We start from the raw sequence: 72,089 nt of genomic DNA, 5'->3' as shown, positions 1-72,089 counted from the left end.
TGCACTGCCTGTGACAGATCACTGATCTGTCACAGTGATCTGTGATGTGACAGATCAGCGATCTGTCACAGGACAGTGATGTCCCACCTGGGACTATTTAATAAAGTTAAAAAAAAATTAAAAAAAGTGTTAAAATAATTAAAAAAAAATCGCCAAATAAATTAGAAAAAAAAAAAATATTTCCCCAAATAAATCCATTTTTTGGAAATAAAAAAAAAAACAATAAAAGTACACATATTAGGTATCGCCGCGTCCGTAAAGACCCGCCCTATAAAACTGTCTCATTAGTTAACCCCTTTAGCGAACCCCTTAAAAAATAAAAATAAAAAACGAAGCAAAAAATAATGATTTATTATCATACCGCCAAACAAAAAGTGTAATAACGCGCGATCAAAAAGATGCATATAAATATCCATGGTACCGCTGAAAACGTCATCTTGTCCCGCAAAAAACGAGCCGCCACACAGCATCATCAGCGAAAAAATAAAAAAGTTATAGCTCGCAGAATAAATAGTTTTCATTGCATAAAACCGACAAAACATAAAAAAAGACCTAAATGAGGTATCGCTGTACTGACCCGAAGAATAAAACCGCTTTATCAATTTTACCGCATGCGGAACGGTGTAAACGCACCCCCCCAAAAGAAATTCATGAAACGCTGGTTTTTGTTCATTCTGCGTCCCAAATATCGGAATAAAAAGCGATCAAAAAATGTCACATGCCCGAAAATGGTACCAATAAAAACGTCAACTCGTCCCGCAAAAAATAAGACCTCACATGACTCGGTGGGCCAAAATACGGAAAAATTATAGCTCTCAATATGAGGTGATGCAAAAACTATTTTTACAATAAAAAGCGCCTTTTAGCGTGTGACAGCTGCCAAATATAAAAACTGCCATAAATAGTAAATCAAACCCCCCGTTATCACCCTCTTAGTTAGGGAAAAATAATAAAATAAAAAAAAATGTATTTATTTCCATTTTTCCATTAGGGTTAGGGCCAGGGCTAGGGTTAGGGCTAGGGTTAGGGTTAGGGCTGAGATTAGGGTTAGGGGTGTGTTGGGGTTCGGGTTGGAGTTAGAATTGGGGGTTTCCACTGTTTGGGCACATCAGGGGCAACATGGCGTCTGATCTCAATTCCAGCCAATTCTGAGTTGAAAAAGTCAAATGGTGCTCCTTCCCTTCCAAGCTCTGCCATGCGCCCAAACAGTGTTTTACCCCCACATGTAGGGTATCAGCCTACTCAGGACAAATTGCAAAACAATTTTTGGGGTCCAATTTCTCCTGTTACCCTTAGGAAAATAAAAAAATTGGGGGCAAAAATATCATTTTTGTGGAAAAAAATGATTTTTTTATTTTCACGTCTGAGTGTTATAAACTTCTGTGAAGCACTTGGGGGTTCAAAGTGCTCACCACACATCTAGATAAGTTCCATGGGGGGTCTAGTGTCCAAAATGGGGTCACTTGTGGGGAGTTTCAATAGTTTAGGTACATCAGGGGCTCTCCAAACGCACATGACACCCGCAGACCATTCCATCAAAGTCTGCATTCCAAAACGTCACTGCTTCCCTTCCGAGCCCCGACATGTGTCCATACAGTAGTTTTCTCCCACATATGGGGTGTCAGCGTACTCATGACAAATTGGACAACAACTTTTGGGGTCCAATTTCTCCTGCTACCCTTGGGAAAATGAAAAAATTGGGGACTAATTGATCATGTTTGTGGAAAAAATACGATTTTTTTATTTTCATGCCCGGGCATTATAAACTTCTGTGAAGCCCTTGGGGGTTCAAAGTGTTCACCACACATCTAGATAAGTTCCTTAGGGGGTCTCGTTTCCAAAATGGGGTAATTTTTGAGGGGTTTCCACTGTTTAGGTACATTAGGGGCTCTCCAAAGGCAACATGACACCCTCAGAACATTCTCTCAAAGTCTGCATTCCAAAACGTCACTACTTCCCTTCCGAGCCCCGACGTGTGTCCTTACAGTAGTTTTCTCCCACATATGGGGCGTCAGCGTACTCAGGACAAATTGGACAACAACTTTTGGGGTTCAATTTCTCCTGTTACCCTTGGTAAAATAAAAAAATTGGGGACTAATTGATCATGTTTGTGGAAAAAATACAATTTTTTTATTTTCATGCCCGGGCATTATAAACTTCTGTGAAGCCCTTGGGGGTTCAAAGTGCTCACCACACATCTAGATAAGTTCCTTAGGGGGTCTCGTTTCCAAAATGGGGTCATTTGTGGGGGTTTCCACTGTTTAGGTACATTAGGGGCTCTCCAAAGGCAACATGACACCCGCAGACCATTCCATCAAAGTCTGCATTCCAAAACGTCACTACTTCCCTTCCGAGCCCCGACATGTGCCCATACAGTAGTTTTCTCCCACATATTGGGTATCAGCGTACTCAGGACAAATTGGACAACAACTTTTGGGGTCCAATTTCTCCTGGTACCCTTGGAAAAATAAAAAGATGGTGACTAAAATATCATGTTTGTGGAAAAAATACGAATTTTTTATTTTCACGCCCGGGCGTTATAAACTTCTGTGAAGCACTGGGGGGTTCAAAGTGCTCACCACACATCTAGATAAGTTCCTTGGGGGGTCTAGTTTACAAAATGGTGTCATTTGTGGGGGGTTTCCACTGTTTAGGTACATCAGGGGTTTTCCAATCGCGACATGATGTCCGATCTCAATTCCAGCCAAAAACGTCAAATGGCGCTGCTTCCCTTCCGAGCTCTGCCATGCGCCCAAATAGTGGTTTACCCCCACATGTGGGGTATCAGCGTACTCAGGACAAATTGCACAATAACTTTTAGGGTCCTGTTACCCTTGGGAAAATAAAAATTGGGGTGAAAAGATCATTTTTGTGGAAAAAATATGATTTTCTAATTGTCCCGCTGTACGTTATAAACTTCTGTAAAGCCCTTGTGGGTTCAAAGTTCTCACCACATATCTAGATAAGTTCCTTGGGGGGTCTAGTTTCCAAAATGGAGTCACTTGTAGGGGGTTTCCACTGTTTAGGTACATCAGGGACTCTCCAAACATGACATGGCGTCCGATCTGAATTCCAGCCAATTTTGCATTGAAAAAGTCAAACAGCGCTCCTTCCATTCTGAGCTCTGCCATGCGTCGAAACAGTCGTTCCCCCCCACATATCAAGTATCAGCGTACTCAGGACAAATTGCACAATAACTTTTGCAGTCCAATTTCTCCTGTTACCCTTGGTAAAATAAAAAAAATTGAACCTGAAATATTTTTTTTGTGAAAAAAGTTAGATGTTCATTTTTTTAAATATTCAAAAAAATTCCTGTGACGCACCTAAAGGGTTAATAAACTTCTTGAATGTGGTTTTGAGCACCTTAAGGGGTGCAGTTTTTAGAATGGTGTCACTTTTGGGTATTTTCTATCATATAGACCCCTCAAAGTGGCTTCAAATGTGATGTGGTCCTAAAAATAAAATGGTGTTGTAAAAATGAGAAATCGCTGGTCAACTTTTAACCCTTATAACCTCCTAACGAAAAAAAATTTTGGTTCCAAAATTGTGCGGATGTAAAGTAAACATGTGGGAAATGTTAGATATCAAGTTTTTTGTGTGCCGTATCTCTGTGATTTAAGGGCATAAAAATTCAAAGTTGCAAAATTGCAAAATTTTCAAAATTTTCGCCAAATTTCCGTTTTTCTCACAAATAAACGCAAGTTATTTGAATGAAATTTTACCACTAACATGGAGGAATTGGAGTTAATGTTGTTGGAACATAATTATGACATGGTGGGGATATCTGAGACATGGCTGGATGAGAGCCATGACTGGGCTGTTAATTTACAGGGCTATACACTCACTGGCCACTTTATTAGGTACACCATGCTAGTAAGGAGTTGGACCCCCTTTTGCCTTCAGAACTGCCTCAATTCTTCGTGGCAGAGATTCAACAAGGTGCTGGAAGCATTCCTCAGAGATTTTGGACCATATTGACATGATGGCATCACACAGTTGGCGCAGATTTGTCGGCTGCACATCCCTGATGCGAATCTCCCGTTCCACCACATCCCAAAGATGCTCTATTGGATTGAGATCTGGTGACTGAGGAGGCCATTTGAGTACAGTAAACTCATTGTCATGTTCAAGAAACCAATCTGAGATGATTCGAGCTTTATGACATGGCGCATTATCCTGCTGAAAGTAGCCATCAGATGTTGGGTACATTGTGGTCATAAAGGGATGGACATGGTCAGCAACAATACTCAGGTAGGCTGTGGCGTTGCAACGATGCTCAATTGGTACCAAGGGGCCCAAAGAGTGCCCAGAAAAAATTCCCCACACCATGACACCACCACCACCAGCCTGAACCGTTGATACAAGGCAGGATGGATCCATGCTTTCATGTTGTTTACGCCAAATTCTGACCCTACCATCCGAATGTCGCAGCAGAAATTGAGACTCATCAGACCAGGCAACGTTTTTCCAATCTTCTACTGTCCAATTTCGATGAGCTTGTGCAAATTTTAGCCTCAGTTTCCTGTTCTTAGCTGAGAGGAGTGGTACCCAGTGTGGTCTTCTGCTGCTGTAGCCCATCTGCCTCAAAGTTCGACGCACTGTGCGTTCAGAGATGCTCTTCTGCCTACCTTGGTTGTAACGGGTGGCAATTTGAGTCACTGTTGCCTTTCTATCAGCTCGAACCAGTCTGCCCATTCTCCTCTGACCTCAGGCATCAACATGGCATTTCCGGCCACAGAACTGCCGCTCACTGGATTTTTTTTCTTTTTCGGACCATTCTCTGTAAACCCTAGAGATGGTTGTGCGTGAAAATCCCAGTAGATCAGCAGTTTCTGAAATTCTCAGACCAGCCCTTCTGGCACCAACAATCATGCCACGTTCAAAGGCACTCAAATCACCTTTCTTCCCCATACTGATGCTCGGTTTGAACTGCAGGAGATTGTCTTGACCATGTCTACATGCCTAAATGCACTGAGTTGCCGCCATGTGATTGGCTGATTAGAAATTAAGTCTTAACACACAGTTGGACAAGTGTACCTAATAAAGTGGCCAGTGAGTGTAGTCTGTTCAGAAATGACCGTACAAATAAGCGAGGGGGAGGCGTGTGTTTATATGTAAAATCATCCTTAAAACCCATCCTTCGTGATAATATATATGAATCTAATGAAAATGTAGAGTCCCTGTGGGTAGAGATAAGGGGAGGGGGGAAAAATAATAAATTACTGATAGGGGTTTGTTATAAATCTCCAAAAATAATGGAAGCTACAGAGAATATCCTCATAAAGCAAATAGATAAAGCAGCGACTCAAGGAGAAGTCATTATTATGGGGGACTTCAACTACCCTGAAATACATTGGGGAACCGAAACCTGCAGTTCCAGCAAAGGTAATAGGTTTCTGACAACGATGAGAGACAATTACCTTTCACAACTGGTTCAGGACCCAACAAGAGGGGGGGCACTGCTAGACCTAATATTAACCAACAGGCCAGACCGCATATCAAATGTAAGGGTTGAGGGTCAGTTGGGTAATAGTGATCACAAATTAATAAGTTTTCATGTATCCTTTAATAAGATGTGTAGTAGAGGGGTTACAAGGACACTAAACTTCAGGAAGGCAAATTTCCACCGGATGAGAGATGATCTTGGTGCAATTAACTAGGACCATATCCTGAGACATAAAAATACACAAAGAAAATGGGAGACGTTTATTAGCATCCTGAATAGGACCTGTGCACAATATATACCGTATGGGAATAGACATGCGAGAAATAGGAGGAAACCACTATGGCTAAATAGAGCTGTAAGGGGCGCAATAAGAGATAAAAATAAAGCATTTAGAGAATTAAAGCAAGTAGGTAGTGATGAGGCATTAAATAAATACAGAAGATTAAATAAATTCTGTAAAAAGCAAATCAAGACAGCAAAGATTGAGACAGAGAGACTCATTGCCAGAGAAAATAAAAATAATCCCAAAATATTCTTTAACTACATAAATAGTAAGAAGCTAAAAAATGATAGTGTTGGCCCCCTTAAAAATAGCCTGGATGAAATGGTGGATGAGGATGAGGAAAAAGCCAATATGCTAAATGACTTTTTTTCAACAGTATTTACACAAGAAAATCCCATGACGGATAACATGATCAGGGTTAAAAATTCTCCATTAAATGTCACCTGCTTAACCCAGCAGGAAGTACGGTGGCGTCTACAAATCACTAAAATTGACAAATCCCCGGCCCGGATGGGATACACCCCCGAGTACTGCAGGAATTAAGCACAGTCATAGATAGACCACTATTTTTAATCTTTAAAGATTCCATAATAACAGGGTCTGTACTAAAGGACTGGCGTATAGCAAATGTGGTGCCAATATTCAAAAAGGGGACAAAAACTGAACTTGGAAATTATAGGCCAGTAAGTTTAACCTCAACTGTGGGTAAAATCCTGGAGGGTTTTCTAAGAGATACTATACTGGAGTATCTGGAGAAGAATAACCTTATGACCCAATATCAACATGGGTTTACAAGAGACCGTTCCTGTCAGACTAATCTGATAAGCTTTTATGAAGAGGTAAGTTCCGGACTGGACCAAGGGAATGCAGTGGACGTGGTGTACATGGACTTTTCAAAAGCTTTTGATACGGTGCCACACAAAAGGTTGATACATAAAATGAGAACAATGGGGATAGGGGAAAATATGTGTAGGTGGGTTAAGAGCTGGCTCAGGGATAGGAAACAAAGGGTGGTTATTAATGGAGCACACTCGGACTGGGTCACGGTTAGCAGTGGGGTACCATAAGGGTCAGTTTTGGGCCCGCTTCTTTTTAACATATTTATTAATGACCTTGTAGGGGGCATAGAGAGTAGAATTTCAATATTTGCAGATGACACTAAACTCTGCAGGGTAATTAATACAGAGGAGGACAATTTTATATTACAGGAGGATTTATGTAAACTAGAAGCTTGGGCTGATAAATGGCAAATGAGCTTTAATTGGGAAAAATGTAAGGTCATGCACTTGGGTAGAATGAACAAGTTGTATAATTATGTGCTTAATTGTAAAACACTGGGCAAAACAGTCACTGAAAAAGACCTGGGTGTATGGGTGGACGACAAACTCACATTTAGTGGCCAGAGTCAAGCAGCTGCTGCAAAGGCAAATAAAATAATGGGATGCATTAAAAGAGGCATAGATGCTCATGAGGAGAACATAATTTTACCTCTATATAAGTCACTAGTGCGACCACACTTAGAATACTGTGTACAGTTCTGGTCTCCGGTGTATAAGAAAGACATAGCTGAACTGGAGCGGGTGCAGAGAAGAGCGACCAAGGTTATTAGGGAACTAGGGGGTCTGCAATACCAAGACAGGTTATTACACTTGGGGTTATTTAGTTTGGAGAATCGAAGGCTTAGGGGTGATCTTATTACAATGTATAAATATATGCGGGGACAATACAAAGACCTTTCTAATGATCTTTTTACTCTTAGACCTGTGACGGGGACAAGGGGGCATCCTCTACGTCTGGAGGAAAGAAGGTTTAAGCATACTCACAGACGCGGATTCTTTACTGTAAGAGCAGTGAGACTATGGAACTCTCTGCCATATGATGTTGTAATGAGTGATTCACTACTAAAATTTAAGAAGGGACTGGATGCCTTTCTTGAAAAGTATAATATTACAGGGTATATACACTAGTCTCCTTAATATTGCGTTGATCCAGGGAGCTAGTCTGATTGCCGTATGTGGAGTCGGGAAGGAATTTTTTTCCCCAATGTGAAGCTTACTGTTGCCACATGGGGTTTTTTTGCCTTCCTCTGGATCAACATGTTAGGGCAAGTTAGGATAGAATATGGGTTGAGCTAGATGGACTTAAAGTCTCCCTTCAACCTTAATAACTATGTTACTATGTTACTATGAAGTACAGTATGTCACGAGAAAACAGTGTCAGAATCTCCGGGATCCATTGAAGCGTTCCAGAGTTATGACCTCATAAATGTACAGTGGTCAGAATTGTAAAAATTGGCCCGGTCATGAACGTGCAAACCACCCTTGGGGGTGAAGGGGTTAAACAGCCGACAGGCACCCAGGAACAGCGCAAACTGTCATCCTTGTGTCATCAGTGTGCACGTGTGCAGCATGCATTTTGGCATGCTGTGCAAAAAAAACTGACAAGTCTGCAGGTTTTTCACATGGACACATGGTCAATGTGAGGAACCTGACATTTGTGAGCCATCATTAAATACAATGGGTGTGCGTGTGCCCGTATTTGTTGCCCATAAAAAACGTACCGCACACAGATGTGATGTGTGAAGAAGGCCTTATTCACAAATTCTTTTCTTTTAAAGCAACCCTTCGATCTTTACGACTTTGGACAATTTTGCTGTCCAATTTTGTCATTTAAAGGAAATTTGTCATTAGATTCAAGCTTCTCAAAGCAGTGCCCTGCTACGCAGTTGCGACCAAGTATGTTTTACTTTAAAAAGCTGTTTGAATTTCAGGGAAAACATAGTATGACATGTGACAGGCCAGCCATGGACTATAAGAACAGACCAAACTAGTCTGGTACGGTCCCCAGCTGGCCTCTCCCTGTATAACTCAAGATGATCAACAAGTATCTTTCATGTGTATGCAGACATACCTGGCTGCAATTGCATAGGTTCTGATTTATACTTCCCATGGTTCAGGTAGCTTGAATCTTTTATCAGGTTTCCTTTAAAGCAGCACTTCAGTGTTTTTTCCTTAATTTCAAAGCTGAAATGGTGCCACTAATTTAAGTTCCATGACCCTAGTATTATATTTACCAGTTGCTGTCTTCAGGTCTTCATGGCGCTACTCTGGTCTTGAGCTGCCATTTTGTGACCACAGCTTCTGACTGACTGGAAGTCACAGGTAACTATCATAAGCTCTCAATGTAAAGTCTTTGAGAGCAACATTCTGGCCTAATTTTTGGTCTCATAGACTTAAGCCCCCGTTACACATAGCGATATCGCTAGCAATATCGCTGTAAAGTCAACGATTTGTGACGTAGCAGCGATATTGCTAGCGATATCGCTACATGTGATACTTACCTCCAACCGGCTCCCCCCGCTGAATAACGCTGGTCGCGCGAGAAGGTCCTGGATCATTTCTCGTCGGGCGCTTCCTGTGGCGCCGATGAGCGACGCGTGGACGCGGGCGGGAGGACGTCAGGATCGCCGTGTCTGACAGGTAAGAAGCGACCCCTGGCCCCAGAGATGTCGCTGGTGAGATCTGCCAGTGTGGCAGCGACCACTTAGCGATGCACCAGCGATCAATATCGTTGTCGGGATCGCTGGTGCATCGCTAAGTGTAACGGTACCCTTACAAAGATTTGTGACTTCTAGCTCACCTTGCAAACATTGGAGCAATCTGGCAGGTCATGAACTGCAGAAGACCGAACAGAGCAGAGCCAATAACAGATGAAGAAGGCAGCTGGTAAGTTGATACTAAGTGCAGGGAACTTAGATCATTGGTACCATTTCAGTGGTGAAATAAAAAAAAATTGATGTATTGGTGATTTAAGTAAATGGATCTGCAAAAAAGCCGAACAGAGCACAGATGTAAATTTGTCCAATTTTTAGGGATCTGGGGAGGAAATCAGATATAATCGTGAATTAGTTGTACCAAAGATGCAGCTGTGGAAATCAGAGTGAATTAATGCATGTGTATATAGCCCCTTATATATAAGAGCTTATTATAGATCACCCCCTTTTTTGTCTCTTACTAGAAGCCTTATTGACAATGAAAAGCTACTTTAAAGCTGTTAATGGGATTCATTAACTTCGGGGCGTCTGTGCTGCTGCCATAGCTGTATAAATGTTGGCACGGGCGTGTTATCTAACATTATTATTTTAGGGGTTGTTCATAGTAGTTTGGGATCTTTTATCATGTTCCCAAATAGGTTACTATTCCAGTGTAAATCTCTCCTGCTGTATTTTTTTCCCTTTACTGTGCCTACGTAGCACTAAATTTGTATAAATCTTTAAAAATGTCATCAGGTTCTATACCCGATGTAATGTTATTCTATATTTATATTAAAATCCGTATTGCCATAAAAAGCATCATATAAAAATAACAGGAAGAAAGGGTGAAATATACTAGCAATTGAAATAAATGTGTGCTGGATTTTACTGCTTGGTGTGCATGTATATTTCGTTCAGACTCACAAGTGATGGAAGTGAACAAATGTGCAGCCACTGAAGTGCAGCCAACCCTTCTCTGGAATGCAATGATAATTTCATCCCATGCATTGGAAATGTCACAGGGAAGAAAATGATAATTATAGCTCTCCTTTCATTGTACCATCATTCTCAATTAGATCGTGACTGAAACAGAATGCTGCAAGATTACCATGTTTTTCATTATTATTATAACATGGTATGAAGTGAGCAGGCACTGAATTAAATGAAAGTGTAATTTGTACTGACTAATGTGTACTTTTCTAATAAGTGTATGTGCTAGGTATACAAAATTTGCACCACATTAACCTTCTGTGACCAGGGAATCACTGACAAATATCAACTGTAGCCATTATTTTCTGAAAATGTTTTCTCTGTTTATATTAATAGTAATAATGATGTGCTTATAAAATGCTTTTCTGATAAAAAGATAAGCACATTTAATATTGCAAAAAAAATTGGGATACATATAAAAAAAATTCACAGACAACCATGGCAGTTTCCAGTTGCCAGTTTAAAAGGATCCTGAAAAAAAGGCTATTGACCTGCAGATATGGGGTTAATCTGCAGGTTCATAGTGTTGTGAACCTCCCAGGTGCCTGCATTCAGAGCCCCACTGAAATGAACTTTAGGCCGGGTTCTGACTTGCAAGAAACTCGCAGAGTCTCGCATCTTAATACCCGGCACTGGCACTTGGGACCGGAGCGCTCAGCCGCATGTATTTCTATGCAGCTGATGCTCCGGATGCAAGTGCCAGCAGCAGTGCCGGGTATTAAGATGCGAGACTCATGCAAGTTTCTTGCAAGTCAGACCCCAGCCTAATTCTTCCCCCGTAGCATTCAGGTTTCAGTCACAGGGGCAGCGCCAGCATGGGTTCAGTCACCGCCAGAGTGGCAGCTATGAATATGCCCCCATCACTGACATTGGCCAAACTCTCACCGGCGCCACCCCCAGGACTGAATGCCTCCTGGCAGCAGGGATCTAAGTGTGGGCACTAAGCACATTCAGAAGACCATTAACCTGAAGATTAACCCCATATCTGCAAATTGATAGCGGTTTTTCACTTGACATGTTCTTTTTTAATCATTATATAAAAATGAACTGTTCTTTCAACAAACTCTGTATAAATCAATAGTCCAGTGATTATAAGAAACTTTGTAAAATATCTTATAACTTAAATTGGCTTCCTTCAACTTATCAGTCACTTTTTCCACTCTCATTTGCCTCCCAAACTTGTCACCCACAAAACCAACTGAAATCCATCTTATTCAGACAAGACAGGCTACATTCTTACTGCTGTATTATGTGAAACAGCTCATTATACTCTACGGAGAGGGGAGGGGAGAGGAGCAGTTAGTGGAAGAAATACTATATGCTTCTGCAGCTTGTCTCTGCTGTGCTGTGTATGGCAGAGATCAGTGGTGTAACTAGAGTATTATGAGCCCCTATACTTTAATATTGTCTCCTGTCATGCCCCTCAACCTGTAGTAATGTTCTTAATTCTGTCCCCTTTCCTTAATAATGTTCTTTGTCCTGGCCCCCAACCTGTAATAATGTCCACCATCATATTTCCCATCCTGCAATAATGTCCTTTATACTTTAATAATATCCACATCCTATATTCATAGTACGTGGATATTATCATGTCCCCAATCCTCCTGAGTGCCTTCCTGTAATAATGTCCACTGTCCTGAGTTACCATTCTGTAATAATGTCTCCCTTCCTGGCCTGTATCCTGTAATAATGTCTACATACTATAATAATGTCCCCCTCAGCCCTGGGTCCCTTCCTGTAATAATGTCCCCACTAGTGATGAGCAGAATTGTTCAAAAAATGATCGCCAAACATAAATTCAGCACGAATATGGCACATTCAGATTCGTGATCAGAATCACGAGCAAAATCTTGAAAAATCGGAAACATTCAGAAAAAGTGTAGGAAAATATGTGCATTGCCACAAAAGTATTTTCAGCACTTTTGCTATGATAATGGTGGTGTATCATGAGCGTTTGGCACGTGTCTAATGAGGAGAGGGGGTTTGCAAAGCTCAGAGGCACATCGTGCTTGTAAACAGTATTTTTTCCCCTAACTTTATGTGTGCACATTGTGGCTAGCCAATCAGGGCGCAGGAAACATCAACAATGTCCTGACACGACGACTTGTGTCATTGGCTGCTGAAATCACATGTCCCGCTCTATAAAAGAGCGGACATCTTGTTTTAGAACCATTTTGACACTGTAGCAGTGCAGAGAGGCTGCTCATCATGCTGGCACTGTTAGCAGCAAGATTTTAGACAGTTAGATAGGCGGTTGTTTCTTAAGCCCCCGTCACACACAGCGAGATCACTAGCGATCAACGGCGACCTTACAAGCGATCTCACTACATGTGACGTGAGATTGCTGGTCATTTAGGAATAGTCTGGACATTTTTTTGTTCATTGAGGCCCCACTGGGTAGCATGAATCATTCTGTTTGACACCTAACCAGCGACCTCGCTAGTGACTTGAAACAAGAAACATAGGCGTGTTTAAGCGGTACCTTTTCCGCGCCCCTCAGCTCCGATTGGTGGTCACTACTGCGTACTAATTGGCGTCCTTGCCCTTAAAGAAGGCAACACAGTGGTGCTTTTCTTGTTTGTTCCTGACCCCGTGAAGAAGGCAGCATAGCAGCATTTGTGTTCTTTGTCCCTTCTTGCTGGTTACAGATCGAATTAGCGTTCTCCGGCTGCGATTCCACACTGATTTTTCTATTCATCAATGGTTCTTCTGTTCACAGTAGGTATCATTTGGGGTCTCAACTGTGTTTCCATTTTCACAAATTTATAGAACAGCTACCAATTATCTAATGTCATTGCTCTGGTTGGAGGGAGGGTGTGGTTTCTTTGTCTGTGTGTATGTTTAATGCCTGGTCAGCCATTTTAGGTGGTCTTGTGTGCACGCACCAAACCCCCAACAAAACAACCGGAGAGCGTTTGTATAACTCTGAACTTCACTTGCCTCCCAACTCAAACACTAGAGGAAACCTGAACTTTGCTTTTATTGGTGATGAGGCCTTCCCGCTTCATCCCAATCTTAAAAAACCTTTCCCTCAAAAAACTCTCACACCGGAATGGAGAATTTATAATTACCGTTTATCGAGGGCACAACGTGTTGTCGAAAATGCCTTTGGAATCATGGCTAATCGCTTTCGGGTTTTGCACACACCCATTAACATAAAACTTGAGTCTATTGACTCTATTGCTTTGACCTGTTGTGTGCTTCAATATTTTCTTCGCCAGCGGGATTCTATTTCATACTGTCCTCCTGGCTTTGTGAACTCTGTGAAGCAGAGTAACGGAGAAGTTCAGCTCGGCGAATGGCGGGCAAACGAACACGCAATTGCTGGCCTTTGACCTTTGGGACCCGGAAGAAACACACAGAATGCGAAGACCTGCAGAGTCAATTACTGTTATTATTTTAGCGGTCCCGGTGCTGTTAATTGGCAGCCCCAGACCTTATAGTAGACTACTTCTAATATAGTTAACGGTACTTTGATTTTTGTACATATTTGGATAATATAATGTGTTTTTTGCATATAGATAATTATGTTTTTCTTCAGTTTTTTTACATTTTTCTAATGCTTTGTCTAATAAACTTTGTTTTTTTACATAACAAAACCTTGGTTTCTGATTGTTTCTTTTTGTAAGGACCCTTATTATTATTATTATTACTATTATCATTGGCATAGACGTGGTAGTGGAATCCGTGGGACTTTCTGTGTCGCCCCAGGCCAAGTGTATAGATTGAGAATATTAGGGGTCCTAGAACAGAGCCTTGGGGGACTCCAACAGAGAGAGGGTGGGATGAGACGGTAGTGTGGGAGTGGGACACGCTGAATGTGCGGTTGGAAAGGGCGAGGTTTTTAATGCCAAAGGAGGAGAGGATCTGTATTAGGAGGCAGTGGTCAACTGTCAATTTTGTAAAGTGGTCAATTTTGGTCAGGGCTGTCTCAGTGGAGTGATGGGGCGGAAACCATATTGCAGATTGTCAAAGAGCATGTTAGATGAGAGATGGGAGGAAAGTTCAGCGTGGACGTGCTGTTCTCTAACCTACGTATCCTCAATTGTATACCAATATATACATAAATACATACATATTCCTATACATACACATCTACACACATATATACAAACACACATATACACACACCCACATATACACATTCAAACTTACAGACATACATGTATGCATACATATATAGTCATATGGATATATGTCTATTTAGAAAAAGAGATATATATATCCATTCACTAAACATCCTTCATACAGCATCCCAGTGTTATTTTATGACCTCAGAAAGTATATAGATGAAGCATCAATTTCAGGATGCAATTGCGTCCCAGTAGTGAAAGCGAAATCACAGGTGAGTCTTTAGGGAACACATTAGCGTTGTCTAAGAGCCGCCACACGTCCAAAAAGACTGGGCGGAGCTTATGCATCGTGAGCATGTCTTAGAACGCTATTGTGGCCTAGTCTGTTTACAGAGGAGTTAAAATGGCAGCTAGGCGATGTGTATCACCATGGGGGGAGGATGAGGTGCGTTACCTTATTGAAGAAATGACTGCCCGAGACTATGAGTGTGCAGAACACTATGATCATCCGGTTCTGCACAAGCAGGCTGTGCTGCGCAGGATTAAGCGCGCCTGGCAGCACAGTTTGGGATTCATCGCTCCACCACACAGATATGCAAAAAGCTGGCAGATCTGCGTTACCCGATCGCGTGACTGCCTTGCCAGCATACGCTCACAGAGCGCATCCCATCGTGGTGAGTATTGTTATAAATAGCCATCATAAGTTTGCCTCCATCAGCAGCACTCACTGCACTTGTGAGATATAACTGGCAGAGGCCTTGTGCTGTGCCTGTCACATCGCTGATCTGACACATCGCTGTGTGACGTGCGAGATCGGCAATCTGACACATGCCATCGATGCCCCCCCAGACAATATAATAATAAATAAATAAAAAAAGTGAATAATGTAAAAAATAAAAAAAGCCTAACAAATATAAAGAAAAAAAATTGAAAATCTCCCTAATAACAGAATATTTTGAAAAATAAAAAAACAGAAAAACATAATTAGTATTGACACATTCGTAACTTCCCGCCCTATTAAACTGTCCCATTTGTTAACCCACTAAGACACCCCCTGATATCTGGAGCATTATTTGGGCCCATCAGACACTGAAGCATCATCCTTGAGGCCCTTCATATACTGGAGCATTCAAAATTGGCCAGATAATATATGGAGCATTATTTGGGGCCATCATACACAGGAGCATCATCCATTAAGCCCATCATATACTGGAGCATTCCAATTTGGGGACATCTGATACTGGAGCAGCATTTACGGGGCCCATTATACACTGGAGCATTAGAAATAGGGCCCATTATATATGGAGCATTATTTGGGCCCTTCATACACTGGAGCATCATCCATGAGGCCCATCATATACTGGAGCATTCCAAATGGGGGACATCCGATACTGGAGCAGCATTTATGGGGCCCATTATACACTGGAACATAAGAAATGGGGCCCATTATATATGAAGCATTATTGGGGCCCATCAGACACTGGAGCATCATCCATGAGGGTCATCATGTACTGGAGCATTCTGTGGAGCTCATCATATACTGTAGGGAACATTATATTGGACGAATTATTCTGTATGGAGAAATATATGGGGCTCATTATTCTGTATGGCACACTATGTGGTGGCCATAATACTGTATGGAGGAATATACTGTCCGTTTTTGAGCTATTGTATAATTTAAAATGGATATCAGTCTTGTCATGCAAGAAGTGAAGTATTTTTCATTGTACTATACCTATATTTGTGTGCCGTATCGGAGCATCATGAATTGTCATATGTGTTAAAGGGGCGCATTGACACTCTTTGGCCCGGGGCACACAAAAACCTGGAGCCAACCCTACCCCCCACACTACTTTAGCCAAATAACCCCAGTTTTTAATGGACAACTATTATTATAAAGTAAATTAAGGTTGACAAGCTTAAGTAATAAGAATTGATGTTGTTGGCATTGAAATGGGCACTGTAGGTGTGTTTACTGTCCTCCATTACCTGCTGACTTTGCTTCCCCATTGACTTGCATTGGGTTTCGTGTTTAAGTCGGACCTCCCTATAGTCAGCAGATTTCGAGAATGTCTAGCTCCTTCCTCCACCAAGGATGGTTGAAATGAACACTATCACCAACAGTGATTGCAACACCTGACACTCTTTTATAGCAGAGCCAGAGCAATCACACCTGCTTTATAATCATGTGCAATAATGCTCACCACCACCGGGGGCAAACTAGAACAAAAGACACCACTGTGTAATAATCCTAATGGCCACCGGGGGCAAAACCAAACTTAAGCACACAGCTTAAGGTAAAAAAAAGGTTACCTGTGCTTTTTATCTGTCATGATCCAGCATGGATCATGACAGGCTGCCCATACAAAACCGTATGGACACAGATAGGTGCCATGCCCTCCCTCCCTCACAAACGATCACAGTCGATAATTGGAAATTGTTCTTTAAAATACATCTCATTTGAGACCTCAAAGATACCTACCGTGTACAAAGTATAGGTGTCCAACAATAACGTGGAAGAATATAGAATTTGGTTTGGAATCGCAGCCGGAGAACGCTACTACAATCTGTAAACCAACACGCAGGCAGGAACAAATATCAGAAGCGCTGCTAGGTTGCCTTTGTTCACGGAGTCAGGAACAAAGAACAGAAGCGCCGCCAATCAGAACGCAGTAGTGACTACCAATCGGAGATAAGGGGGCGCAGAAAAGGCAGCGCTAAACCACGCCTGGGTGCCTACAACGTCACAGAGTACAGTCCACATTGTGATCTGCATCGTCAGAGCAGACGTGGTGTGACAGGGTTTCAACGACCGCCGACATCGTTACAAAGACCGCTATAGGTCGCTGTATCATTGCTGCATCATTGGAAAGATCTGTCTGTTTGGCATCTCACCAGTGATCACATAGCGATGCAGCAATGTTCCTTATCTGGTCATATCGTTAGCGGGATCGCTGTAGCGTGGTTATGTGTGACTGGGCCTTTACTCAGAGAGTTTAGCTAGATAGTGTCCTGTGTGGCTGTGAAATCAACCTTCCAGCAATATATACATATTTTTTTTACATTACTGAGGTCCACAGACAAAGACAGAAGGGCACATTTCATATGTGTGTTGTGCACTGCCTCTATTGTGCTCCATGCACAAGTAGACCCTCTTATTATTATTTTTTCACTAACTAAATGTGAAACAGCATGCCATATCACACTTTGTCATTTAGTGCTGTGATGACATTGTTCTGTTATTTGAGCTGTTGTGCATAAAGAAATATTTTTGGGGGCATTTGCTAGCATGATTCACCATGTCATATCTCACCTTGTTATGTAGTGGTGGTGAAATTCCACCGTGTGCATAGCTCATGCACTTTAAAAAAACAAAGTTATAATTATTTCTGTTGCAAAGCGTGATACAGTACGCCATATCCCATATTGTCATTTTGTGGCGGTGATATGAAGCTCTCTGCAGACCTCACTCACATTAAATAATTTTTTTTTTTTTCTGTTGGTAAACGTGATACAGCCCACTATATCCCATGCTGTCATTTTGTGGCAGAGATATGAAGCTGTTGCAGACCTCACGCACATTAAAAGATTTTTTTCTGTTGCTTTTGCATATTATTTATTTATTTTTTTACAAACGTGATACAGCAGCTAAGCTCTGAGTTTGAAATTGTTTTGAGCCTTTCTTCTAGATTATATGCATCTTTGGCAATCAATTTCTCACAGGCATCTTTTATGCCTAGCTTGATGCACGCATCTGTCACACCTGTCTTCTGACAAGCATCAAATGCTCTATAGTAATTGGTGTTGGACAAATGAGTACCGCAATTTTTGGATTATAAGACACTCCGGATTATAAGCCACACTCCAAATTTTGAGGACAAAAATAGGAAAAAAAAACTTTTTGTTTTAATAAAATAGTGGTGCTTCTTATAATCCATGCGTCTTATTGCTTAAAGGTGGTGGTGGCTGCAATGAAGGGGGGTCCCAGGGTCGCTGATGGAGGAGGCAGGAGTTGGGTGATGCTGCAGGCCACAGGCTGGGATGAAGGGTGCACCAATGTGTGGCGCGCCGCTGCGGGGGTCTCCGGTGCTGCTGCGGGGGTCTCCGGTGCTGTGTGAGCGCTGCCTACATTTTGATGAAAGGCCAGAGACCCTCAGTTCCATGGTTTCCTATGCGGTGAACTCCAGGAAAATGGCTGCTGGGGGAGGCATGCGCAGATGGAGATCTCAGCACAAACATTCTATCTCAGAGCACACAACAGTTGAAAGCACTGCAGCACTGCCTCAATGAATTGGAAACAGGCTCTGCTGAAGTTAATTTGTCAGACAGACAAATCACACACTACAGCACAGTTATTGAAAGGAACAGACCAGACAGATCTGTAGCTGAAGCTATAACAAGGTATGGTTTTGTGTGTTACTGAGCGTAATCTGGTGGCAGCTGTGAAGCTTGACAAGCGCACGCACATACCATACTTGTCCCACGTGCTCAATTTGGTAGTTCAGCGGTTTATGGCAACCTAACCATATTTGCCAGAGCTTTTGGTCCAGGTATACGACATCAGCCCCCATTTCGGCAAGTTATCTACATCCACCTCTGCTCTTGCAGTGATGCAGTAGTGCATGGACGTGCCAGATCACCGACTGGTCTCTGACCTCACCACGTGCTGAAACTTCATACTGCACATGCTGTTAAGGCTTTGTGAGCAGCAGAGTTCAGTTGTGGAATACCAGCTCCAACACACCCGTCAGTATTCTGGTCAGCCTTTGCACATAGTATTTTAAGAGTGGGCATAGATTTCTGATATTTATGCAGTTTTCCAAGACTTTGAGGACTCCACAAAAATGATGAGTGGTGATGATGCCATCACTATCGCAATGATCCCACTTCAGTGTCTAGTAAAACTGTCGCTGACAAATAAACATAATGCTTTGCATGCAGACCAGGTGGAAGTGGAGGAAGACATCAGACAGGAAGATAGTATCCAGCCGAGACACATCTTCTCAGTGCGATTTGGGTAACAATGAGGATGTGAAGGCTGAGGAGGAGTAGGAATAGGAGCTGGCTCATAGCGAAACAGAGGCTAGTATCTACACAAGCTGGATTCTCCTACGGGAATGAGGAGGAAGGGATGAAGTAGGAGAATGAGGAGATGGAGAGACCTTGGCACATGTGGCCAACTTAATGAAACCCTACCTTTTGCTATATCCTCACATTACATTCATCTTAGCCAAAAAAGAGTATTGGTTTTTTGTCCTGCTAAACCCATGCTGCAAGGGGAACCTTGCGTCTCTCCTTTCTGAGGCGTAGAGGTCTACTAAAATGGTGCCATAGCAGAAGGCCATTGTGGAATATATGTTGGAAAAATTCCCATCAGAAAACATTAGCGGCAGGGTGCAACCAAGGAGGAAAGGTGAGGGAGACACCAGGTACAGCAGAATCAGTGGTACATTGTAAAAGGCATGGGCCAATTTCTTGACACCCTATCAGCATACGGGCCCTGATAACCAGGTATTTTTGACAAGTAGGGAAATGTTTTTAAAAATGGTCAAGCAATACCTGGCCAACAAAACCAGCATACTCCCCAATTCCTCTGAGAACTTCAGCTATTGGGTCTCAAAGCTGTACACCTGGCATGAGTTGTCACTCTATGCCTTGGAGGTGTTGTGCTGCCCTGCCACTAGCTTCTTGTCTGAGCAGGCTTTTAGTGCCACTAGGGGGTTTAAAATAGATAGATGCTTTTGCCTGTCAACAGAAAGTGCTGACAGGCTGTCTCTGACAAAAATGAAGAAAGCTTGGATTAACGCCAACTTTTCCACACCACCAGATGAACGCAGCACATAAAGTGTTTTTAGTCTTCAATACTTGAATAAGACCCGCCAGATGTTGCCTTCAAGGGTCTATAGATGACTGGAGTCCAAACTCATGGAAGACTACAAAGATCATAACTTCCTAAAGTGCTATAGAGTATCAAGTATGAAGTAAGATTATGTGGTAGTGAACAGTGCACTAACTCAATATCACGGTATTTTCCCACAAGTAAATAAATGTGGCCATATGTAAACTCTAGTTGAGCTGGTAAAGTGTATCAGTGCAAAAATACCAAGTAAATTAATATAATTGTATATCATCACATTAAGATTATAAAGTGCTGTAGTGCATGAATGCCTATAATCAACAGCTAATAATAAATACAATTATTTGCTGCCCAAATAGACAGTAATATATTTTTCACATTAAATGTACTTGTATTTGAGCCAGCAGCGGTTGTCACGAGGAAGCACTCACCTGAAGCGGGTTTCGGCATATACATTTTTCAGAGGGTGGCGTCATCAAAGGAAAGTGAAGTTTAAAAAAACAGCTGGCCAATATGAAGCGGCATGGGATGTGGCCAGATGCAGACTTACACATTTTCGGATGCTGCCTCACCCCAGCCCCACCTGACACAAGACGCCACAATCATGTGTATCTATATACATACAGTGTGACGGAGTCATTTTCTTTAAAGTGGACCCTCTGGGTCGTGGCACCCACCCACCTAGGGCGAGCTGATCTTGTGAGGAATCACCCCCTATACAGGGAGTGTCAGGGGCAAGACCAAGGGGGTGAACCACCACGACTGCTGGAACCAGACGGCCGGCTCAGGTAGACACTAAGAACGAGTGTCTGACGACAAAGGATGTACAGAAAACAAGAAAAGACAGGATGTGAATTCAAAGGTATCTTCATTAAGGCAAACTCAAGGTTACATCATGTGCAAGATGTGATAACAGGGAAAACACAGCAAGGTGCGTGCGAGGGCACGCCAAGGTCCATGGCATGGTACATGCCAGGTGGCACGCCTGGGTACAGGCAAGGGCTCAATGGCATCGGACTCCGGACAACTGGCAACGATCAACAGGATCAGGGCATCAGGCTGTGGACATCAGGCCACAGTCATCAGGCTTACAATCTCTGGCAGCGATCGGCAGGTTTCGGGCATCCGGCAGACAAACCAGGGCTCAGGCAAGGAATCACGACAGATCTCCAGACATGTTGCGGGTTAGGGAACACGCCAAGGTCCAAGGCAAGGTTCCAGACAGGGTGCGTGCTAGGGGCACACCAGGGTCCAGGGCAAGGTGCGTGTGTAGGGAACACGCCAGGTTCAAAGTACAAAACACGGTGCGTGTGTAGGGGACACGCCAGGGTTCAAAGTTCAAAGTACAAGACATGGTGCATGTGTAGGGACACGCCAGGGTTCAAGGTCTAAGGCAAGGTCTTGCGCGTGCCAAGGGACACACCAGGGTCAGGGTTCAAGGCAAGGTCCTGCGTGCCGAGGGACGCGCCAGGGTCAGGTACAAGTCAGGGTGCGTGCTAAGAGACACGCCAGGGTTCAGGCTAGGGCCTGTGCGTGCAAGAGGGCACAACAGGGTATAGACTAGGGCCTGTGGGTGCAAGAGGGCACGACAGGGTACATGGAAAGACCTACGCGTACTTTTACAGAAGAACGGGTAGGTATGCCAAGGAGCAGTCTAGGGCCTGTGCGTGCTATTAGAGAAGCACACAAAGCACAGTTCAGAGACAGCGTGGGTGCAAGGAAGCACAGAGAGCATGGCTGGGGCACTGGCTAGCTGGCCGGGCTGAGGCACAGACAGATGGACAAGACAGAGGTGAACCCGGCTGAGGCATAGCAGGCGACACATCTGTCACTGGCTGTTGAGCACGGCTGAGGCACAAACAGGTGGGCACGGCTGAGGCACAAACAGGAGGCTAGGGAAGGCCAGGCGCATGCCAAGGGCACACGAAGAAACAAGGCAAGGCAGGAAACAAGGCAAGGCAAGGCTAGGCAAAATACAGAACAAGGAGCGGAACATAGGCAGAAGCACGGAGCTGGGTAAGAGAGAGTATAGGGCTAGCAGCGGAGCGTAGGCTGAAGCTCAGAGCCGGGTCAAGGGAGAACCTTGAGACTAGCCATGAAATATGCTAGAGCGCACCATAGGATAGAGTCCAGCAGCGGAGCGTAGGCCAAAATCCAGAGCTGGGTCAAGGCAGAACCTTGACACTAGACATGGAATGTGCTAGTGAGCAACAGAAGACAGTAAGGAGAACCAGGCAGAGACAGAGAACGTGGAGTACTACAAGGCTCAGAATAACATGCATTTGTGTAATTTATATCCTGGCCGCTGCATTCACACACATCCACCGCCCTGGCATTAACTCTCCACACTCCATCCATATTGGCCCCTCGCTTCTTTCCTCTCCTATGTATAGCACTCATGCTCTTTTCACATTGTTAAATTGCACAGATCCAGCCAGTCCCATCATTCAACACCAGAGACGCTCTCACAAATCACTTAACCATCTGCTCACTCTTTCTATCCTCCTTCTCCTAGTTGCAGGAGACATTGCTCCCAACCCTGGTCCCCCATGTTATAGAAAGTCAAACCCCCCCACTGCTACACTCAGAAACCCCTCTAATCTTATTAATATTCCCTGCATGCCATCTGTCTCTCTTAATTGTGCACTTTGGAATTCTCGCTCAGTGTGTAACAAACTCTCCTTCATTCATGACTTCTTCCTTTCTAATTCTCTTAACCTCCTGGCTCTTACTGAAACCTGGATCCAGCAGTCAGACACTACCGCTGCTGCTGCTCTTTCATATGGTGGACTACACTTCTCTCATACCCCAAGATCAGACAATAGAGCTGGTGGAGGCGTTGGTCTGCTCCTATCACCAAAATGTACCTTTCAGGTTATCCCTCAAGTACCCTCACTTGTCTTCCCTTCTTTTGAGGTCCATGCCGTCAGACTCTACACCCCCTTCTCCATGCGAGTGGCGGTGGTGTATCGTCCTCCCGGCCCCTCCCATCAGTTCCTGGATCATTTTGCCACTTGGCTTCCACATTTTCTCTCCTGTGACATCCCTACCCTCATCATGGGAGATTTCAACATCCCCATTGCTCTTCCCCTCTCCCCATCTGCTACTCACCTTTTATCTCTAACCTCCTCATTTGGCCTTTCGCAGCTTACTAATTCTCCAACGCATGAAGACGGAAACTCCCTCGACTTGGTCTTCTCTCGGCTTTGTGCAGTGGATGATTTTGCAAACTCCCCTCTCCCGCTCTCTGACCACAATCTTCTTTCATTCTCTATAAAGAACTGCCAGGCTGCTCAGGTCACCCCCACTGTCCATTAAACAAAACCGTTGGCTTAACCCTGTGGTATTGGTGGTGCTCAAGTAGGATCCCAATCCGTGACTCGTGATATACAAAAACTTGGCACACACTAGTGGATTCTGATGCAGAAAAGTGATGGAATTTAATAAAGTACAGTACATACAAAATAGACGTTTCGGTTTATGACCTTCATCAATCTTATCTATAAGCAACGAGAAACGGCCTCTTGTGCCTCCTCATTTATTGGATTTCTAGAATTATGCCCAGTTATCTTTGAGCTCACAGTACAGTCTCATGTACACTGATGAAGGTCATAGACCGAAACGTCTATTTTGTATGTACTGTACTTTATTAAATTCCATCACTTTTCTGCATCAGAATCCACTAGTGTGTGCCAAGTTTTTGTATATCACCCCCACTGTCCAGACTTATAGAAACATACAGGCCATTAACACCCAGAAACTTCTGAAGAACTTGCAGTCTTCATTGGCCCCTATCTCCTCCCTCTCATGTCCTGATTCTGCATTGAAGCATTACAATGAAACACTTCAAAGTGCCCTGGATGAATTTGCACCCCCTATAAATAGAACACCACAACGCAGACGGCGACAACCCTAGCACACGGTGCAAACACGTTTCCTGCAGCGGTGCTCCAGGTGCGCCGAACGTCTGTGGAGAAAATCCAATCTACACGAAGATTTCATCCATTTTAAGTTTATGCTTAGAACATACAACACTGCCCTTCACCTCTCCAAACAAACCTATTTCAACACCCTCATCATCTCACTGTCCAATAACCCGAAACGTCTCTTTGACACTTTTCATTCTCTACTCAATCCAAGAGTACAGGCCCCAACCACGGAGCTCCGAGCTGACGATCTGGCCAATTACTTCAAAGAAAAAATTGACCAGATCCGACAGGAAATTATCTCCAAATCCCCTCATACCATGCACTGTCCTCCCTCCCCCACTGCATCTAACTCACTCTCTGATTTTGAACCAGTCACAGAAGAAGAAGTAAGCAGGCTCCTTGCATCTTCTCGCCCAACTACTTGCACTAGTGACCCATTTCCGTCACATCTCCTCCAGTCCCTTTCCCCTGCTGTCACCCCTCACCTAACTAAAATATTTAACCTCTCTCTCTTCTGGTATTTTTCCCTCCTCATTTAAGCATGCCATCATACATCCACTACTTAAAAAACCATCCCTCGACCAAAACTGTGCCGCTAACTATAGACCTGTCTCTAATCTTCCCTTCATCTCTAAACTCCTGGAACGCCTGGTCCACTCCCGTCTTATCCGCTATCTCTCAGAAAACTCTGTTCTCGACCCTCTCCAATCCGGTTTCCGCTCTTTACACTCCACTGAAACTGCCCTCACTAAAGTCTCTAATGATCTGCTAACAGCTAAATCAAATGGTCATTACTCCATGCTAATTCTCTTGGATCTCTCTGCAGCATTCGACACTGTGGATCATCAGCTCCTCCTCACTATGCTCCGTTCCATTGGCCTCAAGGACACCGTTCTCTCCTGGTTCTCCTCCTATCTCTCCGACCGCTCCTTTACTGTTTCTTTTGCCGGTTCCTCCTCCTCTCACCTTCCCCTTACTGTTGGGGTTCCTCAAGGATCGGTTCTAGGCCCCCTCCTCTTCTCCTTGTACACTGCCCCTATTGGTCAAACAATCAGTAGATTTGGTTTCCAGTACCATCTCTATGCTGATGACACCCAATTATACGCTTCTTCTCCTGACATCACGACAGCCTTTCTAGAAAACACTGGCGATTGTCTAAACGCTGTGTCTAATATCATGTCCTCACTATATCTGAAACTGAACCTGTCAAAGACTGAACTTGTGTTTCCTCCCGCTACTAATGTACCTACACCCGACATTGCCATTTCCGTGTGTGGTTCCACTATTACTCCCCAGCAATATGCCCGCTGTCTTGGGGTCATACTTGATTCCGAGCTTTCCTTTGCCCCCCACATTCGATCACTGGCTCGCTCTTGTCATCTGCACCTCAAAAACATTTCTAGAATTCGACCTTTTCTTACTTTTGACTCTGCAAAAACTCTTACTGTTTCTCTTATTCATTCTCGTCTCGACTATTGTAACTCTCTTCTAATCGGTCTCCCTCTTACCAAACTCTCCCCTCTCCAATCTGTCTTGAATGCTGCAGCCAGGATCATATTCCTCACCAATCGTTACACCGATGCCTCTACCTTGTGCCAGTCATTACACTGGCTACCCATCCACTCCAGAATTCAGTATAAACTTATTACCCTCACCCACAAAGCCCTCAATGGCTCAGCACCACCCTACATCTGCTTCCTTGTTTCAGTATACCACCCTACCCGCGCCCTCCGTTCTGCTGATGACCTGAGGTTAGTATCCTCAATAGTCAGAACCTCCCACTCCCGTCTCCAAGACTTTACACGTGCCGCGCCAATTCTTTGGAATGCACTTCCCAGGTCAATACGATTAGTCCCCAATCCCCACAATTTTAAGCGTGTCCTGAAAACGCATTTATTCAGACTGGCCTATCGCCTCAACACATTAACCTAACCTATCCCTGTGTGGCAGAGCCAAAAGTTTTACCATAAGCAGGTTCCCAGCATCATGTTCCCACATGCTTTATGCATCCATTAGCCCTCTGTGTCTGTACTGTTACACACTTAACATTATGGCTGGTCCATACAATCAGGGCAACTGTTACCACCCACCTTTCGTGTCTACCTCTTTCCTCATAGACTGTAAGCTTGCGAGCAGGGCCCTCACTCCTCTTGGTATTTGTTATAATCTACTGTATGTGATTATTGTTATGCTGTAATGTCTATTGTCTGTACAAATCCCCTCTGAAATGTAAAGTGCTGCGGAATATGTCGGCGCTATAAAAATAAAATGTATTATTATTATTATTATTATTATTATTAATAACAAAGACCAGACATGGCGAAACAGGCAAGGCAGAGAACATAGGAAGTACTGCAAGGCAAAGCATAGAAATGACAAAACATGGTGAAAACAGGCAAAGGCAGAGAACATAGGAAGTACTACAAGTCAAAGCATAGCAAGACAAGACATGGCACAAAAGACAACACAAGACATGGCACGAGACAAGAGGCAGAATACAAGCACAGAGCGTGTGCAGAGAAGCACTACAGGGCAGAGTGCAGGGGCACAGAAAACAGAGCGTGACCGAGCAGACCAAGCAGCCATGCAGGGAAGCAACATGATACTCAGGCCCCGACCATAGGAAGGGGTGGTCTGATATAGGGCATTAGCACCTGCACTTCCGGGTCATTACCAGGAGAGGACTTCCGGTTCATTCCTCCAGGATCATAGAGAGCATTGCTAGATCAGACTGGGCTGGACCATAGAGAAGGTCACATTATCAGGGCCTCCAAGACCATTGAGAGGATTGCTGGATCAGACTGTGCTGGAACATAGGAAAGGTCACATAATCAGGGGCTCCAGGAATACAGAGAGGATTGCTGCATCAGCCAGTGCTGGAACCTAGGAAAGGTCACATGATCAGGGGCTCCAGGAACACAGGGAGGACTGGTGCAGGCAGAGCAGAGACTGCTGGTCACACAGCAACTTCATGTAGCCATGAGGTAAAACACACATGCGCACTGGCAATGGCAGGCAGTCATGACATGAGGCGCGCATGCACACTGCTCCAGGCATCTTGCAGCACAACAGTCATTGGGTGCGTGTGCACACTGCTTCCAGGGATCTTGCAGCATAGGACATAACGGGCATGATAGTTCAGTGCACGTGCACACTGCTCCAGGAGTCATGCAGCATACCAGACATGGCGGGCATGATAGTTTGATGCACATGCACACTGCTCCAGGGTTCATGCAGCATAACAGACATGGCAGGCATGATATACAGCTGGTGAAATAAGTATTGAACACATGACCAATGCTTTTGTATGAAGTATTTAAACACTTTCAGTAAGTGTGCTCTATAGCTTTCCCCTGTGTCATTTCTCATTATTGCACATAAATTAAGTTATGGACATCAGTGGTTTGATTTATTTGCCTATTTAGATTGGCTCGGATGCAACAACATCTGGTGCAAATTGTTTTTTTTCAATAACACCTTTAGAGATATACTTACTTAAAAAATTGGTGACGTTTTGAATACTTATTTCACACTCTGTATATATAAATATATATATATATATAAATATATATATATATATATATATATATATATATATATATTTATTGTAGGAGTTCTCTCTGTCTGATAGGCGTTGGGCATTAGGCCTTAGGTAGCATTTACTCAGGCAATGCTGTTTTGGTCCAAATGGGTGCAGTTTTTACTTCTTTCCACAGTTTCCACAGAACCAAAACAAACTAATAAACATAAATCCCTAGCCATCCCCAGGCACTAACTAAACAGAACCTGGCTATTCATACACGGCTGATTTAACCTAATCTAGGTCAAACAAAACTGCTATTGTCCATATCAACCATTGATACTTGCTTTTCTCTGCACATGGTAAGGTTTGCATATAAGACAGTGTAGGACCATCCTGAATACGTTGATTTCACCATAAAGAAATGGCTTTTATGCTATTTTTGATCAAAAACAGTGTTACTAAAACACTATGTTGTTTAAATGCACTTTTACTTTTACTTATTTAATTACAGCATTGTTTATGCTCATTTTGTAGGTGTTGTCTTTATGACCAATGTGAACATGCATTGATATGCTGCATGAATACCAACTCAAACTTCAGTTCAATGTGTGTTTTTCTTGGATTTTGGCAAAGTGAGGACATGGCATGGTGTACATGCAACATATGTTGTATGTATATCAACTCAAACTGTAACTCATTGTGTGTCTTTTTACAGCAAAATAAAATGTGTAAGTTTTTATTGTTTTATTTTTAATGAGGTAAAAGGTGGGTGATTTGAACATTTGTTTTTTTGTTTTTTCATATTTTTAAAACATTTTTACTGTATTTACAGCTGCAGTTCAACAGATGACAGTGAGACATTTTGACATCAAAACAACTTTCCTACATGGTGACATTAAAGAAGAGTTGTACATGAGCCAACCACAGGGATATATTAACCCCTTACCTACAAGGGACGTAATATTCCGTCCATGTGACCCTTGACCTAATTACCATGGACGGAAAATTACGTGCCAGCGATCAGCGGCGCCCACGTGGTGAGCGCCGCTGATCGCGGCCGGGTGTGAGCTGATTATCACAGCTGACACCTGGCACAATGTGTCAGGGGCGGTCACGGACCGCCCCCGACACGTTAACCCCTTGTACACCGCGATCAAACGCGATCGCGGTGTACCGGGGGTTAAAGGGAAGCATCGGCAGGGAGGGGGCTCCCTCCTTGCTTCCCTGAGCCCTCCACGGCAGCGCAATGTGCAGCGCTGCTGCGGGGGTCTCTTTCCCTACAGGCCCCCAGATCCAAGATGGCGACGGGGGCCTTCGGGGGCCTGCAGGGAGCTGACTTCCTCACTGCCTGCAAAGCGCAGGCATGAGGAAGTCTGCAGAACTGCCTGTGACAGATTGCTGATCTGTCACAGTGATCTGTGATGTGACAGATCAGCGATCTGTCACAGGACAGTGATGTCCCACCTGGGATCGCATCCGTAGCGACCCACCCTATAAAATTGTCCCATTAGTTAACCCCTTTAGCGAACCCCTTAAAAAATAAAAATAAAAAACTAAGCAAAAAATTATGATTTATTATCATACCACTGAACAAAAAGTGTAATAACGCGCGATCAAAAAGACGCATATAAATATCCATGGTACCTCTGAAAACGTCATCTTGTGCCGCAAAAAACGAGCTGCTATACAGCGTCATCCGCAAAAAAATAAAAAAGTTATAGCTCGCAGAATAAAGCGATACAAAAATAATTATTTTTTATATAAAATTGTTTTCATTGCAAAAAACAGACAAAACATAAAAAAACGACTTAAATGAGGTAACACTGTAACCGTACTGACCCGAAGAATAAAACCGCTTTATCAATTTTATCGCACACGGAACGGCGTAAACGCACCACCCAAAAGAAATTCATGAAACGCTGGTTTTTGTTCATTCTGTGTCCCAAAAATCGGAATAAAAAGCGATCAAAAAATGTCATGTGCCCGAAAATGGTACCAATGAAAACGTCAACTCGTCCCGCAAAAAATAAGACCTCACATGACTCAGTGGGTCAAAATATGGAAAAATTATAGCTCACAATATGTGGTGATGCAAAAACTATTTTTACAATAAAAAGCGTCTTTTAGCGTCTGACAGCCGCCAAACATAAAAAGCCACCATAAATAGTAAATCAAACCCCCCGTTATCACCCCCTTAGTTAGGGAAAAATAATAAAACTAAAAGAAAATGTATTTATTTCCATTTTCCCGCTAGGGTTAGGGTTAGGGCTAGGGTTAGGGCTAAGGTTAGGGCTAGGGTTAGGGTTAGGGCTAGGGTTAGGGCTAGGGTTAGGGCTCAGATTAGGGTTAGGAGTGTGTTGGGGTTAGGGTTGGCGTTATAATTGGGGGGTTTCCACTGTTTGGGCACATCAGGTGCTCTCCAAAGGCAACATGGCGTCTGATCTCAATTCCAGCCAATTCTGCGTTGAAAAAGTCAAATGGTTCTCCTTCCCTTCCAAGCTCTGCCATGCGCCCAAACAGTGTTTTACCCCCACATATGGGGTATCAGCCTACTCAGGACAAATTACAAAACAACTTTTGGGGTCCAATTTCTCCTGTTACCCTTAGGAAAATAAAAAATTGGGGGCAAAAATATCATTTTTGCGGAAAAAAATGATTTTTTTATTTTCACGCCCAGGCGTTATAAACTTCTGTGAAGCACTTGGGGGTTCAAAGGGCTCACCACACATCTAGATAAGTTCCATGGGGGGTCTAGTTTCCAAAATCGGGTCACTTGTGGGGAGTTTCAATAGTTTAGGTACATCAGGAGCTCTCCAAAGGCAACATGACACCCGCAGACCATGCCACCAAAGTCATGCACTCCAAAACGTCACTACTTCCCTTCCGAGCCCTGACGTGTGCCCATACAGTAGTTTTCTCCCACATATGAGGTATCAGTGTACTCAGGACAAATTGGACAACAACTTTTGCGGTCCAATTTCTCCTGTTACCCTTGGGAAAATAAAAAAATTGGAGACTAATTGATCATGTTTGTGGAAAAAATACGATTTTTTTATTTTCATGCCTGGGCATTATAAACTTCTGTGAAGCCCTTGGGGGTTCAAAGTGCTCACCACACATCTAGATAAGTTCCTCAGGGGGTCTAGTTTCCAAAATGGGGTCATTTGTGAGGGGTTTCCACTGTTTAGGTACATTAGGGGCTCTCCAAAGGCAACATGACACCCGCAGACCATTCCATCAAAGTCTGCATTCCAAAACGTCACTACTTCCCTTCCGAGCCCCGACGTGTCCACATACAGTAGTTTTCTCCGACATATGGGGTATCAGCATACTCAGGACAAATTGGACAACAACTTTTGGGGTCCAATTTCTCCTGTTACCCTTGGGAAAATAAAAAAATGGGGACTAAAAGATGATGTTTGTGGAAAAAATACGATTTTTTTATTTTCACGCCCGGGCGTTATAAACTTCTGTGAAGCTCTGGGGGGTTCAAAGTGCTCACCACACATCTAGGTAAGTTCCTTGGGGGGTCTAGTTTCCAAAATGGTGTCATTTGTGGGGGGTTTCTACTGTTTTGGTACATCAGGAGCTTTCCAAACGCGACATGTGTCCGATCGCAATTCCAGCCAAAAACGTCAAATGGTGCTGCTTCCCTTCCGAGCTCTGCTATGCGCCCAAATAGTCATTTACACCAACATATGGGGTATCAGCGTACTCAGGACTAATTGCACAATAACTTTTAGGGTCCTGTTACCCTTGGAAAAATAAAAATTGGGGGTGAAAAGATCATTTTTGTGGAAAAAATATGATTTTTTAATTGTACGCTGTACGTTATAAACTTCTGTGAAGCCCTTGTGGGTTCAAAGTTCTCACCACATATCTAGATAAGTTCCTTGGGGGGGTCTAGTTTCCAAAATGGGGTCACTTGGCGGGGTTTCCACTGTTTAGGTACATCAGGGGCTCTCCAAACACGACATGGCGTCCGATCTGAATTCCAGCCAATTTTGCATTGAAAAAGTCAAACGGTGCTCCTTCCCTACTGAGGTCTGCCATGCGCCGAAACAGTGGTTCCCCCCCACATATCAGGTATCAGCGTACTCAGGACAAATTGCCCAATAACTTTTGCAGTCCAATTTCTCCTGTTACCCTTGGTAAAATAAAGAAAATTGAACCTGAAGTATTTTTTTTGTGAAAAAAAGTTAAATGTTCATTTTTTTTTTAAATATTCAAAAAATTCCTGTGACGCACCTAAAGGTTTAATAAACTTCTTGAATGTGGTTTTAAGCACCTTAAGGGGTGCAGTTTTTAGAATGGTGTCTCTTTTGGATATTTTCTATCATATAGACCCCTCAAAGTGGCTTCAAATGTGATGTGGTCCCTAAAAATAAAATGGTGTTGCAAAAATGAGAAATCGCTGGTCAATTTTTAACCCTTATAACTTCCTAACAAAAAAAAATTTTGGTTCCAAAATTGTGCTGATGTAAAGTAAACATGTGGGAAATGTTATTTATTAAGTGTTTTGTGTGCCATATCGCTGTGATTTAAGGGCATAAAAATTCAAAGTTGGAAAATTGCAAAATTTTCAAAATTTTCGCCAAATTTCCATTTTTTTCACAAATAAATGCAAGTTATTTGAATGAAATTTTACCACTAACATGAAGTACAATATGTCACGAGAAAACAGTGTCAGAATCACCAGGATCCATGGAAGCGTTTCAGAGTTATGACCTCATAAAGGGACAGTGGTCAGTAGAGTTGAGCGACTTTTGGTTTTTTAGGGTCGAGTTTCGTTTCGTGAAACCCGACTTTTCCAAAAGTTGGGTCGAGCAAGATCGTCCGATTATAGGGAAAAGTCGGGGTCGTCCCGAAACACGAAACCCAATGTAAGTCAATGGGGAATAAAAGTCGGCAGTGAGAGGAGGATAGGAAACACACCTACAGTGCCCATTTGAATGCCAAAAGCATCAATTCTTCTTACTTAAGCTTGTCAACCTTAATTAACTTCATAATACAAGTTACGCACTGAAAAATGGGGGTTATTTGGCTAAAGTTGTGGGGGGGAGGGCTGGCTCCAGGTTTTCATGTGCCCTGGGCGAAAGAGCGCCCCTTTAACACATACCACAACTCATCATGCTCCGATACGGCAGAGAAATAGCCGTATAGTACAATGAAAAATACTTCACTTTTTACATCTCATGACAAGGCCCATCTATTTCTCCATACAGAATCATTGGTCCCATATAATGTTTGAAACAGTATATGATGAGCTCCACATAATGCTACAGTATATGTTGGTCCCCATGGATGAAGCTCCACTGTCTTATGGGCCCAAATAATGCTCCAAACATAATGGGCCCCATTTCTAATGCTCTAGTGTATAATGGGCCCTGTAAATGCTGCTCCAGTGTCTGATGTCCACCTTTGGAATGTTCCAGTGTATGGTGGGCCCCATCTATCATTCTCCAGAGTATAGTGCTCCCCAAAAATTGCTGTCCCAACATTGAAAACAATCAAATAAGTCTCCTCGCTAGGGAATCCCTGTACTAGTCTGGACTCCTCGTCGTCCCCATCTTCCATCTCACTGCACAGTATTTCAACCTTGCAAGTGCTGTAATCCTGAGCAAGCAGGGGGGGCCCACTCGTTGGCGACGGCACTGGCACAGGGCCTCTGATAGTACGGTGGTGTGTCTGATGGCGGGTGGGCCGAACCTGCACTTTCATCTGCAGCTTCCTCTTTGTCACCGTGTAAGATGGAACTGTATATGGGAAGGGTAACCTGAGTTTCATCAGGGTCAGATTCAGGCCGTGTAGCGTGCGAGGGGAATGTAGTGGTCTGGGTCAATGTACCAGCAGATTCATCGAGCAGTGGCTGGGCATCAGTGCACTTGTGTCGCCCCCAGGAGTACGGTCGCCACAGTGGCATTACCTTCTTCCTAGGGAGTGTGATGTCATGCTTGGGAGCAACGAACGATCTCTCTAGCAGGTTAACTGATTGGGCGGCGTTATTCCCACGAGTCATGACCCTCCAAACAGCATTCATGAAGGCAAAGTGTTTGTTTTACGTGGGCAGTATGGTTGCAAAGCTGAACCTTAAAGGAATGTCCAGAAGGGCACCACCAGGAGTGGAGCCTACGGTTAAATTCGACTCCACCTGGGAAACCTCAACCATGCCAGCTACAGAACAGATGCACACATTGCAAGCTTAATTCCGTTAACGAACGAGACTCCGTCATGCCCCGCGGTCCGAGTCCGGCTTACTAGAGGGACACGTGAGGCTCTGGCACATGAGATTGGCCAATAACTGGTGTGTCATGCCCTTACATGTCCGTGGCTGCATGTGCGCTACACTGAAAAGGCCAGCGTTTGTCGCTTACAGGTGCAGATAACCTGCTGAACAACGTTAGTGATGGGGATCACTGATTACAATTATTACCCGCGAACAATGAGTTCCCAGTAAGTGCAGGTCAACCGCAGTTCCGGAATTAGGAATAACCGTCATTCCTGAAAAAATGAAAAACTTACGTATGCAAACCACAGGTGCTGTAGCTTGCATAACAGCTCGCCAGCCATTCTCACGCCCAGTATGGATTACACGTGATTGCACAAAGGTGAGAAAGGGTACCGTATCCCCAGATAACATGTATGGATAGTGTACACATTCAAAATATATGTCTATACATCATGAGGCAGGCTCAGACGGTGTTAGGCCCAGTATGGATTGCACGTGATTGCACAAAGGTTAGAAAGGGTACCGTATCCCCAGATAACATGTATGGATAGCGTACACATTCAAAATATATGTCTATACATCAGGAGACAGGCTCAGACGGTGTTAGGCCCAGTATGGATTGCACGTGATTGCACAAAGGTGGGAAAGGGTACCGTATCCCCAGATAACATGTATGGATAGCGTACACATTCAAAATATATGTCTATACATCAGGAGGCAGGCTCAAACGGTGTCAGGCACAGTATGGATTTGACGGCCCAGACTACACAGCGGAGGAGCAGGGAGAGGTAAAGATTGCAAATGCTGGGGCCCTGCCCAAGCAAGGGGGGCCCACTCGTGGGCGTCGGTACTGGCACTGGGCCCCTCATAGTACGGCGGTGTGTCTGACGGCGGGTGTGCACCACCACCGTCAGAGACACTTGATTGCACTATGAGGGACCCTGTGCCAGTGCCCGCGCCCAAGAGTCGGCCTACCCACCTGTCCAGGGCAACGGAACTCGCACGGTGTCGTGCGCTAGGTGGTGACCCCGGCCATGGGGGGGGAGGCAGCACAGTTAGGGAGTTTTAGAAAGTGGCATATGTTGATGTTGGACATTCAGCTGATGCAAAAGGTGAAATAGGTCAAGTCCCAGGAAGAGGTGGACCAAAGCAAGCCATTTTTCTGTCACCCTATGTGTCATCAGGGGAAGGTGGGACAAAATCCTTGGAAACCCATGCATGGTTCATTTCAATGAAGGTTAGATCATCCACATTTTGGGTTGACAGACGGGTCCTTTTTTCTGTCAGGATTGATCCAGCTGCACTGAAGACTCTTTCCGATAGCACACTTGCAGCTGGGCAAGCGAGCTCCTGTAAGGCATATTGTGCCAATTCAGGCCAGGTGTCCAGTTCAGCGGCACAATAGTCAAAGGGGAATGACCTGTGTGGGAGAACATCGATATGGGAGGAAAAGTAGTTTGTAACCATAGTTGACAACTGCTGTCTCCTGTCACTTTCCATCGATGCAGTATTACCAATTGTGTGAGCGGTACTTGAAAAATCAGTCCACAACATTGTCGTGAAACCCCTGTCTCCAACGCCACTTCTGCTGTGTGCACCACGAACACCTCTGCCAAGCTGCCCCCGGCCCGTACGGCTCGTGTGAGAACCATCACCGCTGCTGTGTGCTGGGAATGCCTCAAGCAACCGATTTACCAGAGTTGCTTGTTTATTAGCCAATATTAGGTCAAGGTTCTCCTGTGGCATGATGTTTTGTAATTTGCCTTTATAGCGTGGATCCAGGATGCTGGCCAACCAGTAGTCGTCATCGTTCATCATTTTGGCAATGCGGGGGTCCCTTTTTAGGATCTGCAAGGCATAATCTGACATGTGGGCCAATGTTCCCGGTGTCAATGATGCACTGTGAGTGCTGGTTGAAGGAGCACTTTCTGGCAAATCCACATCCCTCCAGTCACGCACAAACCCTGTACCAGACCTTGCCACGCCAACATTTTCACTTGCCCCACGAGATGCATCCTCCTCCCCTAAGTAATCATCCCCATCATCCTCTTCCTCCACCTCGTCCAGGAGAGGTCCCTGAGCAGACAATGGCTGAATGTCATCAAGGAATCCCTCCTCCTCATCAACATTGGCTGCAGAAGCCTGCTCCTTAAGGTGCATCAAAGTTTGCATGAGCAGACGCATAAGTGGGATGCTCATGCTTAGGATGGCGTCGTCTGCGCTTACCAGCCGTGTGCATTCCTCAAAACACTGAAGGACTTTACAGAGGTCTTTCAGCTTCGACCACTGCACACCTGTCAACTCCATGTCTGCTCTCAAAGTGCCTGGCCGTGTATCCTCCCACAAATGCATTATGGCCTGCCTCTGCTCGCACAGCCGCTCCACCATGTGCAGGGTGGAGTTCCACCTTGTTGCAATGTCGATAATGAGGCGGTGGTTGGGAAGGTGGAGCAATCGCTGCAGCTTCTGCATACGAACGGAGTGTACAGGCGACCGGAGGATGTGCGCGCACAGTCTTCGCACCTTCTGGAGCAGGGCTGTTAACTCCGGATAATTTTTGAGGAAGCACTGCACCACCAGGTTCAAGGTGTGAGCCAAGCAAGGTATGTGGCTGAGTTTTGAAAGGGCTATGGCTGCCACAAAATTACGGCCGTTATCACTAACTACCTTGCCTGCCTCAAGATGTACACTGCCCAGCCATGACTCAGTTTGTCGCTGAAAGTACTCGGCCAGCACCTCGGCGGTGTGTCTGTCGCCCAAACACATCATCTGCAACACAGCCTGCTGGCGCTTTCCACTAGCTGCTCGATAGGGGGACACATCGTGTGCAACAGTGGCAGCTGCAGATGGAGTGCTCGTACGACTGCGCTCTGTGGACGAGCTTTCGCTTCTGGAGGAGGAGGAGGAGGAGGGTCGAACGCCTACAGCCAACTGTTTCCTATACCGTGGGCTAGGCAGCACTGTCCCACCACCACTGTCGCCTGTGGACCCTGCATCCACCACATTAACCCAGTGCGCAGTGATGGACATGTAACGGCCCTGGCCATGCCGACTGGACCATGCATCAGTTGTGAGGTGCACCTTTCCGCTCACTGACTGCTTGAGTGCATGGACAATGCGGTCTTTCACATGATGGTGGAGGGCTGGGATGGCTGTGCGAGAGAAGATGTGGCGACTGGGTAGGTCATAGCGTGGTACTGCATAGGCCATGAGTTCGCGGAAAGCTGCGCTTTCCACCAACCGAAAGGGCATCATCTCAAACGAGATTAGTTTGGCAATGTGGGCGTTCAAACCCAGTGTACGCGGATGAGAGACTGAGTACTATCTTGACCTACTCATAGTGTCTGGGAGGGTGATCTGGACTTGAGAGCTGCATATGGTGGAAGTAGCGGTGGACAGGGCGGACTGAGAGAGGGTTGATGATGGTGATGGAGTTGTTGTTCTTTCTGATGGCCTAGAATCAGTCTTTCGTTGATATAACAGTGGGATTCCCTGACTGCTGTGGCATTGCAACGACACCTCAACATTTGCTGCTGTGCTAACCGGTGGGCTTACAGCGGAGGAAACAATGTAGCGTTGCTGACTACCTTCGTTGTGATCAGTTGCACATGTGGCACTTGAGGTTTGGTGTTGTGTCCACGCTTGCAAGTGCATGCTGGTTAAATGTCTAAGCATGCAACTGGTATTCAAATTTTTCAGATTTTTCCCTCGGCTAAAGGTCTTTGCGCACTTCTTACAGATAACCTTGGCCTGATCATGAGGATTTTGTTCAAAAAAGTGCCACACTGCACTCTTCCTACTTTGGCAGACATTTTGTGGCCTAGCACGCTGTGATCTTTTGACCCTCTGGACAAGCTGTCCAGCAACTCTTTTGATGTTTGGAACCTGTCTTTGGAGTGCTCCGGGCCTGCCAGATAACAGCTGTTGCGATGTCGATGTCTGCTGTGGATGCTCCTCATCTGAGCTATTGGAAGCAGCACCCTCTTCCCCCAATGGATGCCAATCTGGGTCAACAACTGGGTCATCCATCACCTCCTCTTCTATGTCATGTGCACCTTCCTCTGTGTCACCGTGTATGGTGGTATAGTGTGCGGGAAGTTGCACCTGAGTCTCATCAGGGTCAGAATCTGGCTCTGTACACTGCGAGGACAATGTAGTGCTCTGAGTGAATGTACCAGCAGAATCATCCATCAGCGGCTGTGCATCAGTGCACTCCATGTCAGATTCATCTTGGCCTGGGTAATTCACCATTTCACTTGATAATCCAGGCATGGTATGTGAAAACAGCTCCATGGAGTAATCAGTAGTATGGCCTGCATCATCCTTCAATCTTGGTTGGGGTGAAGGACACAAGGAAAGGTGTGGTTCATGAACATGAGCCTCCAATGACGACTCAGTGCTTTTACTTTTTACAACTGAAAAAGAGGAGGCGATAGAGCTGGAGGCTGAGTCAGCAATGTAAGACAAAACTTTTTCCTGATGCTCTGGCTTTAAAAGCGGTTTGCCAACTCCTAGAAAACTAAGCGTTTGAGGCCTTATATAGCCAGACAATGACGCAGGCTCAACACCTCCTGCATTCGGTCCTATTTTGCTCTTGCCACTACCATCAGATCCACCACCAACACCATCATTACCAGCTGCCAACCCCCGCCCAATTCCACGGCCTCTTCCACCAGCCTTCCTCATTTTTGGTAGAAATGTAGACAAAATCCAACAAACTATATAGTAATGTAAAACAAGGTACAAGGTGTCTATAGGACAGGGGAGATTATGAATTTCTGCAGACACTTGTGGACACTGGACACTTATGGATTGTGTGAGGCCCACTGAGTATCTTAGCGCTCTGTCACAGGCTCGATGGCAGAGCTGTGACTAGTGTTGAGCATTCCAATACCGCAAGTATCGGGTATCGGCCGATACTTGCTGTATCGGAATTCTGATACCGACTTCCGATATTTTTTCAATATCGGAAGTCGGCATCGGAATCGGAAGTTCAAAGTTGATTGACAGCCGAAATGACGCGCGGTGTGTGCGCATCATGATGCGCCATCATTTCGGGCCTTCCGGGGGTCTCTGCCGGCCAGTTGGGGGGCTGTGCACCCTGTGGGGGTCTGTACCGGCCTGACGGGGGGCTGTGCCGGCCTGCCGGTGGTCTGTGCACCCTGTGGGGGTCTGTACCGGCCTGCCGGGGGGCTGTGCCGGCCTGCCGGGGGGCTGTGCTGATGTCCGGGGGTCTGTGCAAGCATCGTCCGATGGGACTATAAGTCCCATCTGGCGATGCCTGCTACCATGACAGTGATTGACACATTAGCCAATGATGGGACAGTAGTAGTCCCATCATCCGGCTAATGTGTTAAATGTTAAAAAAAAAAAAAAATACTACATGCATGCTACATACATACTGCATGCTACATACATACTACATACATACTACATACATACCACATATATACTACATACATACTACATGCATGCTACATACATACCACATACATACTACATACATACTACATACATACCACATATATACTACATACATATATGTAGTATGTAGTATGAATGTAGCATGTATGTAGTATGCATGTTGTATGTATGTAGCATGTATGTAGTATGTAATTTTTATTTTTTTTTACATTCAACACATTAGCCGGATGATGGGACTACTACTGTCCCATCATTGGCTAATGTGTCAATCACTGTCATGGTAGCAGGCATCGCCCGATGGGACTTGTAGTCCCATCGGACGATGCCTGCACAGACCCCCGAAGCCTGCACAGACCACCGGCAGGCCGGCACAGCCCCCCGGCAGGCCGGCACAGCCCACCGGAGCCTGCACAGACCACCGGCAGGCCGGCACAGCCCCCCGGCAGGCCGGCACAGCCCACCGGAGCCTGCACAGACCACCGGCAGGCCGGCACAGCCCCCGGCAGGCCGGCACAGCCCACCGGAGCCTGCACAGACCACCGGCAGGCCGGCACAGCCCCCCGGCAGGCCGGCACAGACCATCGGAGCCTGCACAGACCCCCTGGCAGGCCGGCACAGCCCCCCGAAAGGCCCGTACAGACCCCAGAGAGGCTGTACAAGGCAAAAACAGGGTTTTTCTTATTCCGATACCGGAAGTCCCATAGACTTGAATGGGACTTCCGGTATCGGAATCGGCGATACCGATACTTTTTTTTAAGATCGGCCGATCCATTCCGATCCGATACTTTGAAGTATCGGACGGTATCGCTCAACTCTAGCTGTGACCAAAGTGACTAGAGGATAAGGGAGATTTTTAATTTCTGCACACACTTGTGGACACTGGACACTTATGGATTGTGTGAGGCCCACTGAGTATCTGAGCGCTCTGTCACAGGCTCGATGGCAGAGCTGTGACCAAAGTGACTAGAGGATAAGGGAGATTTTTAATTTCTGCACACACTTGTGGACACTGGACACTTATGGATTGTGTGAGGCCCACTGAGTGTCTGAGCGCTCTGTCACAGGCTCGATGGCAGAGCTGTGACCAAAGTGACTAGAGGATAAGGGAGATTTTTAATTTCTGCACACACTTGTGGACACTGGACACTTATGGATTGTGTGAGGCCCACTGAGTATCTGAGCGCTCTGTCACAGGCTCGATGGCAGAGCTGTGACCACTAGAGGATAAGGGAGATTTTTAATTTCTGCACACACTTGTGGACACTGGACACTCATGGATTGTGTGAGGCCCACTGAATATCTGAGCGCTATGTCACAGGCAGAAATTGGCTAGTGTATCACAAACTACAAGGTGTATGTAGAATTGGGCAGAATTGGAATCTCCCTAGAGTGCAGGTCTGTAAGAACGGAACATGTCCTCGACTTATTCTCACAGAGTGACTCACTGATAGCTTCACTGTGGCTGTGATAACAGCCGTTACACGGTACTGTGTGAGGAGCGTACACCGCTGTATGGTGTGAAAAAATGCACGCTCAGTACCTCAGCAGGACAAAAAAAAAAAATTGTGATTGCTTTTAAAAAAGTAGTTTGCGGAGCAGTGGGTAAACAGCAATACAGGAATGTCAGGAAGCCTTAGAAGGCAGCCCAACAACCAACACCACTGATACACCACTATATAGCCTCCCCTTGCACTGCACAGTGACTGGTGTGTTGTACAGGCAAAATCGCTAGCAGCAGAAGCAGTTTTTTTTTCTTCTTCTCAGCAGGACAAAAAAAAAATTGTGATTGCTTTTAAAAAAGCAGTTTGCGGAGCAGTGGGTAAACAGCAATGCAGGAATGTCAGGAAGCCTTAGAAGGCAGCCCAACAACCAACACCACTGATACACCACTATATAGCCTCCCCTTGCACTGCACAGTGACTGGTGTGTTGTACAGGCAAAATCGCTAGCAGCAGAAGCAGTTTTTTTTTCTTCTTCTCAGCAGGACAAAAAAAAAAATTGGGATTGCTTTTAAAAAAGCAGTTTGCGGAGCAGTGGGTAAACAGCAATGCAGGAATGTCAGGAAGCCTTAGAAGGCAGCCCAACAACCAACACCACTGATACACCACTATATAGCCTCCCCTTGCACTGCACAGTGACTGGTGTGTTGTACAGGCAAAATCGCTAGCAGCAGAAGCAGTTTTTGGTGTCTTCTTCCCTGCCTAACGCTCTCCCTACAAAATCAGCAGCAGCAGCAGCTCTCTCTATTCTGAGATCAGCATGAGCAACATGGCGGTCGGCGTGCACGCCCTTTTATACCCCCTGTGACGCCCACCAAAGCAAGCCAATCACTTGCATGCCCTTCTGAAAGATGGTGGTGACCCGTGCCTATGTCATCACGTTGCCTACAGTGTCCGTGGATCCTGATTGGCTGAAAAAGAGCGCAAAACAAACTTTTGAAACGCGACTTTGGCACGTAAGTCGCCGACCTCGTGGCCAACCTCATCCTAGGGTCGGGTTTCGTTTCATGAAACCCGACTTTGCCAAAAGTCGGCGACTTTTGAATTTTTTCGACCCGTTTCGCTCAACTCTAGTGGTCAGAATTGTAAAAATTGGCTCGGGAGTTAACGTGCAAACCACCCTTGGTAGTGAAGGGGTTAAAAAGGTGAAGAGCACCTTGTTTGTAAAATGCAAAAATCTGTCTATGGACTTAAGCAGTTGAAAAGGAAATTGCAAAGCTAGGTGAAATTCTTAACCAGCACTTTGAGGCTAAGGACCTTGGAAATGTGACATATTTTTTGGGGAATTCAAATCCAGAGAGAGGAAGATGAGAGTTTTCTTCTCAACCAAAGTTCTAAAATTTCCGCAATCCTAAACCTGTTTGGATTGTCAGAAGCCAAAGGTGCGTGAACACTCTGTCATACTTAATGTTGGAAGGAGAAGATCTGCTACCCAGCAGTGAGAGTTACAGACAAGCAGTGGGGGCGCTTCTGTACATAGCAACCACAACTCGTCCGGATATCACAGCCACAGTCAGAATTCTCTGTCAACATGTAAGCAGGTCATGGCAAAGAGACTGGAATGCAATTAAGAGAATCCTTCAATATCTTAACCCCTTAACCCCCAAGGGTGGTTTGCACGTTAATGATCAGGACATTTTTTACAATTCTGACCACTGTCCCTTTATGAGGTAATATTGTACCTCTGAAATGCTTTGATGGATCCCGGTGATTCTGACTTTATTTTCTCATCACATATTGTACTTCATGATAGTGGTAAAATTTCATTCATATAACTTGCATTTATTTGTGAAAAAAATGGATTTGATGAAAATTTTGCAATTTTACAACTTTTAATTTTTATGCCCTTAAATCACAGAAATATGGAACACAAAATACTTAATAAGTAACATTTCCCACATGTTTACTTTACATCAGCACAATTTCGGAACCAAAATGTTTTTTGTTAGAAAGTTATAAGGGTTAAAAGTTGACCAGCGATTTCTCATTTTTACACCATTTTATTTTTAGGGACCACATCACATTTGAAGTCACTTCGAGGGATCTATATGATAAAAAATACCCAAAAGTGACAGCATTCTAAAAACTGCACCCCTCAAGGTGCTCAAAACCACATTCAAGAAGTTTATTAACCCTTTAGGTGCTTCACAGGAATTTTTAACTTTTTTTCACAAAAAATTACTTCAGTTCCAACTTTTTTTATTTTACCAAGGGTAACAGGAGAAATTGGACTGCAAAAAATATAGTGCAATTTGTCCTGAGTACGTTGATACCTGATATGTGGGGAGGAACCACTGTTTTGGCGCATGGCAGAGCTCAGAAGAGAAGGAGTGCCGTTTGACTTTTTCAACGCAAAATTGGCTGGAATTCAGATCGAATGCCATGCCACGTTTGGAGAGTCCCTGATGTGCCTAAATAGCGGAAACCACCCACAAGTGACCCCATTTTGGAAAGTAGACCCCCAAGGAACTTATCTACGTATGTGGTGAGAACTTTGAACCCCATGGGCTTCACAGAAGTTTATAACATGCAGCCGTACAATTAAAAAATCATATTTTTTCCACAAAAATTATCTTTTCACCCCCAATTTTTAAAAGGATAAAAATGTTAGGCATTGGGTTCCTGCAGTGGTTCAACAGGAATTCAGAGCCTCACATTCTGCGGTCTCCCATTGTCTTCAGACCACAGAGGAGATTGCTCACCAATCCCGGCTTCTCAGACACTCTGCCCAGACCTGCTCTGTGGGGCTGGCTATTGCTGCCACCTTTGGGTCAGGAATGGTAATGCAGGCTGCTCAGCAGCAAATCGTTCCAGAGGCTAAGTCCTTATGTCACTCCACTGAGCATGCTCACGGGACGATCTCCCATTGGAGATTGGGAGCCACATGTCCAGGTCCTTCTCCAGATCTGATTGGGATCTCAGGGATCTGGAAGCTTCCAGAAGGTCCTGGCTATAAAAGGTTTGCATGGCCGCTCGGCAATGTGCTAGTTGGACTCTACTTGCTACATGTGTGAATGATGACGGATGCATGAACCGGCGAATGACTCATTAAGACTCCCCTCTCTCTGATATTATGTGTGTGGATAGGGACTTAATCATAGATTCAGCGCCAGTCAGCGGCATGCTACAGGCCACAGTGCATATCATCACCTAACTAGCGTCCGACAGTGCGCCCCTCCTGGGCACTGTTGCATAGTGGCTGTTTCAGTCGCTGCCGTCTGCAGCACCTGTGGGCTTCTGCGGTATCGACGCCGCATGCATGGTAGGTCTAGATGGACTCTGTCTCTCTGCCTTGGGCTCAGCTCCTGTGACCATATACTGTGTGTGCATTTATCTGAGACCTGTGAGTCCGACAGGCACAGTACTTATGTTTATGTCTAAGGTGTCTCAGTATGCCCAGTGCACACTGGGTGATGTATACCGCCATATTGTGCGTCTGCCATTATATAGCAGCAGTTTAACACATCTGCACGGTGGACCCGGGCGGCGAATGCACTTTCTATTATTTTATATTTAGTGCTTTCCACCGTCCCTAACAAAAAAAGACCCCAAAAAATATTGTGCAATTTGTCCTGAGTATGCCGATATCCCATATGTGGGGGTAAATGACTATTTGGGCGCATGGCAGAGCTCAGAAGGGAAGCAGCGCCATTTGACTTTTTTGGCTGGAATTGAGATCGGACGCCATGTCGCGTTTGGAGAGCCCCTGATGTGTCAAAACAGTGGAAACCCCCCACAAATGACACCATTTTGGAAACTAGACCCCTCAAGGAACTTATCTAGATGTGTGGTGAGAACTTTGAACCCCCAAGAGCTTCACTGAAGTTTATAATGTACAGCCGTACAATTAAAAAAATCATATTTTTTCCAAAAAATCATCTTTTCACCCCCAATTTTTATTTTCCCAAGGGTAACAGGACCCCAAAAGTTATTGTGTAATTTGTCCTGAATATGCTGATACCCTATATGTGGGGGTAAATGACTATTTGGGTGCATGGCAGAACTCGGAAGGGAGCAGCGCCAATTTACTTTTTTGGCTGGAATTGAGATCGGACGCCATGTCGCGTTTGGAAAGCCCCTGATGTGCCAAAACAGTGGAAACCCTCCACAAATAACCACATTTTGGAAACTAGACCCCCCAAGGAACTTATCTAGATGTGTGGTGAGCACTTTGAACCCCCAAGTGCTTCACAGAAGTTTATAACGCACGGGCGTGAAAATAAAAAAATCATATTTTTTCCACAAACATGATCTTTTAGTCCTCAATTTTTTTATTTTCCCAAGGGTAACAGGAGAAATTGGACCCCAAAAGTTGTTGTCCAATTTGTCCTAAGTATACTGATATCCCATATGTGGGAGAAAACTACTGTATGGGCACACGTCAGGCTCGGAAGGGAACTTATCTAGATGTGTGGTGAGCACTTTGAACCCCAAAGGGCCTCCCAGAAGTTTTTAACATAGAGCCATAAAAATAAAAAATCATATTTTTTCCACAAAAATTATATTTTTGCCCCCAATTTTTTATTTTCCCAAGGGTAACAGGAGAAATTGGAACCCAAAATTTGTTGTGCAATTTGTCATGAGTAGGCTGATACCTCATATGTGGGGCAAACCACTGTTTGGGCGCATGGCAGAGCTCGGAAGGGAAGGAGCACCTTTTGACTTTTTGAATGCATAATTGGCTGGAATTGAGATGCATTTAGAGAGCCCCTGATGTCTCCAAACAGTGGAAACCCCTCAATTCTAACTTCAACCTTAACCGCAACACATCCTTAATCCTAATCTCAGCCCTAACCCTAGCCCTAACCCTAAGGGTGTGCGCAGCCTTGCGGATCTGCAGCAGTTTCTGCAGCATTGTACAGTGTCTTTATATTCAATGGCAAATGAAAAATGCAGTGCACATGCTGCGGATTTGCTGTGGTTTTAAATCTGCAGCATGTCACTTCTTTGTGTGGAATCCGCTTTTTATGAATTTCTTTTTGGGGGGCGGGTGTTTACACCATTCTGCATGTGGTAAAATTGATAAAGTGGTTTAATTCTTCGGGTCAGTACGATTACAGCGATACCTCATTTATTTTTTTATGTTTTGGCACTTTTAAGCAATGAAAACCATTTCATATTAAAAAATATTTTTTTCATCGCTTTATTCTGCGAGCTCTAACTTTTTTATTTTTTCGCTGATGATGCTGTTTCGTGGCTCATTTTTTGCGGGACAAGATGACTTTTTCAGCGGTACCATGTTTATTTATATTCGTCTTTTTGATCGCGCATTATTGCACTTTTTGTTCAGCGGTATGATGATAAAGCTTTGTTTTGTGCTTTGTTTTTTTTGAAGGGGTTAACTAAAGGGGTTAACTAGTGGGACAGTTTTATAGGGTGGGTCGTTACGGACGCGGCGATACTAAATATGTGCATTTTTATAGTTTTTTTTATTTATAAAAAAAAGAATTTATTGGGGAATTTTTTTTTTAAATTTATTTGTGGATTTTTTATAAATTATTTTTACACTGCTTTTTTTTACCTTATTATATTGTCCCAAGTGGGGACATCATTATAAGGTGTCAGATCGCTGATCTGACACTTCACACAGCGCTGTGTCAGATCAGCGATCTGACAGGCGTTGCTGCAGGCTTCCTCGTGCCTGCTCTCAGAGAGGAGACCCTCGGAGCGACGCAGCACATCGCGCTGCTCCGAGGGTCGCAGGGAAGCACGGAGGGAGCCCCCTCCCAGCGCGCTTCTCTCCTATGCCCCCGGTACACTGCGATCATAGTTGATCGCAATGTTCCAGGGGTTAATGTGCCGGGGGCGGTCCGTGGGGGGGCCCACACTCATTAGTTCACCTCAGGTCAGCCAGTGACATCAGTGAGGCTGTGCAGAGTCCCTGATTGACCTGATGTGAACTAATGAGTGTGGGGAAAAATGCGGAAACTTTCCCACTCTCATTAATTCATCTCCTGGCAGCCGGGGAGGCTGCGCAGAGATGAAATAATTAGTTCTGGCATTGGTTTACATGGGGTTGTTCACATTAGCACCAGTCCCTGTGTAAACCACTTAACCCTTTCTGATGGATTGCAGCGGGGGGACGTGACTGAGCAGCGGAGAGGTAAGGATATGGTTGCTTTAATGTTTTATTTTTGTTACAGGTTGATGGGTCTTTTTTGGATTAGCAGAGGAATAAATTTTGTCAAAAGCTAGGTGTCTTTATTTCATTAAAATAATTTTTAATTAATGTCTGTGTGTGTTTTTAACATAGTCTAGGGTTAATGGATTGGTGTTTTATTTACACCTCTCCATTATTAATCGACTTAATGTCACCTTCCAATTGCAAGGTGACATTAACCTATTCATATTAACCCATTAGCCACCGCTATAGGGCAATGGGAATAGAGAGGATAAGTGCCAGAAAATTTGCATCTTATACAGTAGATGCGCCTTTTCTGGGGCGGCTGGGGGCAGATTTTTGTAGCTGGGGGGGCCAAAACAATGATCTCTCTCAAGGCTATTAAAATCTGCCCTCACTCACCTGCTTTACCTCTCTGGTTGCAATTTTGCCTTGGGAGCCCACACATTTTTTTCCAACGAATTAACCCATTAATGTCACACCTAGACATCCCAAATTTTACACACAAACCCTAATTTAATTACTAGTCAGGGTCATATAAAAAAATACATGAAATGAAAATTTTTACTGTATGTAAACTATGTGTCATTTCATGTCGGGTTTTAGAATGATTTTACAGAAGCCGGCAATTGATTTTGCGGCTATTCTGCTATGTAGAACTCTATGAAATATATACATATACTGTATATATGTCTCAATGACGTGTATATATATATATATATGTATTCTATGTGTATATATCTATTCTTTCGTTTGGGATTTAACATGTCATTGGGCTCCATTATATGTCCATTTTGCAAGCCTGCGAGAAAATCTCCGCATATAGATGCCATACGGATTACATACGGATGCTTACATGTGCAAAAAACGTGACCACACCTTGATTACAGATGACATACAGATCACTATTTAGGGGACATTTCTCCGTATTACACATGGAAAGTACGGACCGTATTTATCGTTGGTTAGTGTGACCCCAGCCTTAGAGGTTAGGTAGATGCAGATTGGGCTGGAGATCCAAGTGATCAGAAATCAACAAGTGGTTACTTGTTTAAGTTAGGAGAAAATTCAATTTCATGGTCCAGCAGAAAACAAGTGTCAGTTGCATTATCTTCTACAGAAGCAGAATATATGCAAGTCAAGAAGTAATTTAATTGAAACAACTTTTGGAAGACTTCGGCAAGCCATTAGCTCAATCTACAATAATCTATGAGGACAACCACAGATGCATGAAACTTGCCAGCAGTGTGAAGATTAGTGCAAGGACTAAGCACATTGATGTAAAATATCACTACTTATATGACTTAGTGGAACATGGTGTTCTCGAGTCAAGTTTGTGGACCGCAGTTGGACTAACAGGATAAGTAGTTGTTTGGTGCAGCAACTCCATTCCTGTCTATGAGTGTTCAGCTGCTAGATTTGTAAGCTGTTAATAAAGTTAAAAAAAACTCCAAGAGGCTCACACAGGGAGAGCATGTGACTGTATGTACTGTTTTTCCTGTGTCTGTGTATGGAAAATGAAGCCGGCTGCAGTATATGTTGCCCAGATAGACACACAAATTATTTATTCCTGATCTACTAAGCTTATCATATATTGTTACTCTTTTTTCCTGAATAAAGAAGTTCTGCTGTCACACGCTTGGATCCTGAATAATCCGCTGCCAACACCTACGCATACCTACTCTAGCGCTATCAGGATCCTGACAGCGCCGGCGTACAGCCTCCACTGAGCAGGGACTCACTCGCACTGTAGGGACCCCTGGGTACCAGAATAGCCAGAAAGTATAGGTGCACCGGACCTTAGTGATGAAGTTTAGCAAGCCGGCACGGGACCTACGGTCATGTGACTGCAAGTGGGCGGGGCTTAGCGTCCTGCTTTCACAGAAGACAGCAAACTAAGAGTCAGGCAAAACGGAGGTCGTTCTCAGTACGGACAGCGAGGTACAGAAGGGGTAAACAGATGGGAGGTCAGACAAAGCCAAAGGTCATACACAAGAGGGCAACGCGGTACCAAGGGGACGAGCAGAGAGAAGTCGGGTCACAAGCAGAGAGTCATACACGAGAGGTAGCGCAGTACAAGAGGGACAGGCAGAACTCGTAACAGGGACAGAACCGAATCAAAAACCAAACAAGCAAGCAAGATATCAGGCACAAGGCACACGTACGCACAAGGTCAATTAACTCAGCCGAGGGCAGGAGTATAACTGACACCGGACCTAGGTCCAGTGAGCATTAAATAGCCGCCCTCTGCCAGGGAGAGGCGGAATAATTAACCCCCAATCAGACCAGGATGGGCCAAAGCGAAACCCCGTCCTGGATCATGACAAGTGACTTCGCAAGTTGTTCAATCTGCTATTCCATTTTCTATCTTTTTTTCTATTTTCCTTTTGACAGAGTTTTTCCTATACAATGCCCCATGCCATCACATGGGATGCAAATTACATGAATGACGTGTATTGCATCCTGTGTGACAGCTTGTGTTAAAGTGATCGAAAGGCCTGTTTACAAGGCAGATGTAAGAGAGAAAATAAATGACTGATAGCAACAATACTGGTGTGTGGAAGGCTGATCATATGTGAGTGTAAGATTTTTTTTTTTATTATTATTTCCTAACTGCCAATTAAACTTGCATCAAACTTATTCAATTTAAATGGAATTTGCCAACTGCAAATTTATTTTCAAGGGGTTCACTCACCTCTAATTCCTGTAGTCCTGTCTTTAAGTAGCATAGTGTCAGGTGTAACAGTACTATGGATGACATTATACTGAGCTGTGTAGCTGTGAATACAGCATTGGAGTAAGATAAAATGCTCACAAAGCAGCAATGGCATTGTAGATATCTCTCTACACTTTCTTCTCTCTACTTCTTCTCCACCTCACTTTATCATTGACGTCAATAAGCACCTGTAATCGGATCGATCAATGATTTCTCAGTCAGAATTTGATCTATTGACTTACAAAAAGTTGTTTTTTTTTAGGAATGGCAGTAAGCATGAATGTCTAAGAAAGTGAAAATAGCCAACAAACAAAATTCCATCCCTTTTTCACAAGATTTTCTATTATAATGACACTGTAATAATGTAGTTGTGTTGTGCTTTAGTAGAAAATATTTCACTATGGAGATTGGCTTGATCCATGATATTTCTAATTTAAATAACTAGATCATGGTAGATTCTAATGACCTAAAAATGTCTTTTTTAATGGGATTTCTCTTGTTTTAATTTATCTGTTTTCTTGTTCATTTCTTTAGTGTAGATTTTAATGTAAAAAATTATACCTTTTCAAAAATCCTTAGATTTTTTTTTTTTTTACTTTTTTATTTGGCATTCTTTTTTTATTACAAACATAAAAGAGAACATACTGTAGGCTCTTAAAAGTCTAAATTTTAGTTATTGTGCAAAAAGCATCAAAGGTAAACAGCTGCAAACACTTGTTTGTGATTGTTAAGCCTTTGAAATAAGCTCTTCAAATAATTTCTTAAAAGCAATACATTTGAAGTGGATGAAGGTTTAAGTAAGATGTGGCAGTAAAAAGAAATTATTCATAGTACTTGAACTATTATTTAAGCTCTAAAACGGTTGAAGTCCAAAATGTGGTATTTAAAAAAAATTCTTTTTTTTTAGGATGCTGTATTACTTACTACTGGCCAATATGAGAATATTCTGCAATTCCACTACCAATATTTGACAAACAAATTTATTGCAGATTTTCAGCTGCATAATATTCACAATAAATTTGTGGGAAAACAGAGTACAAAAAGCGGAAAAGCAATGACTCAGGTTGCAGGCATGCTGTTGTATACCACATATACAGATACACATAGGCAGTTCGTTTGGAGTTCAGCCAATGCAAAGAGTGAAGTCTGTAGCCAAATCTGCATGATCATCCACAGTAAAATCTGGCCCATGTCCTAATTTTTTGTGAATTAAAAAAATCATTTTGGGGAAAAAGGATATGCGATTATAGTGTTTGCTATATATTTTTCAAATGAGCAATATTAATTTAGTAAGAGCCTATAATATTCTCTGGACTGCATATGTGATAACTACGGTTTATATTTACCCCAAAGGTATAATTGAGATATTGTTACTTAGTGTAAAAATGCCTTTTTAGTCATGATCCTTGTGCAAATTAGGTTAAATCAGATATGCAAAATAGGGCTCGCTCACATAAGCGCACAACACAACCGAGTACTATGCAATGATTTATCAAGTCTATCGGTGTAGGTGAAACATTGGACTGCACTCGGATGTCATCCGAGTGCAGTCAGATGTATACTCACAGAGACTATTGAAAAATTAAATTTTTCATCATCTCGGCACCTGTGCTGAGATTTTTCCACACTCCGATGACAATCGAATCTAACTCTGACAGAGTTGAGCTTAGTGTCATTAACATTATCAGCCCCATTCTCTCACATGAAAGAACATACACAAGTGTAATATGACTCTTAAGGGTAGAGTCACACTACAGTTTTCTCCACAAGAAAAGCAAATTATTTTGATCAGAGTTTGATCAGAATGGCATTAGTTTTTCTCAGATGTGGAGAGAAAAAAAGAAAAGTTTCTCCACCTTCTCCATTCTGTCAGTCTGTGAAAAATCAGATGGCACTTGGATGTCATCCGAGTGCAGTCTAATTTTTTTTCACAGATCTGTTGACTTGCATTGCCGAATTTGATCTGACCCTTCAATCAAAATTTGACATGTTTTTGATTTTTTTCCATGAACCGCTTGGTCGAAGGAAAAAATCAGTTGTGAAAAGTCGCATAGACTATCATAGGCACGAGTGCTCTCTGGGAAAATCGGTTGTTGGCATGAGCCCTAATATAACCATCTCTCTACATCAAGGGAAAATAGCAGCACACACAGTGTCATACTCCACACAACTTCATAAACACCAAACATTTGTATAGACAGAGCAAATCCAAAGAAAAAGTAGTGCAGGATTTATTTTTGTTTGCCCATAGGCTTTCAGACATAGAAAATAATAAACACACCAGTGCTGCCTCTTTAGGTCGGGGTCACACTGGCGAGGAATACGGGTGCGTGAGAGGCGCAAAAAGCACGCATTAGACACTGACAAATGATTCTCTATGGGGTCACTCGCACCAGGCGTATATTTCTCGGGCGTATTCTAGGCTCCGTGCCACTCGCAGCATGCTGCGATTGTCAGCGTACTACGCCCGTAATACGCCAATGCAAGTCTATGGGTGCGCAAAAAATACGGATTACACACGGACCAGACGTGTGACCTGCGAGCAATACGCAGGTCTTTTGGCTGGTGAACAGGAAATGGGCCAATCCATCATCAGGAAGCGTAGACATGCAAATGAGCTCAAAAAGCGCTCCAGACATCCAGGAAGTACGCCTCCACGGAGTACAGCAGCAGCATGGCGTCCACATATATAAATGTAGAGATGCTAATTGTGCTGGTGCAGGAGCGTCCAGAAATATGGGACCCACGCGACGCAAACTATGCGAACCGCAAAAGAAAGGAGGCGTCATGGAGGCGCATCTGTCGCCAGATGTACCATGACTTCGGTGACAGACCACGTGATGAGCAGCATAAAATTCGTAAGTGCAACCATAAAAATATCATTAACCTTAGCGCGCGCTATAAAATGACTCTACAATCAGCACCCCCCTTCCTGTGCATGTACTTTTATTAGCCTCATGAGGCCGTTACATTAGGATGTGACAAGTGGCTTCACACAGCCATAATTAGGGGTTAGGCCACAAGCTCCTCATCCTCCTAGCCACTAAAATTAGCATCAGTGGAGCTAATGAGACCCTGTGTATCGGCCCAATTACATATGCCACCATGGGTAGAACGCACACCCCAGAAGGCCCCATGCCTAGACTACTGGTAGAAAATGTGACCTCTCAAATATGTGATTTTGACAATCTTTCCTGTCACATTGCAGTGGAAGATGTGATGAAACGGTGGGGAAGCATCCGGGACCAATACCGCCGGGAACGCCAGCAGCGGTCCAGGAGTGGGGATGCTGGCCATGTAAAGCGCAAATATATATACTATGACCGGCTGAACTTCCTCGCCCCAATTCTGGCTCTGAGACCGTAAGTATATACCTCACACCACATGACACAAAAACATTACACAAATACTTTACAGGGACAAAAATATTGATGTATTTTTGCCTTTGTTCTATTTCATAACAGAACTCAATCCAACCTTACGGATCGAGGAACGGCCTCAGAGGCAGAGCCCATTATAGATCCTGTATGGGATGAGGTGGCTGGCCCATCTTCTCCCCCTACAAGAAGGATGGCTGAAGAGGAGGCATCACCAGAACACACAATGGCTGCCCTACACAACACACCACCAGGACGGTCTGCTGCTGCAACCTCACCCATCCTGGAAGAGTCGGGCAACTTGAGCAGCAGCCCAACTGCCCAGATCAGGCCCTCCCCACAGGCTGCTCTAGCATCACGGCAAATAAGAAGAAGGCGCCAGGTCACCATTCAAGAGAGCAGGACCAATGTGGACACAGGGGTGCTGAATTACTTGTCCAGAGTCACTACAGATGATGGTGAGGAGGCCTATGCACGTAGCCTCACCCTTTATCTCCGTGCCCTTACCCGTGAGGTCAGGCTCCGTATTAGGGGATGTATTCAGATCCTGCTTGATGCAAGCACCCCCCCCAATACCCCATATGAGGTGTTTGAATTTCTGGAGAGGTGGCAGCTCTCACCAAGAAATTTAATGCGCATGAGACCATCCACACAGATGCTTGCTCAAGCAGGGTCTGAACAGCCCCTAATACGTGGGCCAACACCTCAAGCCCTTCCTCCCCCTACCCATCCTTCTATTCCGCAACCCCAAATGTCTTACTCAAGCCAACCCCACCAATATGGCCACTTGTACCCACCCAGTGTTGGAGGCTGGCCCCAACCTGGTTGGGGACGATCTGGCAATCTTGGTGGGTATGAGCCATGGGCCTACCAGAGCCAACAAGAAGCCCCTCACCATCATCATTACTCTGGCCAGTATCCCCAACAGGCCCAGGAGGCTGGACAATTCCAGCATCATGGGCAACAGTATGGCCCCACACAGGGCGATGTTGCCCACAATGTCCAGCAGCACCCACAGGCTGGTCCTCCACGTTCCCCTTCCCCTACATATGAGGATTTATGATTCAAAAGTTTGGAGATGTCCAGTGACATGTAACTGGTGTCTTCTAATCTCGACAAAAAAACAGGTGTTCTCCTTCACCAACATTTAGAACATAATTTAACACTCACATTTTTAAACAATGTTTTCCAAACATATGAAACAATCCATCATGACAGGCAACGCTACCTCACGCCTTTCACACAGATATTACTTGTGTGTATAAAAGAGAATATTTAAATGCGCTATACTGTTACATGAAAGGATGAAAATACACTAATCACTTGCTAACGCATAGGAAAGGCGTGCTTGCCTTTAGTTAAGTAGTCAACTTTGTTGTTAGCAATCTCTAGTAAAACAATTTGAGGCGACCAGCATTCACAATATCACGCTCTCTCAATGTCTTAACAAGTGTGTTTTGTATTTTCATCCTTTCCAGTATAGCATGCTTAAATATTGTCTGTTCTACAGACAGGTAATATCTGTGTGAAAGATGTGAGGTAGCCTTGCCTGTCATGGTGGAATCTTTCTATGATTGGATAACATTATGAGGAAATGTGAGTGTTATCTTATTCACTTTATTTAGGTGATGGAGCTGACCCTTTGTTGCCTAATCAAGGTTAATGTAGGCATGCAGCAATGTTGTAATTGCATAATGTTTGGTGCATTTTTTTTCCGTAATGTTAATGTTACACCAAGTTAAAGAAGGCCCAAAAGGTCATTTTGGCCATTGCCAAATTTGTGTTATGGCAAAATTACGTTTGCCTTTAAGCAAAACAAAAAAAAAAAAGGCAAAACTAAAAATTTGTCTACTCTAGTTAACGTCTCTGTGTGATTTTTCACAATCCCTCACAACATACTTACAGACACCAACCAATGCAATGAAACAGTCATAGAATCATAAAGGCTTGAGTAATATATATTTAGACACACTTAAAGCAACAAATTATAACATAGACACAGCATGCTCTTGCCAAGAAGTTGCCCCCTCAGGTGAGATAAAGTAATTCGTGAATATATCACGCACTTTGAGGCCAGAGAGCGGTCTACGTTGAGGGATGATAGGTGGTCTCACCCTGCGCACATTGTCCGGCCTACGCACAACACCATCAGAGGAGGAACAATCATGTATCCTGGTGAAGTTATGCAGAACAACACAGGCTTTCACAACTTCATTCACATTTTGCTCACTCAACTGAATGGCAGACTGGAGTACCCGCCATTTGGCACAAAGAATCCCAAAGGAACACTCCACCAGTCGCCTAGCACGTGATAGGCGCAAGTTAAAAATTCTGCGCCTGTGGTCAAGGTTGCGCCGGGGATATGGCCTCATGACATTGCGTGATAACTGAAATGCCTCATCTGCCACAAGGACATAAGGGACTGATTGTTCGGGGGAGCCTGGTAGCTGGCGTGGTGGTGGTAGATCCAACTGGTTGGTGCGTAGCTGCCGACCCATTATGGAAGTATTGAAGACTCTAGAGTCTCCCGTCCTTCCATAGGCCCCAATGTCAACAATTATAAACTTGTATTGAGGGTCTACCAGAGGCAACAATACAACAGAAAAGTATTGTTTATAATTGAAGAATTGGGAGCCTGAGTTCGGCAGCTTACGCACCCTGATATGTTTGCCATCCAGGGCCCCAATACAATTTGGAAACTGGCAGTCCTCCTCAAAGTCCCTTGAAATCCTTAACCAGTCTTCCATCCTGGGCTCGGGTAGGACCACCTGATGGAGTCTTGTCCAGATTTGTGCACATGTAGACCTCACTATGCCTGAAATGGTTGACTTTCCAATGAGAAACTCATGGTGGAGGGCGGCATAAGACAGGCCAGTGGACAGGAAGCTGTAGAACAACAGAAATAGTACAGTTTAGAATGGCTAAACTAAAAAAAAAATCAGTTACATGCCGACCAAACTTGTTAGGAAATGAGAGAGAACAACACACACATACACTCACTGGCCACTTTATTAGGTACACCATGCTAGTAAGGGGTTGGACCCCCTTTTGCCTTCAGAACTGCCTCAATTCTTCGTGGCAGAGATTCAACAATGTGCTGGAAGCATTCCTCAGAGATTTTGGACCATATTGACATGATGGCATCACACAGTTGGCGCAGATTTGTCGGCTGCACATCCCTGATGTGAATCTCCCGTTCCACCACATCCCAAAGATGCTCTATTGGATTGAGATCTGGTGACTGAGGAGGCCATTTGAGTACAGTAAACTCATTGTCATGTTCAAGAAACCAATCTGAGATGATTCGAGCTTTATGACATGGCGCATTATCCTGCTGAAAGTAGCCATCAGATGTTGGGTACATTGTGGTCATAAAGGGATGGACATGGTCAGCAACAATACTCAGGTAGGCTGTGGCGTTGCAACGATGCTCAATTGGTACCAAGGGGCCCAAAGAGTGCCCAGAAAAAATTCCCCTCATCATGACACCACCACCACCAGCCTGAACCGTTGATACAAGGCAGGATGGATCCATGCTTTCATGTTGTTTACGCCAAATTCTGACCCTACCATCCGAATGTCGCAGCAGAAATCGAGACTCATCAGACCAGGCAACGTTTTTCCAATCTTCTACTGTCCAATTTCGATGAGCTTGTGCAAATTGTAGCCTCAGTTTCCTGTTCTTAGCTGAGAGGAGTGGTACCCAGTGTTTTCTTCTGCTGCTGTAGCCCATCTGCCTCAAAGTTCGACGCACTGTGCGTTCAGAGATGCTCTTCTGCCTACCTTGGTTGTAACGGGTGGCAATTTGAGTCACTGTTGCCTTTCTATCAGCTCGAACCAGTCTGCCCATTCTCCTCTGACCTCTGGCATCAAAATGGCATTTCCGGCCACAGAACTGCCGCTCACTGGATTTTTTTTCTTTTTCGGACCATTCTCTGTAAACCCTAGAGATGGTTGTGCGTGAAAATCCCAGTAGATCAGCAGTTTCTGAAATTCTCAGACCAGCCCTTCTGGCACCAACAATCATGCCTTGTTCAAAGGCACTCAAATCACCTTTCTTCCCCATACTGATGCTCGGTTTGAACTGCAGGAGATTGTCTTGACCATGTCTACATGCCTAAATGCACTGAGTTGCCGCCATGTGATTGGCTGATTAGAAATTAAGTCTTAACACACAGTTGGACAGGTGTACCTAATAAAGTGGCCAGTGAGTGTATGTGGTGGCACAATGACTAAGTGATATGCAGTACATATTAGATGTAACTTTCTGCTGTGTCAGGTGAAACATATTTTGAGTAAGATGAGGGTATTAAACTTTGTCCAAGAAGCCCAAAAAACATAAATTAACACACACATTATGAACATAGAGAATGTGGTTGTGTAGTACATACCGTATTGTGAGTAGAAGTCGCTTCTCTGCAGATATAGCTTTGCGCATCATAGTGTCCTGAAAGGTGATCCCAGGGCGCACTGTCTCCAAGAGGCGATCAAATGTGGAAATGCTCATTTGACAGTACTGGTAAAATTTCTCCGGATGCTCCCGCAGAGACGAATAGAGGCGGTGAAAATGCCCTCTTGTGAGTCGTTGCCTCAAAAGTGGATGTACCCACATGCGTCTCCTCCTCCGCGGATCCACTATCACTGGGTATGGTTGGCCAAAGCGCCGTGACAAAAGCCAGTTGAAGAGAATCTGCTCAGTTGTCTTGAATGTCAGACCCTCTGCCATGCTGCACAAAGAACACCAACACACCTAGTGAAGGCAAGGTGAGAAATGGACAGAATGTAGGCAGCCACCTGTTTCTGAGTGTCTAAATAGAGTGCAGGCTAATGATTTAAATTGTTTGCAGGCCTCAAAACCGTTAAATGTCCATTTTGCAAGGCTGCGAGAAAATCTCGCCATACGGATTGCATACGGATTACATACGGATACACACATGCGCAAAATACGCTACCTCACCTTGCTTACGGATGACCTACGGACCACTATTTAGTGGTGATTCATCCGTATTACGCATGTAAAATACGGAGCGTATTTTGCGCAGGTTAGTGTGACTCCAGCCTTATTGTTGCATCCACCTTTGTTGACAGGCTGTATTAGTGATGTCAGGACAATAAAGGATATGACTGCTGCTGTCAATCACAAGTATCAGTCAGTGTTCATGAACAGGTAAGGCCTCCATACACGTTAGATGGCTATCAACTGAACAATCATTTGGTGATCAGCTTTTTCTGTCAGCTGCATCTTGTACAGAAACACGAGGCTCCTTCCCTCACCAAACGTGGTCTGTTGCCAGAGAATTGGGAGGCACCATACAGATTATACTGTCGGAAAATCCCACCAAAAGAAGAGGGTAAGGGTTTTCTCCTTTGTTAGTGTAATTTAAATAGGGGTCTCTACACTCGAAGAGACCACTGATCCCATTTAAAGGTCACATGATGGGTTGAGTGGGGAAGTACAGCTATATACGTATGTTATATCTGCCTATGTAATAAAAAACATAAACCTGGAAAACTCTTTCAGGCCGGGGTCACATGGCCATAGATTTTATCATGTGTAAGAATCGGGCCAATTATGCTAATGACCCTTGGCTCAAAGTCTGTCAGAGTCTGATCCTAGTGTCATAATACTGTGCTGTGTATCTCTCACATGATAAAAGAAGCAGCACAGGTGAGGAGAAAAAGAACCTAATTTCTCCATTGTCTCTGTCTAAGGATGTCAAACTGCACCCTGATGACATCCGAGTGCAGTCTGATGTTTAACATGAACCCATAGACTTGTATGGATGCACGTGATCCAATTATTGGATGCACTCGCAGCATGTTGCAATTGTTTTCTCCTGTCGAATTGGCATGGATTTCTAACATCACCATAACGGTATCTTTGGCGGTGTAGCCATAGGTAAATATTACACACATCCACGCAATATCAACCCTAAAATGCAGTTCATATACAGAATTTTACAAGGAGCGAATCTGTACGATAAACATCATTTTACATTCATCCCAACATTCCAACAAAGCACTTCTACACTGAACTAGAAACCATCCACATGATAACTCCTTACATGTGAGCTTTAGATTAAAGGGGTAGTCCAGTACTGAACAATCCCTGTTCAATCAATTTTTGGACTAGAGATGAGCGAACCTTTCAAGGTTCGTTTAGGTTCGGATTCGCCGAACGGATCACCGTTCGCCAAACAGTTTGACGAAAGCTTCCCAAACAGCTAAAATTATGGGCAGACACCATGACAGTGGAATCAATTGACCCACAGTAGAAAATTTCAAATGGCACACAAGCAGTGAGCAGTGCATGAGGTATCTGGGTCTGACCTAGCTTTTACAGCTTGGAATTGAAGTTTCTATGAGGACCTGGTGGTTAAGGGGGCAGTGTAAGCCTTGTTAGCTGGGAGACCTCATACCTCATGCAACACCTTTAATTTTTTTTTATTCCAGCCACACTCAGATTTCACAAACATCAGTTTCATACAGTATTTTTTTTTTAGCAAAATGTAAGGAAAGTAACACAGGTAGGAAACTAAAAGTGAGGGCAGGCCTGCCTATCTAGAATCCCTATTTACACTGGCAACCCACCAGATGGAGACCCAACTTGGAGTCTCCACATTTCAAAAAATAATTGTCACACAGTACAAAATTGGCATCAATTTCCACTGAGTAGAAGCATTTTAATAGGCCTATGACACACCTTCTACTACAGGCAAAACACTAGATGGAAACTGGTGTCTCCACGTTTCAAAGAATTATTTGTAACATCATCATCAGTAGCAACAGCAGGCACAGAAATACACCACAAAAATGGCACAGACTGTAATAATGCAAGATCAACACATTACATTAAAAACGACACCGAAAGTCATCCCAGATGCATGACTTTTTCATTTTAATAAAAGTTAGGTTGTCTACACTTTGAGAGGAGAGCCAGATGTGCTTATTAGAGTTGAGCGAAACGGGTCGAAAAAATTCAAAAGTCGCCGACTTTTGGCAAAGTCGGGTTTCATGAAACGAAACCCGACCCTAGGATGAGGTCGGCCACGAGGTCGGCGACTTACGCGCCAAAGTCGCGTTTCAAAAGTTTGTTTTGCGCTCTTTTTCAGCCAATCAGGATCCACGGACACTGTGGGCAACGTGATGACATAGGCACGGGTCACCACCATCTTTCAGAAGGGCATGCAAGTGATTGGCTTGCTTTGGTGGGCGTCACAGGGGGTATAAAAGGGCGTGCACGCCGACCGCCATCTTACTTCTGCCGATCTCAGTATAGGGAGAGGTTGCTGCTGATTCTGTAGGGAGAGCGTTAGGCAGGGAAGAAGACCAAAAAACTGCTTCTGCTGCTAGCGATTTGGCCTGCACAACACACCAGTCACTGTGTGTGCAGTGCAAGGGGAGGCTATATAGTGGTGTATCAGTGGTGTTGGTTGTTGGGCTGCCTTCTAAGGCTTCCTGACAGGCTGGCATTGCTGTTTACCCACTGCTCCGCAAACTGCTTTTTTAAAAGCAATCCAATCTCCCTTATCCTCTAGTCACTTTGGTCACAGCTGTGCCATCGAGCCTGTCACATAGCGCTCAGATATTCATTGGGCCTCAAACTGCTTTTTTAAAAGCAATCCCAATTTTTTTTTTTTGTCCTGCTGAGAAGAAAAAAAAACTGCTTCTGCTGCTGATAGCAATTTGGCCTGCACATCACACCAGTCACTGTGTGCAGTGCAAGGGGAGGCTATATAGTGGTGTATCAGTGGTGTTGGTTGTTGGGCTGCCTTTTAAGGCTTCCTGACAGGCTGGCATTGCTGTTTACCCACAGCTCCGCAAACTGCTTTTTTAAAAGCAATCCAATCTCCCTTATCCTCTAGTCACTTAGGTCACAGCTGTGCCATCGAGCTTGTCACATAGCGCTCAGATATTCATTGGGCCTTACACAATCCAAAAGTGTCCAGTGTCCAAAAGTGTGTGCAGAGATTCAAACTCTCACTTATCCTCTAGTCACTTAGGTCACAGCTGTGCCATCGAGCTTGTCACATAGCACTCAGATATTCATTGGGCCTCACACAATCCAAAAGTGTCCAGTGTCCAAAAGTGTGTGCAGAGATTCAAAATCTCACTTATTCTCTAGTCACTTAGGTCACAGCTGTGCCATCGAGCCTGTCACATAGCGCTCAGATATTCATTGGGCCTCACACAATCCAAAAGTGTCCAGTGTCCAAAAGTGTGTGCAGAGATTCAAACTCTCACTTATCCTCTAGTCACTTAGGTCACAGCTGTGCCATCGAGCCTGTCACATAGCGCTCAGATATTCATTGGGCCTCAAACTGCTTTTTTAAAAGCAATCCCAATTTTTTTTTTTTGTCCTGCTGAGAAGAAAAAAAAACTGCTTCTGCTGCTGATAGCAATTTGGCCTGCACATCACACCAGTCACTGTGTGCAGTGCAAGGGGAGGCTATATAGTGGTGTATCAGTGGTGTTGGTTGTTGGGCTGCCTTTTAAGGCTTCCTGACAGGCTGGCATTGCTGTTTACCCACAGCTCCGCAAACTGCTTTTTTAAAAGCAATCCAATCTCCCTTATCCTCTAGTCACTTAGGTCACAGCTGTGCCATCGAGCTTGTCACATAGCGCTCAGATATTCATTGGGCCTTACACAATCCAAAAGTGTCCAGTGTCCAAAAGTGTGTGCAGAGATTCAAAATCTCACTTATTCTCTAGTCACTTAGGTCACAGCTGTGCCATCGAGCCTGTCACATAGCGCTCAGATATTCATTGGGCCTCACACAATCCAAAAGTGTCCAGTGTCCAAAAGTGTGTGCAGAGATTCAAAATCTCACTTATTCTCTAGTCACTTAGGTCACAGCTGTGCCATCGAGCCTGTCACATAGCGCTCAGATATTCATTGGGCCTCACACAATCCAAAAGTGTCCAGTGTCCAAAAGTGTGTGCAGAGATTCAAAATCTCACTTATTCTCTAGTCACTTAGGTCACAGCTGTGCCATCGAGCTTGCCACATAGCGCTCAGATATTCATTGGGCCTCACACAATCCAAAAGTGTCCAGTGTCCAAAAGTGTGTGCAGAGATTCAAACTCTCACTTATCCTCTAGTCACTTAGGTCACAGCTGTGCCATCGAGCTTGTCACATAGCGCTCAGATATTCATTGGGCCTCACACAATCCAAAAGTGTCCAGTGTCCAAAAGTGTGTGCAGAGATTCAAACTCTCACTTATCCTCTAGTCACTTAGGTCACAGCTGTGCCATCGAGCTTGTCACATAGCGCTCAGATATTCATTGGGCCTCACACAATCCAAAAGTGTCCAGTGTCCAAAAGTGTGTGCAGAGATTCAAAATCTCACTTATTCTCTAGTCACTTAGGTCACAGCTGTGCCATCGAGCTTGTCACATAGCGCTCCGATATTCATTGGGCCTCACACAATCCAAAAGTGTCCAGTGTCCAAAAGTGTGTGCAGAGATTCAAAATCTCACTTATTCTCTAGTCACTTAGGTCACAGCTGTGCCATCGAGCCTGTCACATAGCGCTCAGATATTCATTGGGCCTCACACAATCCAAAAGTGTCCAGTGTCCAAAAGTGTGTGCAGAGATTCAAAATCTCACTTATTCTCTAGTCACTTAGGTCACAGCTGTGCCATCGAGCTTGTCACATAGCGTTCAGATATTCATTGGGCCTCACACAATCCAAAAGTGTCCAGTGTCCAAAAGTGTGTGCAGAGATTCAAAATCTCACTTATCCTCTAGTCACTTAGGTCACAGCTGTGCCATCGAGCTTGTCACATAGCCCTCAGATATTCATTGGGCCTCACACAATCCAAAAGTGTCCAGTGTCCAAAAGTGTGTGCAGAGATTCAAACTCTCACTTATCCTCTAGTCACTTAGGTCACAGCTGTGCCATCGAGCTTGTCACATAGCGCGCAGATATTCATTGGGCCTCACACAATCCAAAAGTGTCCAGTGTCCAAAAGTGTGTGCAGAGATTCAAAATCTCACTTATTCTCTAGTCACTTAGGTCACAGCTGTGCCATCGAGCTTGTCACATAGCGCTCGGATATTCATTGGGCCTCACACAATCCAAAAGTGTCCAGTGTCCAAAAGTGTGTGCAGAGATTCAAAATCTCACTTATTCTCTAGTCACTTAGGTCACAGCTGTGCCATCGAGCTTGTCACATAGCGCTCAGCTATTCATTGGGCCTCACACAATCCAAAAGTGTCCAGTGTCCAAAAGTGTGTGCAGAGATTCAAAATCTCACTTATTCTCTAGTCACTTAGGTCACAGCTGTGCCATCGAGCCTGTCACATAGCGCTCAGATATTCATTGGGCCTCACACAATCCAAAAGTGTCCAGTGTCCAAAAGTGTGTGCAGAGATTCAAAATCTCACTTATTCTCTAGTCACTTAGGTCACAGCTGTGCCATCGAGCTTGTCACATAGCGCTCAGATATTCATTGGGCCTCACACAATCCAAAAGTGTCCAGTGTCCAAAAGTGTGTGCAGAGATTCAAACTCTCACTTATCCTCTAGTCACTTAGGTCACAGCTGTGCCATCGAGCTTGTCACATAGCGCTCAGATATTCATTGGGCCTTACACAATCCAAAAGTGTCCAGTGTCCAAAAGTGTGTGCAGAGATTCAAACTCTCACTTATCCTCTAGTCACTTAGGTCACAGCTGTGCCATCGAGCTTGTCACATAGCGCGCAGATATTCATTGGGCCTCACACAATCCAAAAGTGTCCAGTGTCCAAAAGTGTGTGCAGAGATTCAAAATCTCACTTATTCTCTAGTCACTTAGGTCACAGCTGTGCCATCGAGCTTGTCACATAGCGCTCAGATATTCATTGGGCCTCACACTATCCAAAAGTGTCCAGTGTCCAAAAGTGTGTGCAGAGATTCAAACTCTCACTTATCCTCTAGTCACTTAGGTCACAGCTGTGCCATCGAGCTTGTCACATAGTGCTCAGATATTCATTGGGCCTCACACAATCCAAAAGTGTCCAGTGTCCAAAAGTGTGTGCAGAGATTCAAACTCTCACTTATCCTCTAGTCACTTAGGTCACAGCTGTGCCATCGAGCTTGTCACATAGCGCTCAGATATTCATTGGGCCTCACAGAATCCAAAAGTGTCCAGTGTCCAAAAGTGTGTGCAGAGATTCAAACTCTCACTTATCCTCTAGTCACTTAGTTCACAGCTGTGCCATCGAGCTTGTCACATAGCGCTCCGATATTCATTGGGCCTCACACAATCCAAAAGTGTCCAGTGTCCAAAAGTGTGTGCAGAGATTCAAACTCTCACTTATCCTCTAGTCACTTAGGTCACAGCTGTGCCATCGAGCCTGTCACATAGCGCTCAGATATCAGTGGGCCTCACACAATCCAAAAGTGTCCAGTGTCCAAAAGTGTGTGCAGAGATTCAAAATCTCACTTATTCTCTAGTCACTTAGGTCACAGCTGTGCCATCGAGCCTGTCACATAGCGCTCAGATATCAGTGGGCCTCACACAATCCAAAAGTGTCCAGTGTCCAAAAGTGTGTGCAGAAATTCAAAATCTCCCCTGTCCTATAGACACCTTGTTTTACATGCTATATAGTTTGTTGGATTTTGTCTACATTTCTACCAAAAATGAGGAAGGCTGGTGGAAGAGGTCGTGGAATTGGGCGGGGGTTGGCAGCTGGTAATGATGGTATTGGTGGTGGATCTGATGGTAGTGGCAAGAGCAAAATAGGACCGAATGCAGGAGGTGTTGAGCCTGCGTCATCGTCTGGCTACATAAGGCCTCGAACGCTTAGTTTTCTAGGAGTTGGCAAACCGCTTTTAAAGCCAGAGCATCAGGAAAAAGTTTTGTCTTACATTGCTGACTCAGCCTCCAGCTCTATCGCCTCCTCTTCTTCAGTTGTAAAAAGTAAAAGCACTGAGTCGTCATTGGAGGCTCATGTTCATGAACCACACCTTTCCTTGTGTCCTTCACCCCAACCAAGATTGAAGGATGACGCAGGCCATACTACTGATTACTCCATGGAGCTGTTTTCACATACCATGCCTGGATTATCAAGTGAAATGGTGAATTACCCAGGCCAAGATGAATCTGACATGGAGTGCACTGATGCACAGCCGCTGATGGATGATTCTGCTGGTACATTCACTCAGAGCACTACATTGTCCTCGCAGTGTACAGAGCCAAGATCTGACCCTGATGAGACTCAGGTGCCCCTTCCCGCACACTATACCACCATACACGGTGACACAGAGGAAGGTGCACATGACATAGAAGAGGAGGTGATGGATGACCCAGTTGTTGACCCAGATTGGCATCCATTGGGGGAAGAGGGTGCTGCTTCCAATAGCTCAGATGAGGAGCATCCACAGCAGACATCGACATCGCAACAGCTGTTATCTGGCAGGCCCGGAGCACTCCAAAGACAGGTTCCAAACATCAAAAGAGTTGCTGGACAGCTTGTCCAGAGGGTCAAAAGATCACAGCGTGCTAGGCCACAAAATGTCTGCCAAAGTAGGAAGAGTGCAGTGTGGCACTTTTTTGAACAAAATCCTCATGATCAGGCCAAGGTTATCTGTAAGAAGTGCGCAAAGACCTTTAGCCGAGGGAAAAATCTGAAAAATTTGAATACCAGTTGCATGCTTAGACATTTAACCAGCATGCACTTGCAAGCGTGGACACAACACCAAACCTCAAGTGCCACATGTGCAACTGATCACAACGAAGGTAGTCAGCAATGCTACATTGTTTCCCCCACTGTAAGCCCACCGGTTAGCACAGCAGCAAATGTTGAGGTGTCGTTGCAAGGCCACAGCAGTCAGGGAATCCCACTGTTATATCAACGAAAGACTGATTCTAGGCCATCAGAAAGAACACCAACTCCATCACCATCATCAACCCTCTCTCAGTCCGCCCTGTCCACCGCTACTTCCACCATATGCAGCTCTCAAGTCCAGCTCACCCTCCCAGACACTATGAGTAGGTCAAGAAAGTACTCAGTCTCTCATCCGCGTACACTGGGTTTGAACGCCCACATTGTCAAACTAATCTCGTTTGAGATGATGCCCTTTCGGTTGGTGGAAAGCGCAGCTTTCCGCGAACTCATGGCCTATGCAGTACCACGCTATGACCTACCCAGTCGCCACATCTTCTCTCGCAAAGCCATCCCAGCCCTCCACCATCATGTGAAAGACCGCATTGTCCATGCACTCAAGCAGTCAGTGAGCGGAAAGGTGCACCTCACAACTGATGCATGGTCCAGTCGGCATGGCCAGGGCCGTTACATGTCCATCACTGCGCACTGGGTTAATGTGGTGGATGCAGGGTCCACAGGGGACAGCGGTGGTGGGACAGTGCTGCCTAGCCCACGGTATAGGAAACAGTTGGCTGTAGGCGTTCGACCCTCCTCCTCCTCCTCCTCCAGAAGCGAAAGCTCGTCCACAGAGCGCAGTCGTACGAGCACTCCATCTGCAGCTGCCACTGTTGCACACGATGTGTCCCCCTATCGAGCAGCTAGTGGAAAGCGTCAGCAGGCTGTGTTGCAGATGATGTGTTTGGGCGACAGACACACCGCCGAGGTGCTGGCCGAGTACTTTCAGCGACAAACTGAGTCATGGCTGGGCAGTGTACATCTTGAGGCAGGCAAGGTAGTTAGTGATAACGGCCGTAATTTTGTGGCAGCCATAGCCCTTTCAAAACTCAGCCACATACCTTGCTTGGCTCACACCTTGAACCTGGTGGTGCAGTGCTTCCTCAAAAATTATCCGGAGTTAACAGCCCTGCTCCAGAAGGTGCGAAGACTGTGCGCGCACATCCGCCGGTCGCCTGAACAATCCGTTCGTATGCAGAAGCTGCAGCGATTTCTCCACCTTCCCAACCACCGCCTCATTATCGACATTGCAACAAGGTGGAACTCCACCCTGCACATGGTGGAGCGGCTGTGTGAGCAGAGGCAGGCCATAATGCATTTGTGGGAGGATACACGGCCAGGCACTTTGAGAGCAGACATGGAGTTGACAGGTGTGCAGTGGTCGAAGCTGAAAGACCTTTGTAAAGTCCTTCAGTGTTTTGAGGAATGCACACGGCTGGTAAGCGCAGACGACGCCATCCTAAACATGAGCATCCCACTTATGCGTCTGCTCATGCAAACTTTGACGCACCTTAAGGAGCAGGCGTCTGCAGCCAATGTTGATGAGGAGGAAGAGGAGAAGGGAATCTTTGATGACATTCAGCCATTGTCTGCTCAGGGACCTCTCCTGGACGTGGTGGAGGAAGAAGAGGAGGAGGAGGAGGATGATGGGGATGATTACTTAGGGGAGGAGGATGCATCTCGTGTGGCAAGTGAAAATGTTGGCGTGGCAAGGTCTGGTACAGGGTTTGTGCGTGACTGGAGGGATGTGGATTTGCCAGAAAGTGCTCCTCCACCCAGCACTCACAGTGCATCATTGACACCAGGAACATTGGCCCACATGTCAGATTATGCCTTGCAGATCCTAAAAAGGGACCCCCGCATTGCCAAAATGATGAACGATGACGACTACTGGTTGGCCAGCATCCTGGATCCACGCTATAAAGGCAAATTACAAAACATCATGCCACAGGAGAACCTTGACCTAATATTGGCTAATAAACAAGCAACTCTGGTAAATCGGTTGCTTGAGGCATTCCCAGCACACAGCAGCGGTGATGGTTCTCACATGAGCCGTACGGGCCGGGGGCAGCTTGGCAGAGGTGTTCGTGGTGCACACAGCAGAAGTGGCGTTGGAGACAGGGGTTTCATGACAATGTTGTGGACTGATTTTTCAAATACCGCTCACACAACTGGTAATACTGCATCGATGGAAAGTGACAGGAGACAGCAGTTGTCAACTATGGTTACAAACTACTTTTCCTCCCATATCGATGTTCTCCCACACAGGTCATTCCCCTTTGACTATTGGGCCGCTAAACTGGACACCTGGCCTGAATTGGCACAATATGCCTTACAGGAGCTCGCTTGCCCAGCTGCAAGTGTGCTATCGGAAAGAGTCTTCAGTGCAGCTGGATCAATCCTGACAGAAAAAAGGACCCGTCTGTCAACCCAAAATGTGGATGATCTAACCTTCATTAAAATGAACCACGCATGGGTTTCCAAGGATTTTGTCCCACCTTCCCCTGATGACACATAGTGTGACAGAAAAATGGCTTGCTTTGGTCCACCTCTTCCTGGTACTTCACCTATTTCGCCTTTTGCATCAGCTGAATGTCCAACATCAACATATGCCACTTTCTAAAACTCCCTAACTGTGCTGCCTCCCCCCCCCATGGCCGGGGTCACCACCTACCGCACGACACCGTGCGAGTGCCGTTGCCCTGGACAGGTGGGTAGGCCGACTCTTGGGCGCGGGCACTGGCACAGGGTCCCTCATAGTGCAATCAAGTGTCTCTGACGGTGGTGGTGCACACCCGCCGTCAGACACACCGCTGTACTATGAGGGGCCCAGTGCCAGTACCGACGCCCACAAGTGGGCCCCCCTTGCTTGGGCAGGGCCCCAGCATTTGCAATCTTTACCTCTCCCTGCTCCTCCGCTGTGTAATCTGGGCCGTCAAATCCATACTGTGCCTGACACCGTCTGAGCCTGCCTCCTGAGACATATATTTTGAATGTGTACGCTATCCATACATGTTATCCAGGGATACGGTACCCTTTCTAACCTTTGTGCAATCACGTGCAATCCATACTGGGCCTATCACCGTCTGAGCCTGCCTCATGCTGTATAGACATGTATTTTGAATGTGTACGCTATCCATACATGTTATCCAGGGATACGGTACCCTTTCTAACCTTTGTGCAATCACGTGCAATCCATACTGGGCCTAACACCGTCTGAGCCTGCCTCATGCTGTATAGACATATATTTTGAATGTGTACGCTATCCATACATGTTATCCAGGGATACGGTACCCTTTCTAACCTTTGTGCAATCACGTGCAATCCATACTGGGCCTAACACCGTCTGAGCCTGCCTCATGCTGTATAGACATATATTTTGAATGTGTACGCTATCCATACATGTTATCTGGGGATACGGTACCCTTTCTAACCTTTGTGCAATCACGTGCAATCCATACTGGGCCTAACACCGTCTGAGCCTGCCTCCTGAGACATAGACACTGGAGCAGCATTTACAGGGCCCATTATACACTAGAGCATTAGAAATGGGGCCCATTATGTTTGGAGCATTATTTGGGCCCATAAGACAGTGGAGCTTCATCCATGGGGACCAACATATACTGTAGCATTATGTGGAGCTCATCATATACTGTTTCAAACATTATATGGGACCAATGATTCTGTATGGAGAAATAGATGGGCCTCGTCATGAGATGTAAAAAGTGAGGTATTTTTCATTGTACTATACCGCTATTTCTCTGCCGTATCGGAGCATGATGAGTTGTGGTATGTGTTAAAGGGGCGCTCTTTCGCCCAGGGCACATGAAAACCTGGAGCCAGCCCTCCCCCCCCACAGTTTGTAGCCAAATAACCCCCATTTTTCAGTGCGTAACTTGTATTATGAAGTTAATTAAGGTTGACAAGCTTAAGAAAGAAGAATTGATGCTTTTGGCATTCAAATGGGCTCTGTAGGTGTGTTTCCTGTCCTCCTCTCACTGACCAATTTTATTCCCCATTGACTTACATTGGGTTTCGTGTTTCGGGACGACCCCGACTTTTCCCTATAATCGGACGATCTTGCTCGACCCGACTTTTGGAAAAGTTCTGCTGCACAGGCTGGTCTAAAAAATTTAACTCACAGAGATTGCTTATGCCACTTACACTGCTGCTGCTAATGTTTTGACCGTGGCACCTTGACGTTCCTGGGGTTGTACATCTACAATTGGGATGCACACTGTGTGCATCACTGCTGTCTTGGGAAAACCACTCTTAAGATTGTCTACAAGCATATTTTGAAATTCCAGCATGAGCACGTCCCTTTCCAGAGGGGGAAGCATCTAGCTAAATTTACTCTTGTACAGTGGATTTTTTCAGAGTGTCAACTCAGTAGTCAACACTATTTCAAACTCTAAAAATATGGGCGTCATATTGAGGATAGTGCAGCAAGAAGGTGCTCATGGGTCGGGCACTTCCATGAGGTTCAAGTCCATGCTCTGTTGGTGGCGGGGTAACACTCAAGGTTGCTTCCTCCGACTACTCCCATCAACCACAGAAAGCAGAGAGTGTATCATTATCCTCTTCATCTCCTGACTGTTGTGCGTCCATCACCTCATCCTCCTCAATTTGCTGCTCGGTTCCTGCATCTTCACTAACAGTTTTTTTGGTACCATGAGCCCCCTTTGATCACTGTAAGCCACCATCCCATGACACCCGACTGTGCGCCGACAGTCTGTAAATTTGAGATATTGTTATCCCCTATGCATCCTCCTCTGCTTCCAACTCTACCTCTAGGACCATCACCTCCTCACACAGACTATTTAAATTGTGCTCCAGCATTTAGATGAATGGAATAGTGATGCTGATGATGGCATGATCAGCAGTAACCATCTTAGTAACAATTTCAAAACTGTACAGAAGGGTGCAGAGGTCTTTCACTCTGCAAGCATGATTTACACCATGTCTGGTCTGCTTTGGCCCAGTCTATGTAAAAAGAGCATACTGCACCAGGGCTCACTGCTACTGCCACAGCCGCTGCAACATGTGCAGATTGGATTTCCACCATGTTAGAACATCACTAATCAAACGGTTAACTGATAGCCCGAAAGACATCTGTAGCGATGCAAGTCAATGACCTGTGGGGTGCGATCGGTGGAAACGAACACACAGTATCTGGCTTCTGCAGCAGCGAATCTAGGCCAGGATAGTGGGGGAGAAATTGCTGCACCTTTTATTGAGGATGTGAGCTATGCCAGGCATGTGTGTGAGTATTCCACAACGTAGGTCTGCCACCAGGTTTGTACCATTATTGCACACAGGCTTCCCTAGCTCCAGGTTTAGTGAAGACAGCCAATGCTTTAACTCGGCATGTATACCTGTCTACAACTCTTGAGCTGTGCTACTGTGATCTCCCAGCCATATTAATTTAAATACTGCCAGATTGCAGTGAGCCATGACTGTGCAGTACAGAGGTGGGAGAGATTCTATCTGCATTTTTGGAAAGTACAGTTTGTCTGATTAAGGGAGAGGTTGAGGGCACAAGTGGAGGCCCTAGAGGAGGTAGAGGAGGCAGAAGCAGTGTAGGAGTTGTTAGATACTGAGGTTTGTCCTGCAAGCCTTGGGAATTCCAAGACTTGTGGAGCAGCCCCTTGACCGCCTGCCCCCACAGCCCAGTCAGTGACATGTAACACCCCTGCTCATGTTTGCTGGTTCAGGTGTCAATGGTGAAATGCACCCTGGTAGACATAGATTTTTTCAGGGAACAGGTGATGTATGTTGTCTTAGTCAACATGCTGTTGTAGAGTAGGCACAGCTTTCTTAGAGAAGTAATGGTGACTGGGCAACTGGTACTGGGGACTGCGATAGCCATCAAGTTTCTGAAACTGTCTGTATTCACCAGATGTAAAGGCAGCATTTCTGTGGCTAACAGATTGGAGATGGTGGAGTTCAAGCTCTTAGCTTTGGCATATGTAGGAGTAAACATTCTTTTACGTGACCACAATTCCAGGACTGAGGACTGGCTGCTGTGATGAAATAGGGTGGAGAAAGGTGCAGGCAGAGATGTTATGGTGGATTGAGATAGATTTGTTGTGCTAGGTGACACAAAAACAGCAGGCATGTCTACTTCTGTAATAAATGATGGGTGACTGTAGGGAGTAAACACGTGTAGTATCTGTGACCAGAGACCTGCATGAGAACTTTTGGCACAGTGACAGAGGAGGGAGAAGTAGATGTGGTTGATGGGATGGCCGGTGATTGGCAAAGACCATTAATCGGCATTTTAGTGCTGTGAGATTCCCACACTAAGGCAGTGCTTATCATGGATCCATCACTTCATGTCTGTGTGGGAAGCCGCAACATAACCACCTCATTTTCTTCTTCCTCCACCTTCTCAGTTACTAAGCTGCATTCTATTAGGTTCACACTAAGTGGAATCTGTAA

Source organism: Dendrobates tinctorius, unplaced genomic scaffold, assembly GCF_039654945.1.
Source record: "Dendrobates tinctorius isolate UK_male_01 unplaced genomic scaffold, ASM3965494v1 ptg000166l, whole genome shotgun sequence".
NCBI classification, from domain to species: Eukaryota; Metazoa; Chordata; class Amphibia; order Anura; family Dendrobatidae; genus Dendrobates; species Dendrobates tinctorius.
Note: the sequence above shows the minus strand (reverse complement) of the source record.